General features: G+C 43.8%; 1 protein-coding gene across 1 annotated transcript; it reads left to right on the forward strand.

The window, feature by feature from the left end:
- The first annotated feature begins 4,779 nt into the window (after positions 1 to 4,779).
- On the forward strand, positions 4,780 to 53,346 carry LOC104667809 (endoplasmin). The gene is given in 6 exon segments (XM_030934902.1): positions 4,780 to 4,886; positions 10,075 to 10,129; positions 51,402 to 51,598; positions 51,945 to 53,001; positions 53,003 to 53,120; positions 53,123 to 53,346. Coding segments are annotated over 6 exon segments (1,758 nt in total).
- Positions 53,347 to 72,089: the final 18,743 nt, after the last annotated feature.

The raw sequence follows: 72,089 nt of genomic DNA on the forward strand, positions 1-72,089 counted from the left end.
CTCTGAAGACCCTCTTTGTTACCACATGGGCCTTTATCCAGTAGCGGGACACAAGTAAGGGAAGATAGGAACTCAGACCCTGAGCCAAGTTTCCAGACTGGGCCAGTAGATGTGTGGATTCTTACTTCCTTTGCCTTCTGACTGTTCGGCCTTCCTAAGTTCTCTATATGGCACTAGCTTCCTAAATTAGTCCCTTACATTTTTCCCCTCTCCTGTAATTTCTTCTGAACACCAGTGCTTCTCAAAGTTTAACAGACACACAAATCATCTGGGGATCTTGTTCAATTGCAGAGTCTGATTGGGCTGGACTGGGATGAGGCCACAGTGCTGCATTTTTACCAAGCCCCGGGAGATGCAGATGCCGTCGGTCCTCATTCGATAGCTTGAGGAGCAAGACAGGACACCACTGCCAGGATAATCTCCTAACACGGAACTGTGATCACATCACTTTAGTGGATTTGAACAGACCCTTCACCAAAAGAGATATAAAGATGGCAAATAAACACATGAAAAGATACTCGACATCATTAAGGAAATGCAAGTTAAGGCCACAATGACATTCCACCATACACAGAATAGCTAAAATTAAAAATTACAATACAGGCACCTCAGAGATATGCAGGGTTCAGTTACCACCACGACAAAGTGAATATCACACACACACACAAAAAGTCACATGAATTTTTTTGGTTTCACAGAGCATATAAAAGTTATGTTTGCTCTATACTGTAGTCTACTAAGTTTATGAGAGCATTATGTCTTAAAAAAATACATGTATCTTAATTTTAAAATACTGTATTGCTGCAAAATGCTAACAATCACCCGAGCCTTCAGCGAGTTATCATCTTTTTTGCTGGTGGAGTGTCTTGCCTCAGTGTTGATGGCTGCTGACTCATCAGGGGAGTGGTTGCTGAAAGTTGGAGTGGCCGTGGCAATTTCTTAAAGATAACAACAAGGTTTCCCACATCGACTGACTCTTCCTTTCATGAACATCCTCCCTGCAGCATTAGATGCTATTTGATAGCATTTTACTCACAGTAGAACTTCTTTCAAAATTGGAGTCAATCTTCTCAAACCCTGCCACTGTTTTATCAACTAAGTTGATAGAATATTCTAAATTTTTTGTTGTCATTTTAACAATATTCATGGCATCTTCAACAGGAATAGGTTCTATCTCAAGAAACCACTTTTTTCCTCATCCCTAAGAAGCAACTTCTCATCTGTTCAACTTTGATCATGAGATTGCAGGAATTCGGTCACACCTTCAGGCTCCACTTCTAACTCTAATTCTTTTGCTATTTCTTTTTTTTTTTTTTTTTTTTTTTTGAGATGGAGTCTCACTCTGTCGCCCCGGCTGGAGTGCAGTGGCCGGATCTCAGCTCACTGCAAGCTCCGCCTCCTGGGTTTACGCCATTCTCCTGTCTCAGCCTCCCGAGTAGCTGGGACTACAGGCGCCCGCCACCTCGCCCAGCTAGTTTTTTGTATTTTTTAGTAGAGACGGGGTTTCACCGTATTAGCCAGGATGGTCTTGATCTCCTGACCTCGTGATCCGCCCGTCTCGGCCTCCCAAAGTGCTGGGATTACAGGCTTGAGCCACCGCGCCCGGCCTCTTTTGCTATTTCTACCACATCTGCAGTGACTTCCTCCACTGACTTCTCGAACCCCTCAAAGTCATCCATCAGGGTTGGAATCAACTTCTTTCAGACTCATATTGATGCTAATATTTTGACCTTCTCTGATGAATCACAAATGTTCTTAATGTCATCTAGAATGGCGAATCCTTTCCACAAGATTTTCCATGTACTTCCAGATCCCTCAAAGGAATCACTATGTGTGGCAGCTACAGCCTTATGAAATGTATTTCTTTCTTTTTTTTTTTTTTTATGAAATGTATTTCTTTTTTTTTTTTTTATGAAATGTATTTCTTAAATAATAAGACTTAAAAGTCCAAATTACTCCTGATTCATGGGCTGCAGAATGGATGTTGTGTTGGCAGGCATGAAAACATTAGCCTCCTTGTACATTTCCACTCAGAGCTCTTGGGTGACAGGTGCATTGTCAAACAGCAGTAATATTTTAAAAAGAATCTTCTTTTCTGAGCAATAGGTTTCAACAGTGGGCTTAGAATATTCAATAAATCATGCTGGAAACAGATGTGTTGTCATCCAGGCTTTGTTGTTCCACTTACAGAGCACACGTTAGCAAAAGTCTAAGGGCCCTAGGATTTCTGGAATGGTGAATGAGCATTGGCTTCACCTTAAAGTCATCAACTGTATTAACCCTTATCAAGAGAGTCAGCCTATCCTTTGAAGCTTTGAAGCCAGGCATTGACTTTGCCTCTTTAGCTATGAAAGCCGTAGATGGCATCTTTTTCCAATATAAGCCTGTTTCATCTCCATTAAAAATCTGTTGTGTAGTGCAGCCACCTTCATTTATGATCTTTGCTAGAGCTTCTGGATAACTTGCTGCAGCTTCTACATTAGCACTTGCTACTTCACCTTGCACTTTTATGTGATGGAGATGGCTTCTTTCCTTAAACCTTGTGAACCTACCTCTACTAACCTCAAACTTTTCTTCTGCAGCTTCTTTCCTTCTCTCAGCCTTCACAGAATTGAAGAGAGTTAGGAGATTGTTTTGGATTAGGCTTTGGCCTAAGGGAATGTGGTGGCTGGTTTGATCTTTTATCCAGACCACTCAGATTTCTCCAGATCAGCAATAAGGCTGTTTTGCTTTCTTATCATTTGTGTGTTCACTGGAGTAGCACTTTTAATTTCCTTCAAAAACGTTTTATTTGCAATCACAACTTGGTTAATTGGTTAATTAGTGCAAGAGGCCTAGCTTTCAGCCTAGTTCAGCTTTCAACATGTCTCATTCACTAAGCTTAATCAATTCTAGCTTTTAATTTAAAGTGAGAGATGTGCGACTCTTCCTTTCACTTGAACACTTAGAAGCCATTGTAGGGTTATTAACTGGCCTAATATAAAAACTGTTGTGTCTCAAGGAACAGGGAGGCCTGAGGAGAGGGAGAGAGATGGAGGAACAGCAAGTCAATGGAGCAGTTAGACACACATGACATTTATTGATTAAGTTCACCATCTTATAGGTGGGTGGTTTGTGGTATATCAAAACAATTACGGTAGTAACATCAAAGATCACTGATCACAGATTAAGATAACATATATAATAATAATGAAAATGTTTGAAATATTGTGAGAATTACCAAACTGTGACACAGAGACCAGAAGTGAGCACTTGCTGTTGGAAAAATGGCACCAATAGACTTGCTCAATGCGGGGTTGCTGCAGACCTTCAACGAGTAAAAAGCACAGTATTTGTGAAGCACGATAAAACAATGCACAATAAAACCAGGTGTGCCTGTGCTAAGTGCTGGTGAGGATGTGTATAATTAGAACTTTCAAATACTACATCTACTTTGGAAAATAGTTTGGTGGGTTTCTTTTATTTATTTATTTTTTTAGACAGAATCTTGCTCTGACACCAGGGTGGAATGCAGTGGTGCTGCACCCTCCACCTCCTGGGTTCAAGCAATTCCCCTCCTTCAGCCTCCCCAGTAGCTGGGACTACAACGCATGCCACCACGTCTGGCTAATATTTTTTGTATTTTAGTTGAGACGGGGTTTCTCCATGTTGGTCAGACTGGTCTCGAACGCCTGACCTCAGGTCATCCACCCGCCTTGGCCTCCCAAAGTGCTGGGATTACAGGTGTGAGCCACTACATCTGTCCGGTGGGCTTCTTTTTAAAATAAAGTTGAACATACATTTATAAACATTTATTCAACCCAACAAAAAATCTTACTCTTGTTTATTTGGGAATTTACCCAAGTGAATTGAAAACTTATGATCACACAAAAACCTGTACATGAATGTTGATGATAGATTTCTTTATAATCATCCCAATCTGGAGATAGCCCAAATGCCCTTCAACTGGTGAATGGATAAACAATGGATATATCTACACAATAGAATATTACTTAACAAGGAAAGTGGCAGACTCTTGACACACACAAAAACATAGATGAATCTCAAATGTGTTATTCTAAGTGAAAGAAACCACATTTAAAAAGCTGCTTCCTATGTGATTCCATGTATAGGACATTCTGTAACAGGGAAGACTCTAGAGATGGACAGCAGATTGGTGTGTTGTTGTTGCTGTTGTTGTTGTTGTTTTGAGATGGAGTTTCGCTCTGTCGCCCAGGCTGGAATGCAATGGCACGATCTTGGCTCACTGCAACCTCTGCCTCCAGGGTTCAAGGATTCTCCTGCCTTAGCCTCCTGAGTAGCTGGGATTATAGGCGTCCACCACCACGCCCAGCTAGTTTTTCATATTTTTAGTAGAGCCAGGGTTTCACCATATTGGTCAGGCTGATCTTGAACTCCTGATCTCAGGTGATCCATCCACTTTGGCCTCCCAAAGTGCTGGGATTACAGGCATGAGCCACCGAGCTTGGCCACATCGGTAGTTTTGAGGGGCTAGTGTGGGGAGAAAGGTTGACTACAGAGGCATAAACAAAGTGACATGTTGGAAACATCCTACAGGTTGACTGTGGTGGTGTTTACATGAATACATGCATTGGCCAAAGCTCATAGAATGCTAAAAAGGATGAATTTTACTGCATGTAAATTGTACTTCAAAAACAATAATGACGTCTGTGCCCAGTGGCTCATGCCTGAATCCCAGTGCTTTGGAAGGCTGAGGAAGAGACAGCGCTCTCTTCCTGTCTCCGCCATTGTGCTGTGTGCTTGACTCCATTTCTCGCCATGTCTTCTCACAAGACTTTCAGGATTAAGCAGTTCCTGGTCAGCAAACAAAAGCAAAATCGTCCTATTCCCCAGTGGATTCGGATGAAAACTGGTAATAAAATCAGGTACAACTCCAACAGGAGACATTGGAGACGAACCAAGCTAGGTCTATAAGGAATTGCACATGAGATGGCACACATATTTATGCTGTCTGAAGGTCACAATCACGTTACCATATCAAGCTGGAAATGTCATCATTATCTGGAGAGTTTGACATGTTTTACTCTCTGAATCTGTTGCAAACACATTGATTGGCTGGGTTCAGTAATAAATATGTCAGGCCTTTCATTAAAAAAAAAAAAGAAGTTTGATACCAGCCTGGCAACATAGACTTTGTCTTTACAAAAAACATGCGTGCACATGCACGAGAGAGAGTGAGAGAGAGACCAATGACAACAAAACCACTAACCAAAAAACTTTAGTGGTTCCCATTTGCCAAAGGAATTAAAGTCCAAACTCTTCGGCAGACCTTTTTTCTAACCATTTCTGCTATTCATTTTCTCTACACACCAGCTAAACTTTGCTGTCACCCAAACATGCCCTGGGTTTTCTACTCAGTGTGTACTATCTCATCTCCTGGAATACTCTCCTCTCTAGCTCTGCCAGTCAAAATAGTCCATCAGCAGAGGCCCAGAGAGACTGCCACCTCTTTCCTCACACCCTGCCTGGACCCCGCAATCTAGAAGGGCTGATCACTCCAGAGCCTTCAGCTTCCTCGCCGTTCCCAAATCCCCTGGTATCTGCCCTTACTTGCTCATCTATACTTTCTTACCTTTACATTCCCTTTTCCCCCTTCTAGGATAAACTAGGCTACACACCAACTTCTGCCTCTTTGCTTCCTGCACACACACACACTTTAACCTCCTGGAAAACTCCTACACATTCTTCAGGTCCAGCAGGTGTGTCACTTCACAGGACAACTTCCCTGAATCTGTTCAGAGTTAGGCACTTTCTCCTTTAGGTACCCTCAGCTCTTTGTCGATGGCGGGATTACAGCCCGGCCAGTGGTGCTGTATGTGTTTGATAATTCTATTATTACTCTGCTGTCCTCCCTATTAAGGTGTCTGCTTTTAAGGACATTAAGTGCATCTTATTCATCTTTGAATCCCAGGACTTCTTTTATAAAATAGGTAGATAATAAAAACACTGTATGAGTAGATGAATTTTCCCAGCAATATTCCTTGGTTCCCCCCATTGACCAAAAATGGTACTACGAAAGACAAACCTGTAACCCTGCCCCTGTCTCAGTCATTTGTGTCATTGTAAGGGTTTTGTTTTGCTCTGGTTGGAACAATTCTTTGGACACAGACAATTCAACTCGAGCAAACTGTACTCAAGAGGCGGCAGTAAGCAGTCACTGCAGCCTTGGAAAGGCCCTACCTGGCACACACCAGACTCACTCAGGATGCCTCCAGATCCCCAATCCCAGAAGAGGTGAGGAGAGAAGCCAGCTGCTGACAGGAAGAGCTGGGACGGTGTCACCGCTGGTGGTGATTGATGCCCCGTCCTCACTCGCCCGCGCTCGTTATAGAAGAGTTCTTCACATTCCCGCTGTTGCTGCTTCCTCAGCAGGGGAGGTGCCCTCTCTGGCAGGTCCACCCTCCCAGCACGGCCTCTCCTAGGGCCTCTCACCAGTTCATCAGCCCTCACCACTCTCCCTCCGAACCCTGGAGTGCTGACAGGTGGCCAGGAGAGAAAGGCGTGGGGACAGATTCTGGGAGCGGACTCTCATGACTGTTTACACTGAGATGAGAGTGTGGGGGTCCCAACCAAGCCGTGAACAAGGCCCTGCTATGAAGATAAGCCCAGAGGGAGATACATACACACACATACACATGCCTACAGGAAAAGTCTTCCTGGATGGGGCTTTGGCCACAAGCCCCCTAGTTGTCTCCTGGTGAGATAGAAGGAGCCAAGTTTTTTTACAGGCGATAGGCAGGCCTGGAGCCTCAGTGAAAATCTGGCTGAGGGTGGCCAGCATCTTCATCTGAGCACTCTAGGACTTTGCCATTCTCGAGAAAAAGAAAGATAAATCCAAGAAAAGAAGGAGAAGGCTGTTTGCCCAGTGAGGCTCTCTCTGACAACACAGCCCTCAACTTTGCTCCATCGTAGTCCAGGTGGCCCAGGCGGCGGGGAAGCTCCCCTGGGGCCCAACGAGGGTGACATGGAAACATTTTAAAACTCTGCAACACATATATCAACTGGCTGCCAGGACTGGTTGCATAATTTGTTGGGCCCAGTGCAAAATGACAACATAGAGTTTCTTACAAAAAAGCAGGAAAAAAGACCTTTAAAAATATTAAAATACAAAACATTTTTCTTTCACGTACTTTTTCATGGTCTATATTCACCATATGTTTTTTATTTGCTATTTAATGTTGTTCTAAGTAAAGAAAAATTGATGTTTTAAATTGTTAGCATGAATTTTACCATTCAGCTCTATATTACACAAAACCTGTTTTAAATGCAAATATAAGGGCATATAATTTCTTTGTAGAATCACTGAAATTATATAGTTTTCATTTCATGGTGTGCAGATGCCTATGTATTTTTTTCCCCCAAAACAGAGTCTTGCTCTGTCGCCTAGGCTGGAATGCAGTGGTGCAATCTCAGCTCACTGCAACCCCCACCTCCCAGGTTCAAGCAATGCTCCTGCCTCAGCCTCCTGAGTAGCTGGGATTACAGGCTCATGTCACCACGCCCGGCTAATTTTTGTATTTTTAGTAGAGACGGGGTTTCAGTATGTCGGCCAGGCTGGTCTTGAACTCCTGACCTCATGATCCGCCCACCTCGGCCTCCCAAAGTGCTGGGATTAAAGGCATGAGCCACCGTGCCAGGCCATGCCTATGTATTTCATGCTTTCTGGAACAGTGGAGACACTACACAAAATTAATGGAATTGTTTTCATTGCACAACTTGCTGTGCGCATGTTCTACCAACACTCTCTACCTTCAGTTTACTATTGAATAAGGAAGGACTGAAAGGAAAAAGAGCAATGGTTTGACCTATCTTTTCTTTCCTTCTACACCATTATTTTTCCCTGAAAGTGGCTGGCAAATGCAAGGGAGTAAGAATGGGTGTGATAGGTTTCCTTGGTCGTTTTTGCTTCTTAGAATGCCATTGCCTTCTTTCCGCACTCATAACAAGTTCTGATTTGAATGGACAGCATGGCCTTTTGGTGTTGGCAGGGACCCAGCTTGCTTAGTGGTGGAAACACCTTCATCTTGTACTCACTTTGCCTGAACTCCCACGCATTGTGGGTACACCCACATTATGTGCTCAATGAGGCATCACGAATGCTACATGCAAATGGAGCAGCAAGGAATGGCAGACACATGTATTGCATGCATCTCCTCAACATGCATGTTCCATCGTCCATCAGACTTCCCTTACAAGACACAAGTTCAAAGAGAAAATTATTAAGAATTTCAAGACAGTGACAGCACAACATTAAACCAAGCACAGGGCCCTTTTGCAGACAGGGCCTGGTGAGACTGCACAGGTTGCATACCTTTGAAGCTGGCCCTGTTTCCTGCCTCTCCCTATCTGTCAAGCCTACATCCCCATGGAGAATATTTCACCTCTGTGACCTGCAAAGCATGAGGACCCAACAGTCCCCTCTAATGGATCATTACCTGAGAAAGCTGAATAACATATTAAGTCCACACCCAAGTTTCCCCAGACCAGTTCGTGCCAGAGCATTTCTTGAACCTAGATCTGTAGGAAAACAATGTCTTTAAAAGTTTTAAAATATAAAGCTTTTTTATTTCATACAATTTTCATGGTCCTTCTCCTCTATTTGCCATGTGGGGTTTTTTTTTTACTTGTTATTTAAGAAAATTTAACATTTTACATTATTAGCATTCCCAAACCCATATCTTGGGCCCACTTCTAAGTCTGAGAGTCCCAGGAATATCTCAAGGAGCTTGTGAAGAGTCCTCTGCACTCCTCTGTGGCACCTGCATCTTCCCCTCTCGCACTTCCCACCTTCTGACAAGGCCACTGTCCCAATCCTGGCTGCCCTCCTGGCTTCCTAGAGGGAGCAGGCCCTCTGTTTTTCAGATGCCGAAATTAGGCTGAGTGCCCAGGAATCTCAGCACTGAAGCCATGTTTGTATGGACTGGCCCCTTCCTGTTTCTGTCTCGTATTTCATTACTAAAATCGTGGCAGTAATAGCATGACTGAGCATTTCTGATCCTGGAAACATAGCCACGTAACCATACACAGCCAGACTGCTTTCAGTTCTGTGTCTCTCAGTGTCCTCAGTGATCCTTGGTGACAGGTGTTTCTCCTGCTTTGTCTGCAGCTGCCCTCTCCAGAAAGCTCCAACATGAGCTCATCAAGCTGGGCTCTGAGGCAGAGGGAAGGGGAATAGGCGCAATCAAGCCAAATCCCTGTTGTCTTCTCCATCTACGTGGGATCCCAGTACTCCTTTGAACTCCTTCCATCATCTGAAAGGCCCACATATAAATCAACCCCCTGGGTTCTCTTTACTGTTCAGTGAGACAAGTCCAAACATGTTGCTATGGTCTGAATATTGGTGTCCCCCCAAAATTCACATGTTGGCACCTAACATCCAATGTGACAGTATTAAGAGGTGGGGCTTTGGGGAAGTGATTAAGTCATGAGGGTTCCACCTTCATGGATGGGATTAGGGCCCTTACTGGGGGAAGAAAAAAAAAAGGCTCTACTCTGGAGGCTGAGGCATGAGAATCACTTGAACCTGGGAGGTGGAGGTTGCAGTGAGCTGAGAGTGAGCCACCACACTCCAGCCTGGGCAACAGAGCAAGAGTCCATCTCAAAAAGAAAAAAAAAAAAAAAAGGCTAGAGGGAGCTCTCTTGCCCCTTTCCACCATGTAAGGAAACACAGAAGGCACCAAACATAGACTAGAATGGGCCCTCACTCAACACTGACTCTGCCAGCACAGTGTTCTTGGACTTCTCAGCCTCCAGAACTGTGAGAAATAGATTTCTTTTGTTTTATAAACAACAGAATAATACCTAGTCTAAGGTATTTGCTATAGCAGCATGAACAGACTAAGACACACACCTTAAATTTCAGGAGAGAAACAACATAGGTTGACAGGGAGCACCCCCGTACACACACACACACACACACACACACACACACACACAGAGAGAGAGAGAGAGAGAGAGAGAGAGAGAAACAGAGTAGCCTCATTTGAATTGTGATGCCCTTGGCAGGGGGGCCCCTCCTACTTTACTGATAATCATTTCCTATGCTCCCTGCAGGGGCCCCAGTGGACATTATGGACGTTATGCAGGAGCCAAGTACCATTACCCTCAGGTTCGCTCTACCACATCATGCCATTATAGTTTCCTTAGAATGCTTATCACTATAATTATATCTTACTCACTGCTTCTCATCTCCCTCCCGTCACCCTGGAATATGAGTTCCATGAGACCATGGTCCTGATCTGTAGTGTTCCCTGCTATAACCCCAGTGCACATGGTAAGCACTCAATAAGCATTAGGTGGATAAACGAATGACTGAACGAGTGCCAAGTCTCTTTTGTTACTTTGCCACCCTTACTTAATACCTGCACTGCCCATGTGCCCCTCTAGACCCTCAAAAGCCAAACCCCATACATCACCCTAAGCGTCAAACCTCTCAGAGACCAAGACCACCAAAAGGGATTGGGTCTCATGTTTTGCCTCTTTGGAAGGGCAAAGGAGCAGCGGTTTTTGTTTGTTTCATTTTTTACAATGGCCAGCATCTGGGCAATGGATCAGAGGGGCTTTCAGCTGATGTGAGATGCCTGAAGCCCATGAACACAACCAGCAGGAAGCCCACATGCCCTGACCTCGCCCCTCTCCTCCCCACCACCAAGGCAAAGCAAGCAACTTGCCCTCCAACCCTTCCCACATCTTTCAGGCCATGTGCCATCATCTGCGACTCCTCGTCCAGCCTGCCTTTAGGGTTCGTTTGGTTAGTGTTAGGGTGAAGGTAGCCAGGGCCCTCTACCCCTAAGGGTATTAATGTGGGCCACCAGCAGGTGATGGAGCTCAATGATAGGTGCTAGCAGGTGTCAAGCTGGTGGCGCCTGCTTGTCCCTGAATGTGGACCTGCTACAGCAAGCTGAGCAGCCAAGCAGAGGGAGGGGACCCTCATAGGCCAGACACCCCACCATGTGGGTGAAGAATGTGAGCTATGCTGCCCTTATGAACATGTGTTATTTTACTTTATCAGTTGATTAGGGGACTAATCAGCTCAGGGATATGAAGCGGAAGGTTACAGCCATGCCCCTGGTAATCCTTGGACTGCAATCCCTGGGCCCAGCTCACGTCAGCAGCACTTGATTTCCATGCACAGTTTGCGTATGTTGGTGGAAAGTTCAAGGTCTTACCCTATGAGTTTTCAAAACATGCCATTCATAAGTGTCCTTTTAAAAAAAACACAATAGCATTTCAAAAATTAATACACAACCACTGCAAGAAAACACAGAAAAGCGTAAAAAGACAAATGAATATTCGTATTTATTGGTTTGGTATTTTTCAGTGTTTATATACACATATATACACAGTATATACAACATTGGTTTTTGTTGTTTTTGTTGGGGGATGAGTTCAAAATTGGGTTCACATTTTGCATAAAAAATTTTACAGCTTGTTTTTTTTGCTTAGCAAAATATCGTAAGAACTTCTCTATGACATCAGCCTGATTTAAAAAAAAAAAAAAAATTGTAAAGAGGGGGTTTTGCCATGTTGCCCAGACTGATCTTGAACTCCTGGGCTCAAGTGATCCTACCACCTCAGCCTCCCAAAGTGCTGGGATTACAGGCGTGAGCCACCACTCCAGACCAAGCCTGATATATATGTATGTATCTTTTAATTTCCATAGGTTTTTGGGGAGCGGTAGTATTTGGTTACATGAGTAAGCTCTTTAGTGGTGATTTATGAGATTTTGGTGCACCCATCTCCCGAGCAGTATACACTGAACCGAATTTGTAGTCTTTTGTCCCTCATCCCCTTCCCACCCTTTCCCCCTGAGTCCCCAAAGCCCACTGTGTCATTCTTATGCCTTTGCATTCTCATGGCTCAGCTCCCACTTATGAATGAAAACATACGATGTTTGGTTATCCATTCCTGAGTTACTTCACATAGAATAATAGTCTCCAATCCCATTCAGGTTGGTGTAAATGCTATTAATTCATTGCTTTTCATGGCTGAGTAGTATTCCATCATATACATATATACCACAGTTTCTTTACTCACTTGTTGATTGATGAGCATTTGAATTGGTTCCATGATTTTGCAGTTGTAAATTGTGCTGCTGTGGACATGCATGTGCAAGTATCTTTTTCGTACAATGACTTTTTTTCCTCTGGGTAAAATACCCAGTAGTGGGATTGTGGATCAGATGGTAGTTCTACTTTGTTCTTTAAGGGATCGCCACGCTGTTTTCCAGAGTGGTTGTACTAGTTTACATTCCCACCGGCAGTGCAGAAGTGCTCCCTTTTCACCGCATCCACAGCCACATCCATTATTTTTTGATTTATTGATTATGGCCATTCTTGCAAGAGTAAAGTGATACCATATTGTGGCTTTGATTTGCATCTCCCTGATCATTAATTACGTGGAGCATTTTTTCATATGTTTGTTGCTCATTTGTATATCTTCTTTCAGAATTGTCTATTCATGTCCTTAGCCCACTTTTGATAGGATTGTTTTTTTCTTGCTGATTTGTTTGAGCTTGTTGTAGATTCTGGATATTAGTCCTTTTTCAGATGTATAGATTGTGAAGATTTTCTCCCACTCTGTGGGTTGTCTGTTTACTCTGATGACTGTTCCTTTTGCCGTGCAAAAGTTCTTCGGTTTAATTAAGTCCCAGCTATTTATCTTTGTTTTTGTTGCATTTGCTTTTGGGTTCTTGGTCATGAAATCTTTGCCTAAGCCAATGTCTAGAAGGGTTTGTCCAATGTTCTCTTATAGAATTTTTATAGTTTCAGGCTTTAGATTTAAGTCCTTGATCCATCTTGAGTTGATTTTTGTATAAGGTGAGAAATGAGGATCCAGTTTCATTCTCCTATATGTGGCTAGCCAATTAACCCAGCACCATTCGTTGACTAGGCAATCTTTCCCCACTTTATGTTTCTGTTTGCCAAGCCTGATTTTTAATGACTACAGATTATTCCATTTATGGGTACGCCACAATTTACCTAATCATTCTCTTGTGGGTAGACATTAAGGTTACTTATGATTGATTAATATAATAAAAATATACATGTATTGTGTGTCAACGTCAGACACATGTACATGAAAGAGGAGTAGCTTCTCAAAACCTGTGTGTTTGTTTCCAAAGGCTGGTGCCCTGCAGTGGCCACACGAGGACCTGCAGAATGTACACATAGTGACTAACGGTAACACTGGAAATCATCAAACTGCCAGGGTCCTGCTGGCACACAGCATTTGCTCTTCCACATGAGAAAGTCCCTACAGGGAATGGGAGTTAATGTCAGCATGTCAATACATACAGTCTGTTCTCAGTGAATCTGGAAGCTTGTCTTCCTAGATGCCTATGACTGAGTCACTGAAAAGATTTTTGACTCAGGGCTTCAGAAGATACCTCAGTGCTAAATCACCAGAGCAGTGGTTCAGATTCAGAGGCTGCATCACCTGTGGGCAGAACAGAACTCAGCTACTGTCTTGAAGTTCCAGAGCTCAGTAGTATCAAAGAATAAGGGACTGAGACCCGAAGGATCCATGAATGAGGGCTGAGCCATGTGTGTGTATACACACTCACAACATGTGACTGGGAGCTGACCCACAGTCTCCTGTAGGTCAGCCTCCAGGCCGTGCAGACAGCCCCGTACCCTAAATCCTATGCACGCCATCTACCCTTCTTCTCTCTACTTTGTTTAATAAATCAAAAATTGGCTAAAGGGAGGATGTGGTCAAGAATGCCATGATGCAGTGAACAGTCTTCACAGAACGCGGCAATGTCAATACACTCGGGGTGGAAATGGGGTAGCAGAATGCCAGCTCCCATAGCAAACCCCAGGATGAAAGTGAAAGCTGGGGTGAAAAGGCCTAGAACTTGCTTCCAGAGCACAGGTGACAGAATCCCTGAACGTGAAACATTCTTCCCTTGGGGATGATGACTTAGCACTGAGGTATCTTCTGGAACCCTGAGTCACTCAGCTCCGGGAATGATGGGTGTGGACCAGACTGGAAATTCACTGGATCCTTTTCAGTGTAACTTGGACCCAACCTAAGCATCTGGGGGACCTGGAAGAGACTCATGTCGTCTGGTCTAGGCCCCAGTTCCAGGCAAATGGTAGAAAAGCTTTTCGTTATGGGATGACTCTGATCCTGAGCTGACAGGAGAATCCCATAGACTTGAGACACTCCAACACCACCTTGGATTTTGCCCCACTGTCTGGTTCTGTGAAAGAGCAAAAAAAATCATGATGAATGAACCAGTGCATGAACAAATACATCATAGCCTTCCTTCCTCCACAAAAGTAGAATCTTGGCAGTAGCCATCTGCCAGGGCAAGGAATGGCCTGAGAGGGTTAGGGGAGAGGTAGAGATGTCCAGGAGGTCATGAGACTGCCACACAGTAGGAAGAGGAAGGCCTTCCATCGGCGGTTCCAACCACCATTCAGGAGATCCCTGAGCTCCACCCATGGGAGCTTGGACAAGCCACGTCTCTGTTCCTCACTTTCTGCTTCTCTAATATGGGAAGAATAGTCACAGCTTCCCTGCTTCATCTGTGAGATAACACAATCTTAATTGTTTTCACTGAAAAGATGTCAGTGTATCCACAATTCCGCCCTCCCTGCTGACTCTGGTGCTGGAGAGCAGCCTTTCCCAATGTAATTATGGTTTCAGAACTTGATTTGATCTGTGTAATAAGCAAAACCATGTAATGAAAAGCCATGTTAAATGGAAATCCCATCCGAGTATTTTTGTGCTGGATCTCAGGAAGAATTCAAGCTGGGACACGTGAGGAGAGGAGTGTGCTAATGAGAGCAAAGGAGACAGCTGGAGTCTTGGAATAGGAAAAGGCCCATAGGTACTAGGAAGCTAATGAGTAACTAGCCATGGGCTACTGTGGTAAGAAGGGCAAGTATTTTGGATAAAACATGGAAGGGCTTCTTAACAGAAAAGGTTTGCTGCTACCAGCTGACCATACTGTAAATCTTGCATTAATGCATCACTTACTCATAAGTATTTAATATGCCCACCCCACTACTCTTGCTCAGGGGCTGGGAGAGGAGAAGTACAAAACGGTACTTTGAAAGTACTCTAGAGCCAGGCGCGGTGGCTCACGCCTGTAATCCCAGCACTTTGGGAGGCCGAGATAGGCGGATCACAAGGTCAGGAGATCCAGACCATCCTGGCTAACACAGTGAAACCCTGTCTCTACTAAAAACACAAAAAATTAGCCGGGCGTGGTGGCGGGCGCCTGTAGTTCCAGCTACTCCGGAGGCTGAGGCAGGAGAATGGCGTGAACCTGGGAGGCGGAGCTTGCGGTGAGCCGAGATTGCGCCCCTGAACTCCAGCCTGGGCGACAGAGCAAGACTCCGTCTCAAAAAAAAAAGAAAAGAAAAGAAAGAAAGAAAGTACCCTAGAAAGAGACTTTGAAGGACTTGGCCGTGGTCTTACAGGCCTTACATTGGAGAGATAATGCAGCCTGCTAGGTGAGGCGGCACACACAGCCAGGTTGCCTGGGCCCGGATCTGCCGTTTATGAGCTCTGCAGTCTTGGGCAAGTTGCTTAATCAAGCTGGGCTTCAGTTTCCTCGCTTAGAAAGTAGAGATAACAAGAGTCATTTTTTCCTTAGGCTATTGTGGGGAATAAACGATTTAATACATGAAAAGTATTTATAGAACACAGCCTGCCACATCGTACATGCCCAATAATGTTAGCAATTATTGTTCCCTAGAAAGAGAGTTTGAAGGAGGTGGCATCATCCAACATTAGCAGATTATTCCATGCATCGCAAGGTCAAATTTAACATTTTGCTTTTTTCTAATATATATAATAAACTTATTTGCTCACTTCTAACATTTGTCATTTTCAGCCTCCACTTCACCAGCACAGACTCCAGTTCTGGCATTTGGGCCTTAAGATCTTCACAAACAAACAAATCTTTCTGAAATAGAAAAAAAAAAAAAAAACAAGACCCAAAAATCTGACACTATAGTGACCTCCTACTAGGCTTTAAGTTTAAACGGATTAGGGCAGGAAGTTTTACATTCCTGTCGTATTTGCTGAAGGTGTATGGCAGGGTGCGGCGCCTGTTGCAGGATTCCAGCAGGGCCTGCCCTGGCTCCCCAGGGCTTTGCAAGGAAGCTGGAGAGGTCCCCCACCTCGCTGTCACTGCACATCACAAGACCCCCATCCCCACCCCCACACTCAGGGCACCCACAGTCTTTCCAAGGACTTCAGTTTTGTCGCCAGATTGTGGGAACATCTGTCTTGAATCTAAAGAGACAAAACGGATGGGCTTGGTTTCAGAGTTCCGCCCACTCCCCAGTGCGCTGTTGTTAGTGACCACAGGAGTGAGGGCAGTCCGGAGAGGCTCAGCCCAGGAACTCATTAAACTAAGCTCCTCCGAAAGTCGCCTTCCAGTGTGGATGGGGGCGAGGAGGGAGGAGGGCAATTGGGGCCGAACAGAACTCCTTCCTCCCAGAGCCCTTACAAAGGCAAAGGAGGTCGGTCTGGGCCAAGCTCCCCGCCCGCCCTTCCAGCTTTGCATCCCCTTCTCAGCCTGACCCACTGCCCTCTCACAATGCAGAAATGAAGATGGAAGGAAACAGGGAACATGGAACCACCAGACTCCCTCTGGAGCCCAAGTAACTGTTCCACAGTGTGCATAAAGGGGCCAAGCTGGTGCTCCTCTGGCTTGATGGAGTTGGTCAGTAGAAACTAAGATGTCCCAACCTTGTGATCCGTGGATCACTTGAGGTCAGGAGTTTGAGACCAGCCTGGCCAATGTGGTGAAACCCCATCTCTACTAAAAATACAAAAAGTTAGCCCAGTATGGTGGCATGCACCTATAGTCCCAGCTGCTCAGGAGACTGAGGCGGGAAAATCACCTGAATCCGAGAGGCAGAGGTTGCAGTGAGCCGAGATCATGCCTCTGCACTCCAGCCTGGGCAACAAGAGTGAAACTCCATCTCAAAAGAAAAAAAAAAAAGAGTCAAAGGAAGGAGGCCTAAAACCATAGTCTCAAATCTATCCTTCTAAGTACTAGGTCTTCTGAGTGATGCGGATGAAATCACAGGCTCAGACACAGACAGAATTCCAACTCTTCAGTGCCTCATACCAGCTTGGAGCCACATGCTGCTCCATCACTCCCATCCCCCAGGGACCAGCCTTCCCAAGGGGCGTGGCCATTGTTTAGAATGTGCCACTCCTCTGGGTGTAGCTTTTCCCCTCAAATCACTGCAAATACTGCTGAAAGAAAATGTGGCCATTACCTCCCATCAGTGAGGTGATTTAAACTCTCACTCCCAGACCTTAGCTTCCTCTGCTTTGGAGGATTTCACCAAGTTGAGTGAAAAGAATAGCAAGTATTTTTACAGTACTTTACGTGGCTTTGCATGCAAATTGCTGGTTTGTTTTTTTTTTTAATAGATCAAAAGCAGTCAAACATCAGCAACTTCACATGATTCTTTACCTTATGTGAAGATTGTTGACTGACTCAATCAATTACCAATTAATCCAGCCAGCCAGCTAACTGGGGGAACAAAACTATTATAACTCATGAAACAATTCTAGGACTAAATGATGTGGTGATGGCATTTTGCAAAGCAATATTTACAAGTGTTGTCTTAATCTTCATGTCTGCCCCACTGAGAGGCTCTGTGTCATCTCCACATTACTGAGGTCACTGAGCTTCTATGTGGCAGAACCAGGTGAGTGGCAATGTCCTTCAAAACACTTCAAATTCTCCAAGGCAGCTCAGGCTGCCCCTTGCCAGTCCCCATGGGGCTTAGATGGGCAGAGAGAAAGGGAGCAGCATAAGCACAGGGTCAGATGACACTCAGCCTCATTGAGAATGCAGAGAGAAAATAACTCGATGGAGAGAAGCAAGCATTATGGGGGTTAAATGACCAGGTTGGTGGTGGGGATTAAATTATAGAAGGACTTAAAAATAGGCAGGGGAGGTTTTTCTGTTGTTGTTGTTGTTTTTTTTTTTTAAAGACAGGATCTCACTCTATTACCCAGGCTGGAGTGCAGCGGCACCAACATAGCTCACTGTAACTTCAAACTCTTGGGCTCAAGCAATCCTACCGCTTCAGCTTCCTGAGAAGCTGGGACTACAGACTCATGCTACCACGTCTGACTAATTTTTTTTTTTTTTTTAAATTTTTTGTGGAGATGATGTCTGAAACTCCTGTCCTCAAGCGATCCTCCCACCTCAGAGTTTGCATTTTAAAGTCATCATCTTTAGAACTGGAAGGAACCAAAAGAGATGTCCTGTTCTAGCCCAGAGATTTCACACAGGAAAGATGCTACCTTCTTCATTTTACAAAATAAACAACTGAGGCTCACAGATTTGGTTCGATGTAGAGGGTAGGCTAGAATGATGATTCCTCACTCCCTTGTCTGTTACTTTTTTTTTTTTTTTTTGAGACAGAGTCTTGCTCTATCGCCAGGCTGGAGTGCTGTGGCTCAATCTTGGTTCACTGCAACCTCCAACTCCCTGGTTCAAGTGATTCTCCTGCCTCAGTCTCCCGAGTAGCTGGGATTACAGGCACACGCCACCACACCTAGCTAATTTTTGTATTTTTAGTAGAGGCGGGGTTTCACCATGTTGGCCAAAATGGTCTCAATCTCCTGATCTCGTGATCCGCCCACCTCAGCTTCCCAAAGTGCTAGGATTACAGGCGTGAGCCACCATACCCGGCCTGTCTGTTGCTTATTATAGCTCATCACACTGACCTAGACTTACGCTTAAGATTAAAAAATTACTGTTTTGCCTAACAAGCTGTCTTATGTATAGGCTGTTACTATTTAAAACTATTTCACATTTCCAAAGTGGCAACAAAGATTGTAGGTTCTTAAGGAGAATTTCCTGGCAGTGACATAATACAAGTGTTCCAGGAAAATTAGTCTATCAAAAGCATTCTATATATATCAGAAAAGAGGGAGAGTGGAGTCAGGAAAATAAATAAATTAGTGAGGCTTCAGAAATGCACTGGATATGTGGCCCAGAAGCCATTTCTTCTTCTTTTTTTTTTTTGAGACAGGGCCTTGCTCTGTCACCCAGGCTGGAGTGCAGTGGTGTGATAATAGCTTACTGCAGTCTCAACCTTCTGGGCTCAGGTGATCCTCCCACCTCAGCCACCTGAGTAGCTGAGACCACAGGCACGCCCCACACAGCTGGCTAATTTCTGAATTATTTGTAGGAATGAGATCTCGCTGTTGCCCAGGGCTGCTGTCTGATTCCTGGGCTCAAGCAATTCTCCTGCCTCAGCCTCCCAAAGTGCTGGGATTATAGGCGTGAGCCAACACACCTGGCCAATTATTTTTATTTTTATTTTATTTTATTTATTTATTTATTTTGAGACAGAGTCTCCCTCTGTCACCCAGGCTGGAGTGCAGTGGTGTGATCACTGCTCGCTGCAACCTCTGCCTCCTGGGCTCAGGTGATCCTCCCACCTCAGCCTCCTGAGTAGCTGGGACCATAAGTGTACACCACCACATCCAGTTAATTTTCTTTTTTTTTTTTAATATTTTTTTTTCTTTTTCTTTTTTTTTTTTTTTTGAGACGGAGTCTGGCTCTGTCGCCCAGGCTGGAGTGCGGTGGCCGGATCTCAGCTCACTGCAAGCTCCGCCTCCCGGGTTCCCGCCATTCTCCTGCCTCCGCCTCCCAAGTAGCTGGGACTACAGGCACCCGCCACCTCGCCCGGCTAGTTTTTTGTATTCTTTAGTAGAGACGGGGTTTCACCGTATTAGCCAGGATGGTCTCGATCTCCTGACCTCGTGATCCGCCCGTCTCGGCCTCCCAAAGTGCTGGGATTACAGGCTTGAGCCACCGCGCCCGGCCTTTTTTTCTTTTTTCTTTCTTTTTTTTTTTTTTTTTTTGAGATGGAGTCTTGCTCTGCCACCCAGGCTGGAGTGCAGTGGCCGGATCTCAGCTCACTGCAAGCTCCGCCTCCTGGGTTTATGCCATTCTCCTGCCTCAGCCTCCCGAGTAGCTGGGACTACAGGCGCCCGCCTCGTCGCCCGGCTAGTTTTTTGTATTTTTAAGTAGAGACAGGGTTTCACCGTATTAGCCAGGATGGTCTCGATCTCCTGACCTCGTGATCCGCCCGTCTCGGCCTCCCAAAGTGCTGGGATTACAGGCTTGAGCCACCGCGCCCGGCCCAATTTTCAAATTATTTGTAGAGACCAGATCTCACTCTATTGCCCAGGCTGATCTCAAATCCCTGGGCTCAAGTGATCCTCTGGCCTCAGCCTCCGAAAGTACTAGGATTACAGGCATCAGCCACCGCAGCTAGCATGGGGAGAATTCTAGATGATGTCAGATGAATAGTGATTCACTGCCAGAAATGGGGAAGAGAGGTATAACAGCCCGTTCTGGATGAGGAAAGATGTTGAGTTTGAAGAGAAAGAAGTTGATGTTTAGGAGGCAGCTGGAGATACAAGAGTAGACATCAGTATGATGTTGATACCAGAGACAGAAATTTAGTAGTCATTAATGCTGAAGTAAAAATAAAAACTACAAGAATGGATGAGTTCACCACGAGGCGTATTCTTCTGAGAAAACTCAAGGGCCATGGCAGAGCTGGCTAACTGCACTTCCAAATCCATTTCCCTTACAATCAAATGGAGTTGTTACTGGGGAAGGGGGTCCCCAGCCATAAACTATATTTTCCAGCTCCTCTGGCATCTAGAAGTGACCATGTGACCAGTTCTTTCCTATAGAGAATGAGCAGAAGTGATGTGTGTCACTTCCAGGCCAGGGTCTTAAAGCAGATGTGCTTTTCCTATTCTTTTTTTCTCCTGGATGCAGGTAACAAGGAGGCCTTAGAGTCTAGGGGGATGGTGGAGCCATAGAACGGATTCTACGTTATGAATTCTGAGTAAGGACCCTTACCTGAGTCAGAAAGCCACCTGCAAATGGGAAAACCACTGTGGACTAATACATGATTGAGAAACAGACTTCTTTTGTGACTGGGCCATTATCATTTTTGAATCTACTTGTTACTGAAGGTCAGCCTACTACAAGAACTCGAAGAATGCCAGGTTGAAAGTGAATAATATGGCAAAGAGGATACAGAAGCAAGATATTCCACTAAGGAAATAAGAGAGGGCAATTAGAGAAAGAGAAGAACGCCAAAGGTGCACTATTCTAGAAGCCAAGGGAGGAGCAGCCTTAAGTAGAAATTAACTATCAAAGATGGGGGAAGGAGGATTGATATAGAGGATAAAAACATTAGACCTAGCATTAGTAAGATCATTCACAACCTTCCGAAACAAAACACAGATATGTGCAGGCATTTCAAACACCCAAGGCCGTGTGACCAATATTGTCTTTCTTTCCACTTGTTTTGCTGTTGGGCTTTCCCCTCCTGGCTCTGAAGGAGCCTGAACTTCAGAACATCCCCGAAAGGACTATGCAACACAGTCCAAAACCAATGGAAAAGTGACGTGAACCCTGCCATTATGCAATGCAGTGGAAGAGCCCTTTGGTTGGGCTGCTTTGCAAGAACCAATTTCTGACACATCTGGGACTGTAAAGTCCAATAGGACAAATAGAAGAGGTATTTGTATTTGTAAGAAGAAAGAAAAAAAGAGTTCCAGCCTTGAACCAGACTGACTGCAGCGTCCCCACTGGGAAGCAGCAGGTGTCCCGCCTGCCTGTGTTGCAATAAGCAGCAGCACCTGCAGGTCAGGGGAAGGGGCCAGCAGAGGGCTAGAGCCAGCTCAGAGAAGGAGTGAAGACGGGCCAGCCTCCAAGCGGATTTTCTGTATCTGGGGAAGTCTTCAGGAAAATAGGCTAAACCATGCAGTCTGCTTTCTCCTGCCTTATTTAGTTACATTAGTTTAAATGAAGCACAAAAACAAAACAAAACAAATCCCCAGTAACATTTTCAGAGGTCTTTCTGCTCATTATAAGGTCAGACTGAGATTTGAAATCAGAACAGGGTCCAAATTTTGACTCAATCATATGATGACAAGAAGTGGCTGGAGGTGGTACGGAGGGGCTCTATCCCCATCTCTGTCTGCCCTGCAAGCCACCCCAAATACAAAATAAAAATTGTATTTGTCAACAATATAAAATGTGAATAAGTGCATCTTTAGAAAATACTCTGCAAATACAGCTTCATCATCCGTCTCCAGGTACTCAGACAACCCATGCGTTGCCCGTAAGCTCTTCTTACACCGCAACTCTGGAACCTTCACTGGCTCCACAAATCAATGTCTTCTTGTTCTTGGCAAGTTGTCTGGCCACATTTAGTCTCAGATTCTTTGACTGGAAAGCAACCTCCCAGGGCTATAGTGGGGACTATAGTAAGATGACATACAAACCATCTGTTTGTGCCCACGCCCCACTTTTCCTGACAGAAGCTTGGTCAGGGTCTGGCAGAAAGTAGCCTTTGCTACTGTGAGCTGGGAGCTACAGAGCACAGAGGAAAGTGGAACTTGCTTTGCCTAGGTCCTCATTTGTCTGAATCTAGCCCAATATTTGGAGCAGCTGAGTTCTCACAGTTCCGTGCTTTCCTTGCAAGGGAAGTCACTCATCTGACCTAAGAGGCAGAAACCCCAAGGGAAAAACTCCAAAACCAAGCTCATTAAAATATGGATCACAGGATTACCCACTTTCCACCCTGTATCAGAATTTCTTCCATAGCCTCCTTGATGGGTTATCAGCCAGGATCTTCACGGTCTCTTCTGGAGCCAGAGAGGTCACTGCCTTCTATGAGGTGTCCACTCCACTGCCAATCACCCAATGTTAAGCCAAACCTACCTTTTTGTAACCTACTGCAAGTGATCCTTGCTCTGTTGTCTGGAACAAATCAGAATAAATATAATCCCTTTTCTATCAACCGCCTTTTTCAAAATTAACTACCTTTGCTGCCTCAATATGATATACACACTGTTGGTATCCTGTTTCCCCATCTTTGAACTTGCTCCTATTCATCAAATAAGACCCTTTTGAAATCTGTGTTAATAATACGGGCCATAAATGGATCCAAAGCTCCTTGTAACTGAAACCACTCAGAAGGCAATGAGAATATTGCCCACCTTGTATATCCAGATATTTTCTTTTTAAGCAGCTAGATACATTATTGATGTGTATCCAGTTTCGACCATCTAAAACTACTGATTTTCATTTCTGATTTTTTTTTGTTTTTTTTTTGAGACAGGGTGTCATTCTGTCATCCAGGCTGGAGTGCAGTGGCACGATCATGGCTCACTGCAGCCTCGAACTCCCGGGCTCAAGTGATACTCCCATCTCAGCCTCCTGAGTAGCTGGAACTACAGACATCCACCACTATGCCCAGCAAATTTTATTTTAATTTTTTTTGGAGACCTAGGGTTTTGTCATGTTGCCCAGGCTGGTCTCAAACTCCTGGGCTCAAGCGATCCACTCACCTTCTGGGATTACAGGCATGAGCCACCGTGCCTAGCCCATTTCTGATTTTAAATGGGACTTGGCTAACTGCCCAGGTAGAAACATGCTTAAATTTCTTCTGAAGTACCTATGAAGCACAGAGAGATTAAAACCTCATCTACCATCAAAAGCTAAGACCAACAGAAAGCCACTTGGCAAAATCTAGAAGGGTGGAAAAAAACAACTGGCTATCAACCTGGCCTTTTTCTCAAGAAACAGAGGCTCTCTAACCATGGAAAAGAAGGTGGGAAGAGCTTTTGCTCCTCCTAGCTGCTCTGCTCCCCTACATAAAGAGCTGGAGTCTACACCACAAGAAACCTGGTAGCCGTCCCTTTGCCATAATGGTGTTACATTTTGAGTTCATATAAATATTTTTCATCAGCTCCATTTTTTGCCATCCACTTGGAGACCAATTCTAGGAAGTGTATCAGACTGGGAGTGCTGGGTGCATTGCGTGCTGTTAGGAATAATCACCAGAAATAAAATGCTACTGCTGGGGATAGAAGGGTATCACAGAATCAGACAATGGGGTAGGAATTCAGCACAGCAGAGCCATATTATAGGAATGCTAGCTAAATTCTTGAAATTGGGCCGAGATCCATTATCATCAACCTGCTCTCCAGCTGTAGAGCTAAGAAAATTCAATCATTACCCAAGTGTCCAATCAACAGAACCAAATAAAATCTACACACCCTGTCTGTGGGTGAATCCGTGACTGGCTCATTCTCTTCTCGTTCAAACATGAGTAATCAGAAAAAAAAGAGAAAAAGCTGGCATTGGGAGCACAAACACAATTATGCAGAAGACAAGATGAAAAATATTCCTCTGAAAATGATCTCCTGCAGGGGAACCAGAATACATTTTTAGAAAACTGTGTAATATCCTCAGAAGCACTGAAGAAACTTCTGTGAAGAGGTACAAATAGTCACAAAGAAAGAAAAGAATGGGTTGCAAAGACAACAGAGTAAGATGAACAGCAACAAGAGATAGGTGAGGTTAATAAGAATATTAATGTTAACTAAAATACAACACACATTAAATAATACAAATTACACATTCAGATGAAGAAAGAGTGGCATTAGCCTTTTAGAAAAGTAAATTAGTATTCTGGAGATCACACTTGAGATGTTCTACAGTATAGAGGAAAGGAACAAGGAAATTTAAACGTTGCATGAGAAGATGGTAGACACAGAGGACAGAGAACATGATTCAAAATGACCTTTTTTTTTTGAGACAGAGTCTGGCTCTGTCACCCAGGCTGGAGTGCAGTGGTGAGATCTTGGCTCACTGCAACCTCCGCCTCTTGGGTTGAAGCAATTCTCCCTGCCTCAGCCTCCCCAGTAGCTGGGATTACAAGTGCCAGTCATCACACCCGGTTAATTTTTGTATTTTTAGTAGAGATGGGGTTTTGCCATGTTGGCCTGGCTGGTCTCGAACTCCTGACCTCAGGTAGTCTGCCCGCCTCAGCCTCTCAACCTGAGCAGATTTTTAAATTGAAAGAAGAAAAGAATCCTTCAGGTACTCAGGTTGAAAACTTGATAATAAGCTATTTACAAAGGAGCAGAAAGTAATCTAATCTCTGATAACTGCCAGAAAACAATGGAGCCGTATCTGCAAACTTTTGATGGAAAACGATTGTGAATCTCAATTTTCTATCTAACCATATTGTCACTGATTAACCAAGGCAACAGAAAGACACGCTCAGATAGGCAAGGACTCAGAAAACAGATTGGTCTGTGGTCTCTTCTCGAAAACATTATTTGAAGACATACAATAACCAACTGATAAAAGAATAAAAATCAACAACACACATACAGGTGCACACACAACATACACCTTCATGTAGAAGAGCAGGAATTCCCTCAGTTTGGAACCATGTTCTGGAATTCAGTAGATTGTGATATCTGGGACATTGTATACTCTGAGATTAAGCTTACCCCTTGTGAGAAACCTTGTTGCTTGCTAACATGTTTCCCTCCTTCCTCCTTTCCACCACAACCCCCAATTTTGTTCAGATCCACCGCCTTACATAACCATGGGTTTCAAAGGAAGGTAGCCTCATACCCAGACACCGAGTGGACTGTGACTGGTCTACCTTCCGGTCTGTGATTGGTTTAGGTATGCACATGTGACATAACCCCAGCCAATAAGACATGAGGAAAGCCTGTAGGGGAGACTTATGGGAAAATTTTCCTCACTCTTCAGACACCTAGCAGGAAGAGAGGCTCATCTTCTCTTGTCACTGCCATGTCCAGGAACTGCTGCAATTATCTCACAGCCATGAAGGGAGCTGGCTTGAGGACCACCCCAATATATCTAAGATGACAAAGCCAGAAGATGAAAAGAACCTCGGTCCTTGCTGAAATTGTTTAGCTAAACTAACCAAACCTGGATCTGCAGTGTGACACTAGGTATATTTATTATTTAATACAAATGAGTCCAAATTTTCTGTCATTTACAACCAAAAGCATCCTAAGTGACACAGCGCTGCAGTGTTAACTTAGCTATTCCTCTACTCAGTAGAGTCTAAGCATTAGAGTTTACTGTTTCCACCTCTCTTTCAGTGCCAAGAAACATTTCTTGGGCCGGGCACGGTGGCTCAAGCCTGTAATCCCAGCACTTTGGGAGGCCGAGAGGGGCGGATCACGAGGTTAGGAGATCGAGACTATCCTGGCTAACACGGTGAAACCCCGTCTCTACTAAAAACTACAAAAAACTAGCCGGGCGACGTGGCGGCGCCTGTAGTCCCAGCTACCCGGGAGGCTGAGACAGGAGAATGGCGTGAACCCGGAAGGCGGAGCTTGCAGTGAGCTGAGATCCGGCCACAGCAGTCCAGCCTGGGTGACAGAGCGAGACTCCGTCTCAAAAAAAAAAAAAAAAAAAAAAAAAAAGAAACATTTCTTGAGCCATATCCTTTAACCCACAGTTCATATGGAATCTCTTGCCTTATTTGATGGTCACTTATAACAATAACTGGTGCTGTTCTTGTCCAGATTTTTCTAACAATGGCTAAGCTTATTACATAGTGAAGATCCTGTGCCAAGAAAATTACTAAACAACAGTTCTTTTCTCTCCCTCTCCACAAAAGGAGTATTGCGTAGAATGACATAAATGAACTTTTTCATTGCTAAAGAACTTGAGAAATGACTTTTATGCATCTTTAAGTCTCATGCTAAATGACCTAACTCACTGAAATATTTTTTTATTGATGAAAGACAATAAATCACTTAGGGACTGACATTACATATCATTAAGTGCCTCTTCCTAAATTATTTGACCTATGAATATAAATGGCACTTAAAAATCAGCATATATTATCTCAACTGTGTAAATGCATAGGAAAAAAACTAAAAAAACATTCACTAAATTGTTTCTGGTGATTTTGCATGTTGAAGCATGATGATGATTATTTTCTTCTTTAAACTTACAGACACTATTCACTTTTGTCTGTCTTTTCCTTGTTTTATGAGTGCATGACCTTCCTTGACCCAGGAAGTACGTGGCACTAACTCACTTTCCTAAAAGAGCGAAGTGGACCATTCCCCCTCCTCTCAGCTCTTCAGGGCAAGTATATTTTCTTTCCCAATTCAGATTTCCCTGAATTAGATTTACAACTTCTATTTCTAGCAAGATCTCCCATGCCAAGGCTGCAGAGTTGGCACCCCTCCCTTTGGCACCCTTGATGCATTCACGTGATCCAGACTTATTCTACAGAGACTATCCTACCATGGGCACCAAGTTCTGCCTATTTCACCTCTGAGCTAATTCCCTCCAATAACTAGTTTCTTGATACTCCCCTTTGGAATCATTTTCCTGGCTTCTTTCCTGGATTAGTTCTTTCATCCTGCCTAGAAACCCTTTTTTCTTTGTGGTCAATTGAAGGGCAGAGGGGACATCCTCTAAGCCTTTCATCCTTATCCAAATGGGAGATTACCTTGCATTCATAGCATTCAAAATGTAAGACCCCTCAGGCGAGAAGATTGGCCTAGCACACAGGGCCTGTGGTTCAACTTGACAGTTCAGTGACCATGTGTACTTCTTAGATCAATGTGGTCCCAGGAAACTACTATGGCAAACTGCCTATTAGTTCTGCCTGTTCACTATCAAGATCTCTCAGGAAAAGTACTCTTAACTCTCTCCTGGTACATTTGTATCCGGAGGGCAGATTGAATTGACTTTGATCACTTGACATTCTGGCTCCCTATAAGAGTCTGTCTCTCCTTATCCTCCACAAGACACTGATCATCATATGATTCCAAGATTGGTAGGACCACTTTACTTGGGCAGATCCTGACTGTAACAGATACAAATAATCCTTTGTTTTGAAGATGGCTATTTTGATGTAGAAGAACAGAGGCTTGACTCAAGCTAGCTAAAAAAAAGGGGGGGACTCAATTTTTAAAGATAAACATGAGGCAAAGGGGAATCAGAAATGGCATAGGAATTCAAGGACAGGTACCATAGTATGGCTGGGCTCCATGGGAAATCTGCAACTAGCAGAGGCCACTCTCTCTGGGCATCTACCTATCTCTGGCAATGACAGCTCCGTTCTCCTCCCTAACTGACCAGCTTTCTCTGCTTACCTATTCTTTCAAATCCCTCTAACTTTGGAATGCCTACGGCTTATAAGGGCCACTCAGGCCCCAGCCTAATGGCAACTCTTGATATAGAGATTTGGCTTTTGCCTTCAGTGTTCACTGGTCTAGTTTTAGAAAAGCTGCAGTTTAAAGGCCGGGTGCGGTGGCTCAAGCCTGTAATCCCAGCACTTTGGGAGGCCGAGACGGGTGGATCACGAGGTCAGGAGATCGAGACCATCCTGGCTAACACAGTGAAACCCCGTCTCTACTAAAAAATACAAAAAACTAGCCGGGCGAGGTGGCGGGCGCCTGTAATCCCAGCTACTCCGGAGGCTGAGGCAGGAGAATGGCATAAACCCGGGAGGCGGAGCTTGCAGTGAGCTGAGGTCCAGCCACTGCACTCCAGCCTGGGCGAGAGAGCGAGACGCCGTCTCAAAAAAAAAAAAAAAAAAGAAAAAGAAAAGCTGCAGTTTAAAATAAATGTTTTTTTTTTTTTTTGAGACGGCGTCTCGCTCTGTCACCCAGGCTGGAGTGCAGTGGCCGGATCTCAGCTCACTGCAAGCTCCGCCTCCCGGGTTCACACCATTCTCCTGCCTCAGCCTCCCGAGTAGCTGGGACTACAGGCGCTGCCACCTCGCCCGGCTAGTTTTTTTTGTATTTTTAGTAGAGACGGGGTTTCACCGTGTTAGCCAGGATGGTCTCGATCTCCTGACCTCGTGATCCACCCGTCTCGGCCTCCCAAAGTGCTGGGATTACAGGCTTGAGCCACCGCGCCCGGCCCAAAATAAATGTTTTAATTATAGAATTTAACACACAAGGCCGGGCGCGGTGGCTCACGCCTGTAATCCTAGCACTTTGGGAGGCCAAGGCGGGAGGATCATGAGGTCAGGAGATCGAGACCATCCTGGCGAACACGGTGAAACCCCGTCTCTACTGAAAATACAAAAAAATTAGCCGGGCGTGGTGGCAGGCGCCTGTAGTCCCAGCTTCTAGGGAGGCTGAGGCAGGAGAATGGCGTGAACCCGGGAGGTGGTGGAGCTTGCAGTGAGCGGAGATCACGCCACTGCACTCCAGCCTGGGCGACAGAGCAAGACTCCATCTCAAAAAAAAAAAAAAAAAGAATTTAACACACAACACATACACATTACGGTAGAATACTAAAGCCCCACATACCCATCACCCAACTTTCAATCACTAATACTTTTCTTCTAAACTTCTGTCAAACTATGCATCTGACAAAGGTCTAATATCCAGCACCTATTAAAAAAAAAAAAAACTGTTCAAATTTACAATTAAAAAAACATTAAAAAGTTGGCAAAGGACATGAACAGAAGAAGATATACATAAAGCCAAAAAGCACATGAAGAAAAGCTCAATATCGCTGACCATTAGAGAAATGCAAATCAAAACCACAATGAGATACCATCTCACATCAATCAGAATGGCTATTGCTAAAAAGTCAAAAAATAATAGATGCTGGCGAGGTTGCGGAGAAACGGGAAGACTTATCTACACTGTTAGGAGTGTAAATTAGTCCAACCATTGTGGAAAGCAATGTGGTGATTCCTCATACAGCTAAAAACAGAACTACCATTCAACCCAGCAATCCCATTACTGGGTGTATACCCAAAGGAATATAAGTCATTCTATCATAAAGACACATGCATGTGTATGTTCATTGCAGCACTATTCACAATAGCCAAGATGTGGAATCAACCTAAATGCCCACCAATGGTAGACTGGATAAAGAAAATGTGGTATGTATACATCATGGAATATCATGCAGCCATAAAAAAAGAAAAAGATCATATCCTTTGCAGGAACATGGATGGAGCTAGAGGCCATTATCCTTAGCAAACTAATGCAGGAACAGAAAACTAAATACTGTGTGTTTTCACTTATAAGTGGGAGCTAAATGATGAGAACACATGGACATGTGGAACAACACACACTGGGGCCTACCTGAGGATGTAGGGTGGGAAGAGGGAGAGAAGCAGGAAAAAATAACTGTTGAGTACTAGGTTTAGTACCTGGGTGACTAAATAATCTGTGCAACAAACAAACGCCCATGACACAAGTTTACTCATATAACAAACCTGTGCATGTACCCTGAATCTAAAATAAAAGGTTATTTTTAAATAAAAATAAACTTCTGTTTGCCTCTCTTTTTTTTTTTTTTTTTTAGTATTTTAAAGCAAATCCCAGAAATCATTTCATTTCACTTGTACATACTTTTATTGAATTTCCATATTTAAAGTCATTAGACCCATTCCATCAAAAAGGAGTATGATTAGCCTGCCTCACCATTGCAACCCCAGGTATACAAATGATCACTGGGATGTCTTTGGGGCAGGTGATCAACCCAGTTCAATCAAGAGTGGCTAGGGAGAACTGTGTTCATTACCGCAAAGTAACTGTGATGACACTACTTCTCCACAAGGCCAACAGTTTTCAGTATAAGGGGGATTAGACGTGGTACACACTGCACAACCTTGTTAAATCATCCCCAGATCACTGAGTTATCCACCAGGGCTGGGGCTAAGGTGAGGCAAAGGGGGACTTGCTTCAGGCACAAAATTTAGGGGGAGCCAAAAAGTTCAATAATCAAGATAAATAATATTTTAATGCAATCCTTTAATGAATCAAAATTACTTGTAGAAAATCCACAGTGAAGAAAATATCAAAATGTTAAATAAGGACAGAAGCTGTCCACAAAAGTAATAAACTTGCTGCAGTGAATGACTGTCTTGTGTATTCAGACACTTTGTATACATTAGAGCATTAACTCCTCATAACCCCGTAAGAAAGGTTACGATTAGTTAGTCTTAGGAAAATTCTTGACATAAAATTGTATTTCAATCTATTCTTGGATAAAAAAGCATTCACTGGTGAAGTTAAATGTAAGGTATCAGAAACTCAGTAGAGACTCCTACAAAAAAGTAACCATACTCTCCTTTTAAAAATGTCTTCTTTAATTCTCTTTTCCCAGTATGCCCAGTTCAGCCACCTAACTTGCTTAGAAAAACAAGACTTTTCTAAGAGAAACAACATTTAATTCAAAGAAAATCCTTACAGCAACAGTGTTTTTAAACGTGATTGTTTTAAGATTCTAATATGCCTGACAGGATGAGTTTTGAAATTTCCAGTTGGGGCGCTTTACCCCTCGGGGGCCGCTTCTTTAGGGGAATTTTATAGCTGCACTTTGAAAGTTGCAGGGAGAGGGTTTTTTGCCTTTGAACTGTGATATCTCTTCAACAAAAAGGAGGTTTTCATTATTATTATTATTTACAGTGAAACCTAGTGACAGGCAGCTACTATTAATCATTTACTTATTCACCATTGGGGGTCCTCATGGTTTACAGCACTATGCTTGGGACACAACTATGAAATAAGATAACCGAAGTCCCTGCTTTCGTGGGACTCACATTTGGTTTTGTATTGTTTTGTTTTGTTTTTTACTTTTTTTTTTTTTCCTTAAACTCAGTGGGAAGAATGACCTTTGATTTTTAGTATTATGATAGGGCTTAAATGCACGTTGGGCACGTTGCATTTAGGACTTAATTTTCTCATATTTTAAAAAATGTTAATTTCTGTAATTATAAGGAAAATGGGAAATACATTCAACCTCAACTAAAGTCTGAACACACTAGAATATCCCCTAGTCAGTAACAATCCTTAGACCTATGTTAGCATTCTCCTAAACATTCTAGCCCATTAATGGCTTATTAATCCCCTAAACGTTTAATAACTAACAAGTTTGCTTGTGCCACATGGTTTGTGTGAATTTAAAAATCCTATGATTTTTCCCTTTCTTCTTAACTGCCTGTCTGAAAACCATTCAAGAAACCAATAAGGAGTTAGGTGAACTCTGCCCTTTATGATCTTATCATAGAAACGAATAAGGGTGGTTAATTTAATGACAACTTTAACCTCCTTTTCAAATTATTTCTGCCCATAAAAATGTTTTCATATGGTACCAGATAACTCCCAGCTGCTTTATGTGCTGAGACATGCCTTTTCTGGTAATACCATAGGACTCCAATGGTACAATCACAATACACAGAGATACTCTCCCTGACTTTTCAGATCTTCAAGACAGTTCTTAGGAGCTGGGCCCAGCACTGCTGAAACTACCTTTCATTAAAATACTACTGGTTCCACAGTTTATATTACTCCTTTTAAAATCTTGCTAATGTCCAGACACTTGTTTTCCTGAATAAAAATGTCTCAAGGCTCCATAGTCACATACTACCTTTGCATTAAAATGCAATTGCAGCTAAAATCAGGAATGAAAGCAGGACATCACTACTGATCTTAGAGAAACAAAAGGGATTATAAGGTAATATTATAAACAACTGTATGCCAACAAAATAGACAACTTATTTGAAATGGACAAATATCCAGAAAGACACATACTACAGAAACGGACTCAGGAAGAAGTAGAAAATCTGAATAGACCTGTCAGGCCTCTGAGCCCAAGCTAAGCCATCATATCCCTGTGACCTGCACGTATACATCCAGATGGCCTGAAGCCACTGAAGATCCACAGAAGAGTGAAAATAGCCTCAACTGATGACATTCCACCATTGTGATTTGTTTCTGCCCCACCCTAAATGATCAATGTACTTTGTAATCTCCCCAACCCTTAAAAAAATTCTTTGTAATCTCCCCCACCCTTAAGAAGGTTCTTTGTAATTCTCCCTACCCTTGAGAATGTACTTTGTGAGATCCACCCCCTGCCGGTAAAATATTGCTCCTAATTCCACCGCCTATCCCAAAACCTGTAAGAATTAATGATAATCCCACCACCCTTTGCTGACTCTTTTCCGACTCAGGCCGCCTGTACCCAGGTGCAATAAGCAGCCTTGTTGCTCACACAAAACCTGTTTGGTGGTCTCCTTACAGGGACGCGTGAGACAAGACCTATAACAAGTCAAGAGACTAAATTCGTAATTTTAAAACTTCTAAAAAACTGTCCGGGTTCTCGGGCTGGGTATGGTGGCTCACGCCTGTGATCCCAGCACTGTGGGAGGCCAGGGCTGGCAGATCACGAGATCCCGGAGATTGAGACCATCCTGGTTAACACGGTGAAATCCCGTCTCTACTAAAGATACAAAAAATTAGCCGGGTGAGGTGGCGGCCGCCTGTAGTCCCAGCTACTCCGGAGGCTGAGGTAGGAGAATGGCGTGAACCCCGGAGGCGGAGCTTGCAGTGAGCCGAGATCGCGCCACTGCACTCCAGCCTGGGCGACAGAACGAGACTCCATCTCAAAAAAAAAAAAAAGGTCCGGGTTCTGATGCCTTTAAACTGATGAATTCTATCAATCATTTAAAGAATAATGAAAACTAATCTTTCACAAACTTTTTTAGAGAATAGGAGAGAAGCGGCCGGGCGCGGTGGCTCACGCCTGTACTCCCCGCACTTTGGGAAGCCGAGGCGGGCAGATCACAAGGTCAGGAGATTGAGACCATCCTGGCTAACACGATGAAACCCCTTCTCTACTAAAAAATAAAAAAATTAGTCGGGTGTGGAAGCGGGCACCTGTAGTCCCAGCTACTCGGGAGGCTGAGACAGGAGAATGACGTGAACCTGAGAGGCGTGGCTTGCAGTGAGCCGAGATTGCGCCACTGCACTCCAGCTTGGGTGACAGAGCGAGACTCCATCTCAAAAAAAAAAAAAAGAAAATAGGAGAGAATACTCCCAAATATATTCTGTAAAGCCAGCATTACCTTGATACCACACCAGACAAAGACATCACAAGAAAACTACAGACCCACATCTCTTATGAATACAGTCACAAAAATCTTCAGTAAAATACTAACAAATCAAATCCAGCAATTTATAAAGAAGATTATATATCATGACCAAGTGGGATTTATCGTAGAAATGCAAGGTTGGTCTAACATCAGAGAATCAATTTATGTAAGATACCATATCAACAAAATAAAAACAAAAATTAGTTGTGGCGTGGTGGTTCATGCCTATAATCTCAGCACTTTGGGAGGCCAAAGCAGGAGAATTGCTTGAGCCCAGAACGTAGAGGCTGCAGTGAGTTATGATATCCCGTCTCTAAAACAATAACAACAAGAACAACAAACTTTATTTATTTATTTTTTTTTTTGAGACGGAGTTTCGCTCTGTCGCCCAGGCTGGAGTGCAGTGACCGGATCTCAGCTCACTGCAAGCTCCGCCTCCCAGGTTTACGCTATTCTCCTGCCTCAGCCTCCCGAGTAGCTGGGACTACAGGCTCCCGCCACCTCGCCCGGCTAGTTTTTTGTATTTTTTAGTAGAGACAGGGTTTCACCGTGTTAGCCAGGATGGTCTCGATCTCCTGACCTCGTGATCCGCCCGTCTCGGCCTCCCAAAGTGCTGGGATTACAGGCTTGAGCCACCGCGCCTGGCCAAGAACAACAAACTTTAAAACAAATTAGATGATCATCCCAACAGATGCAGAAAAAGCATTTGACAAGATCCAACACCCATTCATGATAAAAATATTTAACAGTTTAGGAATAGAAGGTAACTTCCTCAACCTGATAAAGACTATCCACAAAAGACTCACAGCTAACATTATACTTTGAATAAAAGACTGAATGTTTTCCCCTAAAGATTAGGAAACAAACAAAGATATCTGCTCTTGCCACTTTTATTCAATATTGTACTGGAAGTTCTAGTCAGTGCAGTAAGGCAAGAAAAGGGTATAAAAGTCATCCCAGTTGGAAAAGAAGTAAAACTATCACTATTTCAGCAAGGCTGTAAAAGATAAGATCAATATACAGATATCAGTTGTATTTCTATATACTATCCATGAATAACCTAAAAAAGAAATGAAAAAAGCAATTTTATTTACAATAGCATCAAAAAGAACAAAATACTTAGGAATTAATTTAATAAAAGAAGTGTAAGATATATACATTGAAAACCACAAAACATCACTGAACTAAATTAAATATTTAAGTAAACGAAAGGCGTTTCATGTTCAAGGATTGCCAGGCTTAATGTTATTAAAATACCAATACTCCTTAAATTGATCTACAGATTCAGCACAATACCTATTAAAATCCTAGCTGTCTTTTTTGCAGAAATTAATAAGTTGATCCTAAAATTTACATAGAGATGCAAGGGACCCAGAATAGCTAAAAAAAAATCTTGAAAAAAGAAGAACAAGGGGCCGGGCGCGGTGGCTCAAGCCTGTAATCCCAGCACTTTGGGAGGCCGAGACGGGCGGATCACAAGGTCAGGAGATCGAGACCATCCTGGCTAATACGGTGAAACCCCGTCTCTACTAAAGAATACAAAAAACTAGCCGGGCGACGAGGCGGGCGCCTGTAGTCCCAGCTACTTGGGAGGCGGAGGCAGGAGAATGGCGTGAACCTGGGAGGCGGAGCTTGCAGTGAGCTGAGATCCGGCCACCGCACTCCAGCCTGGGCGACAGAGCCAGACTCCGTCTCAAAAATAAAAGAAGAAGAACAAGGTTGGAGGACTCATATTTTCTGATGTCAAAGTGCTTCAAAGCTACAGCAATCAAGACAGCATTTTACTGGCATAAAGATAGACATATAGATTAATGGAATAGAATTGAGGGTAGAGAAATAAATCCTTATATTTATGATCAATTGATTTTTGACAAGTGTGCCAAAACTTTTTTCTCCAATGGGGAAGAAATAGTCTTCCACAAATGGTTCTGTGAAAACTGGACATGCACATGCAAAAGAATGAAGATGAATCTCTTCCTTCCACCATACACAAGAATTAGCTCAAAATGGATTATAGAACTAAGTGAAAGAGATAAACCTATACTATGTAACACTTAGAATAAAAAGGGCCAGGTGCAATCCCAGCACTTTGGGAGGCAAGGGCAAGGGGATTGCTTGAGACCAGATGTTTCAGACCAGCCTAGGCTACAGAGTGAGACCCTGTTGCTACAAGAAATTAAAACAAAACAAAACAAAACAAAACAAAACTAGCCAGGTATGGTGGCATGTGCCTGTAGTTCCAGCTACTCTGGAGGCTGAGGTGGAAGGATAAATTGTTTGATCCCTGGGAGTCTGAAGCTGTGGTGAGCCATGATTGCCACTACAACCAAGCTTAGGTAACAGAGCAAGACCCTGCTTCAAAAACGAAAAGAAAAGGAAAAAACATAAAAATAAATCTTTGTGACCTTAGGTTAAGAGTCTTGTTAGATTCAACAGCAACAGCACAAGTGAAAAAACTAAGATAAATTGCACACCATGAAAATTAAAACTTTCTTCCCACTGATACTATCAAAAAAGTAGAAAAACAAGCCATCAAATGGGATAATATATTTGCAAAATATATGTATGATAAGGAACTCTAGTCCAGAATATGTGAATAACTCTTACAATCCAATAACAATTATAAAACAGGGTAAAAGGTCAGAATATTTTCTCCAAAGATCTATAAACAACCAATTAGCATATGAAAAGATGTTTCATATTATTAGTTACTAGGTAAATGTAAGTAAAAACTACAATGAGATATTACTTTACGCCCATTAAGATGGCTAAAAAAAATTTTTTAAAGTAATAACAAATGTTGGTGAGAACACAGACAAATTGGAACTCTCCTACACTGCTGGTGGAAATGTAAACTGGTATAGCTAATTTGAAAAACAATCTAGAAGTTCCTCATGAAGACCAAATACAGAATTGCCATATGACCAAGCAATTTCAGTTCTAGGTATATACCCAAAAGAAGTGAAAACATACATCCACGCAAAAACTTGTACATGAATGCTTATAAAAGCATTATTAATAATAGGCAAAACCAAATGTCTACAAACTGATGAATGGATAAAATGTCATATAGCCACACAATGGAATATCATACAGCCATGAAAAGAAATGAAGTTTTAATACATACTACAGCATGAATGAACCTTGAACATTATGCTAAGTGAAAGAAGGAAGTCACAAAAGACACACATTGTACGATTCTGTTTCTATGAAATGTCTAGAATAGGCAAATCTATAGAGACAGAAAGTAGTTCAGTGTCTAAACCAGGGCTGGGGGATTGGGAAGAAGGAGGGGAGCAACTGCTGATGAGAACAGGGTTTCTTTTGGGGGTGATAATGAAGTTTTAAAATTAGATTGTGCACCGGGCGCAGTGGCTCAAGCCTGTAATCCCAGCACTTTGGGAGGCCGAGACGGGCGGATCACGAGGTCAGGAGTTCGAAACCATCCTGGCTAACACGGTGAAACCCCGTCTCTACTAAAAAATACAAAAAGCTAGCCGGGCGAGGTGGCTGGCGCCTGTAGTCCCAGCTACTCGGGAGGCTGAGGCAGGAGAACGGCGTGAACCCGGGAGGCGGAGCTTGCAGTGAGCTGAGATCCGGCCACTGCACTCCAGCCCAGGCGACAGAGTGAGACTCCGTCTCAAAAAAAAAAAAATAAAATAAAAAATAAAAATAAAATAAAATTAGATTGTGGTGACGGTTACACAACTGTGAATATACTAAAAACCATTGAATTGTATGGTATGTGAATTATATCTCAATAAAACTGTTAAAAATGCAATTGCAGGGATTTATGTTGGATACAAAATTAATTAAAATAATATGGTTAATTTTTAACCTCTTGACTCTTAGTTTATTAAACTGTAAAATTCAGATAATGCCTTATTTCCAAAGGTTATTATGAAGAAATTATTGATTCCTTCATTCATTTATTCAACAAAAATATTTGAGTGCTCTCTAGGTGCAACCACTATTCTAGGTATAGGGGATAGAGCAAAGAACATAATCCAGCCCTTGTGACACTAACATTCCAGTAAGAGGAGACAATCAAATGACACATGTGTTAGGTGAGAATTTGTGTTACAGAAAAAAAATATATACAAATATATGTAAATTTCAAATACATATATATATATATATATATATGAGGAATGGGGAGAAGGTGAACAGGGTGATGGATGGAATATTCCATTTTAAGTTGATCGGGAAAGGCTTCACTGAGAAGGTAACATTTTAGGGAAGTAGTAAGGGAGCAAGTCCTGTGGTTAATCTGGGGGTAAAGCGCTCCTGGTAGAAAAAGGCCTTGAGGCAGCAGTCTGCCTCTGGGTGTTCTAGAAACAGTAAACAAGCCAGGTCAGTGACAGCTGAGTGACAGACAGGGGAGAGAAAAGATGATGGGGTGTAAGGTGTGTTGAGTGGGGGTCGGAGGAGGTACAAGGGAAGACTGGACCAGATCATGTAGAGCCTTACTATAGATTGTTGTAAGAAACCTGACTTTTTTCTCTGAGCAGGAAGAGCCAAAGGATTTTGAGCAGATTAGCACATTGATCTGATTTACATGTAAATACCTACGACTGCTCTGCTGAAAACAAACTGCAGGGCTGCGTCATCAGGAAGACCAATGGGAGACTGCCTCAGTGGGACAGGAAGGTGGCTTAGGGTGCTAGTGGAGGAGGTGATTAGGAAGGAGTAGCATCTGTATATATTTTGAATGAGAAACCAACAGGATTTATGAACAGATCAATTGGGAAGTGTGGGAGAGAGACTTAAATGAAAGAGAAATAAAGATAAATTAATAGGGCAGGGCTCACACCTGTAATCCTAGCACTTGGGAGGCCAAGACGGGTGGATAGCTTGAGGCCAGGAGTTCAAAACCAGCCTGGCCAACATGGTGAAACCCCGTCTCTACTGAAAATACAAAAAATTAGCTGGAAATGCTGGCGAGAGCCTGTAATTCCAGCTACTCAGGAGGCTGAGGCAGGAGAATCACTTGAACTCAGGAGGCAGAGGTTGCAGTGAGTCAAGATCACGTCACTGCACTCCAGCCTGGGCAAGAAGTGCGAAACTTTGTCTCAAAAAAAAAAAAAAAAAAAAATGAGTTAATAGATTTTAAATGCTTAGCATAGCACCTGGTAAACAGAAACCAGTGACTACTTTTCAGCTGTTATTATTATGATTACTACTTCCTGTTATGAGAGTCATAGAAGGTAATGTATGGAACCTGTAAGTAGTACGTAACATAAGCTATTCTTATTAAATCCCAGAGAGAAGCCTTAACAGGAGTTTGTGTCCTCTCTGCGAGGCTGGGTGATGGGCAGCTGAAGAAGCATCGAGGCTCGAGATGAATGAAGTAAGAACTTCAAGTTCAGTTCTTATATCCTATTTCAACCTGAGGTCCCTGCTAAGGCTGTTGGGTAAGATCGCTAAGTGCCCATGCTCCTACCACTCTCTCCCTGTACTCATAACCTTCGTTGCCTTCTTTTGAGAATTGTAGAGAATGTTTTCTCTCAGTTACCCTCTTCAGTATTGTTTTAAAAAAAATTAGTGTGTTTTTACTAAAAAGGCATGCATATTCAATGCAGATAATTTATAAAACATTAAGAAAAAAGTAAAACTATTCAGAAATAATATCACTCTAGTATTTTTCTGAGATGGATACTTTTAAAATTAAAAATAGGATTATACGGCCGGGCGCGGTGGCTCAAGCCTATAATCCCAGCACTTTGGGAGGCCGAGACGGGCGGATCACGAGGTCAGGAGATCGAGACCATCCTGGCTAACACGGTGAAACCCCGTCTCTACTAAAAAAATACAAAAAGCTAGCCGGGCGAGGTGACGGGCGCCTGTAGTCCTAGCTACTCCGGAGGCTGAGGCAGGAGAATGGCGTGAACCCGGTGATTTGTTTTTCTAAGACCACCAGAGCGGGCACAAAAGAACCAGCGACCAGGCAAGTGTAGGAGCAAAACTGCAAGTTTATTTTGGTCACCTAGCTTCAGGGGAAGAAGGTGGGTAGGGAGAGGTCTGTTGGCCTCCAGCAAATGAGGCCCACAGAGTCACCCGTGCAGCTCTCCGACGGAGTTCCAACAGTCCCCACCGCAGTGGGGAAGCTGGGAAGTCCGTGCGTGGCGTTCCTCCGGAGCGGCTTTTCTAGGAGTGGGAGGGCAATAGGCAGGGCAGGGGCGAGTGGCGGGGGGGAGTTCCGCAGGTGCGACCAGGTAAATCTTGGTCTCTTCAGATTGACATCACCTGGCGCATGCCTAGTTGGTCTGCACCTTCCCGGGTCGCCGGCTGCATTTTCGCGGGCGCGGGAAAAGTTGGGGGGGGGCGGGAATGAAGAACCCGGAAGTGCACCATCTTGCCTCCATTCATCCAAACACCCGGGAGGCGGAGCTTGCAGTGAGCTGAGATCCGGCCACTGCACTCCAGTCTGGGCGACAGATCGAGACTCCGTCTCAAAAAAAAAAAAAAAAAAAAAGGCCGGGCGCGGTGGCTCAAGCCTGTAATCCCAGCACTTTGGGAGGCCGAGACGGGCGGATCATGAGGTCAGGAGATCGAGACCATCCTGGCTAACATGGTGAAACCCCGTCTCTACTAAAAAATACAAAAAAAAGACTAGCTGGGCGAGGTGGCGGGCGCCTGTAGTCCCAGCTACTCGGGAGGCTGAGGCAGGAGAATGGCGTAAACCTGAGAGGCGGAGCTTGCAGTGAGCTGAGATCCGGCCACTGCACTCCAGCCCGGGCGACAGAGCGAGACTCTGTCTCAAAAAAAAAAAAAAAAAAAAAAAAAAAAAAAAAAGGATTATACTACACATACTGTTTTGAAGCCCTCTTTTTTCATTTAAAAATACATTGTTTCTTAACAATAAATACTCTTCTAAAACATCATTTTCAATGGTACATAATGGAGAACCCAATTATGTATTCCCTATTGTTCAATGCTTAGGCTATTTATAAGTTTTTGTCATTAGAAGCTGTCCTATTGTAGCAGGACAAACCACAAACAAAACTCCTCAGACACCGAAATAAAGAAGGAAGGGGTTTATTCGGCCGGGGGCATCGGCAAGACTTCTGTCTCAAGAGCTGAGCTCCCGGAGTGGGCAATTCCTGTCCCTCTTAAGGGCTCACAACTCTAAGGGGGTGCGTGTGAGAGGGTCATGATTGATTGAGCAAGCAGGGGGTACGTGACTGGGGGCTGCATGCACCGGTAATGAGATCAGAACAAAACAAGATAGGGATTTTCACAGTGCATTTCTATACAATGTCTGTAATCTATAGATAACATAACCGATTAGGTCAAGGGTCGATCTTTACCTACCAGGCCCAGGGTGCGCCACCGGGCTGTCTGCCTGTGGATTTCATTTCTGCCTTTTAGTTTTTACTTCTTCTTTCTTTGGAGGCAGAAATTGGGCATAAGACAATATGAGGGGTGGTCTCCTCCCTTACTATCAATGAGTGTCATTACCTATATATTGTCAAGGAAAAAATTACGACAAACTGAGTTTAAAGATCTAATTGGCTTTATTAGTGATTCGTGAATCAGGCAGCATTTCATGTGCAGAATAGCAAGGTGTTCTCCTGGGCATGACGGAACAGTTGGTTTTTATAAGGTAGCTTGAGCAGGAACAAGGAAACAGCAGAGTGCAAAAAGTGGATTAGTTAACATCGGGTTACTTTGGTTTACTTTCCTTATATGGCTAAAGTAGAGGGGGCTTCTTTATGCTGATTCAGTTTGTCTAGGCTTTTTTGGGTTTTGTTGTTGTTATTGTTATTGTTGATTGAGACAGAGCCTTGCTCTGTGGCCCAGGCTGGAATGCGGAGGCAGGATCATGGCTCACTGCAACTTTTACCTCCTGGATTCAAACGATTCTCATGCCTCAGCCCCCCAAGTAGCTGGGACGACAGGCGTGTGCCACCACACCAGGCTAATTTTTTGTCTTTTTAGTGAAGATGGGGTTTCGCTATGTTTGCTAACTCCTGGCCTCAAGTGATCCACCCACCTCAGCCTCCCAAAGTGCTGGGATTACAGGCGTGAGCCACTGTGCCCAGCCGACCAGGCCTTTTTGGATAGGTTGCTGTGATCTCTAGTTTTCTGGAAAACTGATCTGTTTCTAAGTACAGCTTGATTATGAAGCACCTATCACAAGTGAGTCCATTCTGGTTTGGTCTGGTCTATTCAAGCTGACTGCAGGAACTGAGTCCAAACCAGTGGTCTCCCATAAACTTTATTTAACAATATCTTTGCAGCCCTCTGATTAATTTCCCAGGAGAGATCTAGAAGTGCAGATGTTGAATCCAGCAGCGTTCATAATGCTTTTTTTATTTTTAATTTTTTTTAGAGACAGGGTTTCACTCTGTCACTGAGGCTGGAGTGCCGTGGCATAATCATAGCTCACTGCAGCAGACTTGAACTCATGAGCTCAAGTGATCCATCTGCCTCAACCTCCCAAGTAGCTGGGACTACAGGTTTGCCCCACCACACCTGGCTAATCACAATGCTTTTGATACATGTTACCACCAACCTGATACTGATCCATCTAAGCCACCCGTTTTTATGACTGAAGACTCCTTAGATTCCCTAGGCTTCCTCCCAGAGGAACGTGGTAGGACAGAACTTTAAACTATGAAGAATTTCAAGTTCAGTCCTTATATCCTATTTGAATGTGAAATAACTTCACCTCTCTGTTTTTCAGTGCCTTCATTTGTCAAATGAAGCTATAGTACTTTCCTCAATGCAATGAAAAAGCCCCTTGAAAAGATTATGAATTCCCAAAGCACATATTACTTAAATCAAAGAATCTTTAAAGAACAGGCCCTGTCCTTAAAATCATCCTTTATCCTAGAGAAGAGAGAATGGACCTCCTTTGTCTTCCAAGCCATTTTTTCCTGTTGTATTGTAAGTCACATCTGGAAACTTACTGAATTGAGATCTGGGAATAAGGAACCAAAGAACTCAATAACTGATTGTCAGAAACAGCAACCCATACTTGCTGCCTAGAGCAAGTGGGCATTCCAGCAGGGAGGCCATAGGATGCAGCAAAGGTGACTTCCTTCTCAGCAGGAAGAACTTGGCCTAGTATTGAATGATGGATGGGTTGAACTTTGAGATGGTGGCTGGACTGAGCCTGCTGACCCAGGGAGGATACGCCCTACTCTCACCCCAGGTAGGGGAAGTTGGTGTTGGGCTGCCTCCCAAAGGGGTGCTAGGAGACAGGACTGGTTGCAATAAAGGAGGAAAGCATGAGTTTTGGTGGTGTCAGTAGCTGTGAAAAAGCCCCTTCCACAGATCTCACTTCCCAGTCACCCTTGGGCCTTAAGCCTGAGTGAGTGAATACTGTTAAGCATCCCACCCCGCCTTTCTGCTTCTGGCTCTTGGAGCAGTCCCAGCAGAGAAAGCCAAATCTCCTCATCATGGTTCTTTCCCTTGTCCAGGTTATAAGACCTTTGAGGGCTCGCTGAATAGCAGTACCTTCCCAATACACAGAGAATCACCCCAGGGCTTCTAGGCCACAAACTTCACAAACCCCTGAACAGATTATCCAAGGCATGGGAAGAAGACTCCCCAACCAACGTCAGAACCCTCCAGGAAATTTCAGCGCTCTTAGTAGATACATTTGGATTCTTCTGGAAAACCTCCAAGCTCCCCCAAGGTAAATGGCTCTCCCAGCACCCCAAAGGAACCTACAGTTGTGTCTTTCATATGAAGGCCACAGAGGCATCCACTGCATGAGGTCACCTCACCCAAGGGGCGTGGCAAGGTGGCTCCTCTGACTGCACAGCTTCCATCCTTCCCTGAAAAGTGCCCGCCATCCTCCCTCACATGTTCTCACAGGGACCACGTTCTGGATGGCGTTCCTCAAAGCACAGCCAGTGGCCCTACATGGGACTGAAGACCCATGGAAACCACAGAAACTGCAGAGATCCCAGGAGCCATAGCCACATGTGTCATCATGATCTCAGAGGTTCACCCCTCAGGCAGCCTGACTGGATGTCATAAAAATTAACTAAATAACTTAAATTGACTCTTGGGGTGTTTGCCCAGAGCAGGCACTGACATCCCTCAGGCTTCGCAGGGCAGCAGAGCTCATATGAGTCATTCTGCAATGGGTCCCAGTGGAATCAGTGGAAACAGGGAGGTGCAGGTCTGGCTGTCCTCCCAGGCTGAGTCAGAGCAGGCCTATCACTAGGAGGCAGGGCTGTGCCCCCAGACCCTGGATGCCCTTTACCCTCAATCAGGGGCTCTCTTTCTTCAGGATATCACCCTCCTGCAGGAAAGGTCAGCGTGAAGCCTGCAGGAGTTCACAAATGTTAATCCCTACCACCACCACTTCTACTTCTGAGTAGATGTCCTTTTCTTCCTTCTTTCTCCCTCTTTTTTTTTTTTTTTTTAAATAGAGATTGGGTCTTGCTCTGTTGCCCAGGCTGGAGTACGGTGGTGTGATCATAGCTCACTGCAGCCTTGAACTCCTGGCTTCAAGGGATCCTCCCATCTCAGCCTCCCGAGTAGCTAGGACTACAGGCATAGGCCACCACTCCTGGTCCCTTCTTTTCCTTTTCCTTGCTTTCTCTTTTCCCACATCCAATTCGGGAAGTGGGAGTTGGCAATACTCAATTACCCAATAGGCAGATAAGCATGCGCTTAAGGTCCAGGAAGGCAGGGATACCCTCAAAATTGTTTGAAAACTATCTCGTATTATATCCTATATATCATCACATACAGAGATACATGCATTAGAAAAATCATACCTTTGTTTACCTTGTTAACACTTTCTTTGTGGCTTAGTGTAGTTTTTCTTTGGAATTAATGGGGGTCGTGAAAACCAACACCATTATCTTTTCATCTTTTCTGAGCTTACAGCTGCTCAAGTCCTTGGGTAACGGTGGTGAGTTTTGAGAAGTTGTGCTTGGAATTAGTGAGGGAGGGAGACAAGCTTTCAAATGTAAACCCATGTCTAATACCTACACTAATACTGGGGAATGTTGGTAGATGTAAGTGGTTTCAGCTACTTTGAGAGGCAGTAGTATAATGTAAGGTCTAAAGACTTTGAGGTTACACAGGCTGGGTTCAAAACTCAGCCCTGACATTTACATACCCGGTGATCTCAACGAGTTATTCAACCTCTCAGGGGGCCAGTTTTGTCATTCATAAAATAAGTGATCCTTCGGGCTGAATGAGCTAATATGAGTAAGCTACTTGATACATACAAGCATTCAGTAAGTGGTAGTTCTTATTTTCCAAGATAGGTTTTAAAAGCAACTCTGCCGTTTTTATTATTAAAGCTTACAATGTGATAAGTTACGCTTTTTAAAAAACTTTTTCTTATAAAGCAATTATTAATATCTCTACTTTTTAATATGGAAAGACCCTCTATTAAGGGCTGCTAAATAAGCCAACTATTAGATTAAGAACTTAAATCTCAGTTCAGGTATCATTTATTAATTTGTTCAGTTGATGAAATTATTCATCTCATCATAGAAGCCAATTAAATTAATGCATCTATTTTACCTATAATTTAAAAAGAAAAAAAAAAGGTCTAGAAAGAGCAGAAACACTTTCCTTACCCAGGCTCTTATCACTATCAATTTAAGTTGAATTAGACCCAAAGGAGAAAAGGCTGGGAAGTGAAAGGGTACTGACCCAGGGTGAAAGAGGGGTGGGAAGCGGGGGGAAGGGCTTCCGTCTTGGAAAAGACCAAAACAAGAGCTTCCACGGAAGTAAAGATTCGTGCAGGAAAGGCCTGGAAACCTGACCATTAAGTGGAGGGCTCCCGTGGTCCTAATCCCCCGATGGTGACTGATAACCCCCATTGTGTTCGGGCCTAGTGCTTCCGGGCAGGAAACCCCAGCTTCTGTACCAGGGATAAGGCAGGCTGGGAGCAGGCCTGGTGAGGGCATCTCACTGCCACTTCCTTCTCTCAAGGAGGGTCGCAGTCAGGCTCCCTTTCCCAGGACCTCAGAGTTCTGAGAGGTCAGGGCTGGTGTGGGCTGCTGTGGAATCAGGCCTCTTCTGTGTGGAGGTCAGCCCTTAAAGCCAGGCCTGGGGATGGCGGTGAAGTGGCCCTTGAGGGGAGGTGTATGAGGAGGTTGAGGGAGGAGGAGTGAGGGAGAAGAAGGTAAGAATTGAAGATTCATAAGATGGCTTATGTTAGGGTGACATAGTGATGATAAGGGTCAGCACAGAAAGGGATTTGAGCATTGGGCTAGGAAAACTCTCTCTTCCCTGTATTGTAATTTTTTTTAACTTTATATTTCGGCTAGACATGTTTTTACCAGTTATATTCTGTCTTTCATTAAGTTGCGACTTCGTATCTTAATTAAATTAAAAAAATTTTTTTTTTTTTTTTTTTTTTTGAGCCCAAGTCTCTATCACCCAGGCTGGAGTGCAGTGGCCTGATCTCAGCTCACAACAGCCTCCACCTACAGGGTTTAAGCAATTCACCTGCCTCAGCCTTCCAAGTAGCTGGGATTATAGGCGTGCACCACCATGCCCAGCTAATTTTTGTATTTTTAGTACAGACGGGGTTTTACCATGTTGGCCAGGCTGATCTCAAACTCCTGATCTCAAGTGATCCTCCTGCCTCGGCCTCCCCAACTGCTGGGATTATAGGCATGAGCCACTGTGTCTAGACACATATCTTAATTTTAAAGTGAAGATCAAAATTTGGTTATCACTCCTTTTAAAAATCACAATATAAGGCTGGGCGCAGTGGCTCATACCTGTAATCCCAGCACTTTGGGAGGTCAAGATGGGCAGATCACCTAAGGTCGGGAGTTCGAGACCAGCCTGACCAACATGGAGAAACCCTGTCTCCACTAAAAACACAAAATTACCCAGGCATGGTGGTGCATGCCTGTAATCCCAGCTACTCGGGAGGCTGAGGCAGGAGAATCACTTGACCCGGGAGGCAGAGGTTGAGGTGAGCCGAAATTGCACCATTGCACTCCAGCCTGGGCAACAAGAGTGAAACTGTCTCAAAAAAAAGAGAAAAATCACATTAGTGCTTTTTCTGATTAGAAAATGTATATATAGTTATTGTAGAAAATTTGAAAAAAATTTAATCACAAACAAGAAAATTAAAACTACCTACACTCTTACCACATGGAAATAACTATGGTTAATGTATTAATGTATCTTCTTCCAGATATTTTTGTATGCATAAATGTATGTACATTATTGGGATAATACTCTATTTTTATTTATTTATTTATTTATTTATTTATTTATTTATTTGTTTGTTTGTTTATTTATTTATTTTGAGATGGAGTTTCGCTCTTGTTGCCCAGGCTGGAGTGCAATGGCGCAATCTCAGTTCACTGCAACATCCGCCTCCCGGGTTCAAGCAGTTCTCCTGCCTCAGCCTCCAAGTAGCTAGGATTACAGGTATGAGCCACCACGCCCGGCTAATTTTGTATTTTTTCAGTAGAGACGTGGTTTCTCCATGTTGGTCAGGCTGGTCTCGAACTCCCAACCTCAGGTGATCCACATCTCGGCCTCCCAAAGTGCTGGGATTACAGGCATGAGCCACTGCGCCTGGCAATACTCTGTTTGTAACCTGCCTTTTCCCCTGGACAATATATCAAAAATGTGTTTTATGTCCTGTGGTATTCTTATACAACTGGATTTTTAATGGCTAAGTATTCTGTCATATGTGTTTTCATAATTTATTTAACCAACCCCTTTCACTGCATATTCAGGAATTACCATTTTTCCCCTCTTAAAACGTAACAGTGGTAAACATAATAATTACCACTTTTTTTTTTTGAGACGGAGTCTCCCTTTGTCACCCAGGCTGGAGTGCAGTGGCATGATCTCAGCCCACTGCAACCTCTGCCTCCCAAGTTCAAGCAATTCTCCTGCCTCTGCCTCCTGAGTAGCTGGAATTACAGGTGTGCACCACCATGCCCAGCTAATTTTTTTCGTATTTTTAGTAGAGATGGGGTTTCACCATATTGGCCAGGCTGTTCTCGAACTCCTGACCTTGTGATCCGCCCGCCTCGGCCTCTTAAATACTGCTAAAACAAAGATGAGGCATTACTGTGACAATTAGTCAAAAGGTTCTAACTTCAAACAAAGTTCTGAGAAGTTTGAAAGGCCATCTTAGGCCGGGCGCGGTGGCTCAAGCCTGTAATCCCAGCACTTTGGGAGGCCGAGACGGGCGGATCATGAGGTCAGGAGATCGAGACCATCCTGGCTAATACGGTGAAACCCCGTCTCTACTAAAAAATACAAAAAACTAGCCGGGCGACGAGGCGGGCGCCTGTAGTCCCAGCTACTCGGGAGGCTGAGACAGGAGAATGGCTTGAACCCGGGAGGCGGAGCTTGCAGTGAGCTGAGAGCCGGCCACTGTACTCGAGCCTGGGCAGCAGAGCAAGACTCTGTCTCAAAAAAAAAAAAAAAAAAAAAAGAAAGGCCATCTTAATGTAGCTCTCAGGTCTCCCTTCAGGCTTGCAGAGCACGCAGCCACCTGACTCTGACCCAGGCCTCAGCACCATGGAGCATGATAGCATTTGTATGTTTATCTCCACCCAAATCATGTTGAATTGTAATCCCCAGTATTGGAGGTGGGGCCTGGTGGGAGGTGATTGGATCCTGGGAGTCGATTTCTCATGAATAGTTTAGCACCAGCCCCTTGGTGCTGTCCTTGAAATAGTGAGTGACTTCTCTTGAGATCTGGCTTTTTAAAAGTGTGTGGCACCTCACTCTTGCTCCTGCTCTGGCCATGTGATGTGCCTGCCTCCTCTTCGCCTTCCTCCATGATTGCATCCTTCTAGAGGCCTCCCCAGAAGTTGAGCAGATGCCAGCACCATGTTTCCTGTAAGGCATACAGAGCCTTGAGCCAGTTAAACCTCTTTTCTCCAGTAAGTTATCCAGTCTCAGGTGTTTTGTCGTTGTTGTTGTTGTTGCCTTGAGCCAGTTAAACCTCTTTTCTCCAGTAAGTTATCCAGTCTCAGGTGTTTTGTCGTTGTTGTTGTTGTTGTTGTTTGTTTGTTTGTTTGAGACGGAGTCTCACTCTGTCACCAGGCTGGAGTGCAGTGGCACCATCTCGGCTCACTGCAACTTCTGACTCCCTGGTTCAAGCGATTCTCCTGCCTCAGCAGCCTCCTGAGTAGCTGGGACTACAGGCATGTGCCACCGTGCCTAGCTAATTTTTGTATTTTTAATAGAGACGGGGTTTCATCATGTTGGCCAGGATGATCTTGATCTCTTGACCTCATGATCTGCCCACCTCAGCCTCCCAAAGTGCTAGGATTACAGGCCTGAGCCACCGTGCCCAGCCAGGTGTTTCTTTATAGCACTGCAAGAACAGCCTAATACAGAGCATCTATTCGTTCATTTGGCTCATATTTTTTGAGCAGCTACTATTTCAGGTGCAGAGGCTACAACCTCCAGAGTAGTCATGGCGTTTGTATAGAGAGAGCTTAGGATCCCAGGATCCTGGAGTCAGATTGCTTGCTCTGGTCCCAAGAAGTTTACCATATGACTTTGGGCAAGCAACTTTACCACTCCGAGCCTCATTCTCTTCATCTGTGAAGTGAGCATAATGGTGCCTACCTCATGGATTGTTGTGGAAATTAAGTGAGATAATGCTTGCAAAGCTTTCGTAAACTGTCTGGTGCATACTAAGTGCTCTACCTATTTTTATTAGCTTTAACACTGCCCTCCTGCTGTTATTATTGAAGTTTTGTTCATTGAAGCTCTAGAGCCATCTCTCAATAATGCTAAACCTCTTTACTGACGACGCTTCAAATAATTCTACTCTTGTCTTGCCAGCAGCTTAATTGAGACAACTGTCTGACCTGTAATCACTTGAGTGGTACACACTGTCAAGGAAAAAGGAAACACTCAGTTAACAGATAAAAATACAGAGTTCAGCAGTCAGCCTTCCACACTACAGGAGATACTTGATTAGTCTTGAAACTTAGAGTCAACGAAACACAATTGCTTAAGTTTACTCTGGACAAAGAGATTTCCTCAGTGAGGGAAGATCACGTTCCCTCAAGATCTGTTGACATTTTGAAACTCTAAACCCTCCAGTTACTCTTCTACAAATCACATCTGCTGGGACCCTGATATGGTTTGGCTCTGTGTCCCCACCCAAATCTCATCTTGAATTGTACTCCCATATTTTTTTACAGGCTCATAGGCGGAAGGGACTTGCCTTGTCTCAGATGAGACTTTGGACTGTGGACTTTTGGGTTAATGCTGAATTAGTTAAGACTTTGGGGGACTGTTGGGAAAGCATGATTGGTTTTGAAATGTGAGGTCATGAGATTTGGAGGTGCCAGGGGTGCAATGAGATGGTTTGGCTCTGTGTCCCCACCCAAATCTCATCTTGAATTGTACTCCCATAATTCCCACGTGTTGTTGGAGGGACATGGTGGGAGATAATTTTAATTGTGGGGGCAGTTTCCTCCCTACTGTTCTCCTGGTAGTAAATCAGTCTCATGAGAACCTATGGTTTTATCAGGGGTTTCCGCTTTTGCATCTTCCTCATTTTCTCTTGCCACTGCCCTGTAAGAAGTGCCTTTCACCTCCCGCCGTGATTCTGAGGCCTCCTCAGCTATGTGGAACTGTAAGTCTAATAAAACCCCTTTTTCAGCCAGGCGCGGTGGCTCACACCTGTAATCCCAGCACTTTGGGAGGCCGAGGTGGGCGGATCACAAGGTCAAGAGATCGGAGACCATTCTGGCCAACATGGTGAAACCCCGTCTCTACTAAAAATACAAAAATTAGCTGGGCGTGGTGGTGGGTGCCTGTAATCCTAACTACTCAGGAGGCTGAGGCAGGAGAATTGCTTGAACCCAGGAGGCAGAAGATGCAGTGAGCCGAGATCACACCACTGCACTCCAGCCTGGTGACAGAACAAACAAACAGACAAAACTCTCTTTTTCTTCCCAGTCTTGGCTATGTCTTTACCAGCAGCGTGAAAACGGACTAGTACTGACCCACACCCTCACTGCATCACTGATGCTGAGTAGCAGTGGTGGGAGGAGCACAGAATGCCTCCTCCCAATCAGGGTATTTTCAGTCTCTTCTGTGGTCAGAAACTTTATGAGGATCCAGGATTTCAAAGCAAAGAGGCGCTGAGGCCAACATTGAAATGGTTGCTCCACCCTTTCTACCCCTCCTACAAAATTCCGCAGCTTGGTCTCCACATTTAGTTCTTATTTCTTAACAGGGATACAACACTACGCTAACCTTTTTTGGCTATAACTTGTGTCATGTAAATGGCAAAATGCAGCCGAATACTGTGCTATCTGGAATGGAGATTTGCAAGGTGCTAATGGGGAAATTAAAATTACAGCCTGGCCGGGCGTGGTGGCTCAAGCCTGTAATCCCAGCACTTTGGGAGGCCGAGGCGGGTGGATCACGAGGTCAGGAGATCGAGACCCTCCTGGCTAACACGGTGAAACCCCGTCTCTACTAAAAATACAAAAAACTAGCCGGGCGCGGTGGCGGGTGCCTGTAGTCCCAGCTACTCGGAGGCTGAGGCGGGATAATGGCGGGAACCCGGGAGGCGGAGCTTGCAGTGAGCCGAGATCGCGCCACTGCACTCCAGCCTGGGCGGCAGAGCGAGACTCCGTCTCAAAAAAAAAAAAAAAAAAAATTACAGCCTGAGTTGGGCAGACGTGCGGCTGGAGCAAGGCTGAAACTGTTGATGAGCCCATGGAGGAAGAAGAATTAGCAAAAGAAGACAAAGAAGAATCTGATGATGAAGCTGCAGTAGAGGAAGAAAAAGAAGAAAAGAGACCAAAGATTTAAAAAGTTGAAAAAACTGTCTGGGACTGGGAACTTATTACTGATATCACACCAATATGGCAGAGACCATCAAAAGAAGTAAAAAAAAAAAAAAGGCCGGGCGCGGTGGCTCAAGCCTGTAATCCCAGCACTTTGGGAGGCCGAGACGGGCGGATCACGAGGTCAGGAGATCGAGACCATCCTGGCTAACACGTTGAAACCCCGTCTCTACTAAAAAAACTACAAAAAACTAGCCGGGCGAGGTAGCGGCGCCTGTAGTCCCAGCTACCCGGGAGGCTGAGGCAGGAGAATGGCGTGAACCCGGGAGGCGGAGCTTGCAGTGAGCTGAGATCCGGCCACAGCACTCCAGCCCGGGTGACAGAGCAAGACTCCGTCTCAAAAAAAAAAAAAAAAAAAAAAAAAAAAAAAAAAAAAAAAAAAAAAAGAAATAGAAGATGAATACAAAGCTTTTTACAAATCGTTTTCAAAGGAAAGTGATGACCCCATGGCTTATATTCACTTTACTGCTGAAGGGGAAGTTACCTTCAAATCAGTTTTATTTGTACACACATCTGCTCCACGTGGTCTATTTGACGAATATGGATCTAAAAAGAGTGATTACATTAAGCTCTATGTGCGCCGTGTATTCATCACAGATGACTTCCATGATATGATGTCTAAGTACCTTAATTTTGTCAAGGGTGTGGTGGACTCAGATGATCTCCCCTTGAATGTTTCTCTTGAGACTCTTTAGCAACATAAACTGCTTAAGGTGACTAGAAAGAAGCTTGTTTGTAAAACTCTGGACATGATCAAGAAGATTGCTGATGATAAATACAATGATACTTTTTGGAAAGAATTTGGTACCAACATCAAGCTTGGTGTGACTGAAGACCACTCAAATCAAACATGTCTTGCTAAACTTCTTATGTTCCAGTCTTCTCATCATCCAACTGACATTACTACCCTAGACCAGTATGTGGAAAGAATGAAGAGAAAACAAGACAAAATCTACTTCATGGCTGGGTCCAGCAGAAAAGAGGCTGAATCTTCTCTATTTGTTTAGCGACTTCTGAAAAGGGGCTATGAAGTTCTTTACCTCACAGAACCTGTGGATGAATACTGCAGTCAGACCCTTCCCAAATTTGATGGGAAGAGGTTCCAGAATATTGTCAAGGAAGGAGTGAAGATTCATGAAAGTGAGAAAACTAAGAAGAGTTGTGAAGCAGTTGAGAAAGAATTTGAGCCTCTGCTCAATTGGATGAAAGATAAAGCCCTTAAGGACAAAACTGAGAAGGCTGTGGTGTCTCAGCACCTGACAGAATCTCCGTGTGCTTTGGTGGCCAGTCAGTACCGACTGTCTGGCAACATGAACAGAATCATGAAAGCACAAGCATATCAAATGAGCAAGGACAGCTCTACAAATTACTATGGGAGTCAGAAGAAAACATTTGAAATTAATCCTAGACACCCGCTGATCAGAGACATGCTTTGATGAATTAAGGAAAGGTGAAGATGATAAAACAGTCTTGGATCTTGCTGTGGTTTTGTGTGAAACAGCAATGCTTCAGGCAGGATATCTTTTACCAGACACTAAAACATATGGAGATAGAATAGAAAGAATGCTTCCCTAAGTTTGAACATTGACCCTGATGCAAAGTTGGAAGAAGAACCCAACGAAGAACCTGAAGACACAACAGAAGACACAGAGCAAGATGAAGACAAAGAAATAGATGTAGGAACAGATGAAGAAGAACAAAAAACAGCAAAGGAATCTACAGCTGAAAAAGATGAATTGTATATTATACTCTCACTGTTTGTATCCTTTGTGGAGAGGGAATGTGAAATTTAAGTTATTTCTTTTGGGAGAGACTTGTTTTGGATGCTCCTAAAATGTAGGATTAGGGGTCACAGGAAGACATAGAATTTTTAGTTGAACTTTTTTTTTAACATTTCTCATGTATGTAAATTTGTACTATTTAACTGACTATTCTTGATGTAAAATCTTGTCATGTGTATAAAAACAAAAAAGATCCCCCCGCCCACCAAAAAAAATTACAGCGTGAAATCACAAGGGGCTTCAAGATAGTTTAAAATCCTCTCCACTATTTACCCTGAGTCTTTAAAAAAATGCTTCAGCCGGGCGCGGTGGCTCAAGCCTGTAATCCCAGCACTTTGGGAGGCCGAGACGGGCGGATCACGAGGTCAGGAGATCAAGACCATCCTGGCTAACACGGTGAAACCCCGTCTCTACTAAAAAATACAAAAAACTAGCCGGGTGAGGTGGCGGGCGCCTGTGGTCCCAGCTACTGGGAGGCTGAGGCAGGAGAATGGCGTGAACCCGGGAGGCGGAGCTTGCAGTGAGCTGAGAACCGGCCACTGCACTCCAGCCCGGGCCACAGAGCGAGACTCCGTCTCAAAAAAAAAAAAAAAAAAAAAAAAAAAAAAAAAAAAAATGCTTCAGACTGTGGGAAAATGAAGGTGGCTCTCTGTAATTCCTGGATTGAGTAGGAAATGTGGCTTTGAGGGGACCACATTTAGAAGTAATTGGAGAAGCAGCACCATCTAACTGGTGGAGGATCCAGCTGGATTTTCTATTTCTTCATCTGTTGAGCTGGCTTGACACTTCCCTTCTCGGTTCTTTTGTTTGATTTTTTGTAAAATGAGAGTCACGCTGCTAGATAATCTCCAAAGACTTGTACAAGAGTCTATTAAATATTTGTTTAGATGTTGAAATATTTTTAGACTTTGCACAATTATTAAATGTATTGAGATACCTGATAAATATATTTATTAATAATATGGTATAGGCAAAGAGCATAGACAGATGATTCATAAGAAAAAATACACATAATTAATGAATATTTCCAAAGGTCACTTTTACTAATAATCACAATTTTCTACCTATCCCAACAATACATATTTTTAAAAAACAGTTCACATGAAAGAGTCACATGGAGAGTGTTGAGATAATCTTGTTTGCTTGGAAGGTCATGGAGATGCAGATAAACCTCTAAATCCAGCAGGGTCTAAGCAGGATGGGGACCTGATGTTTTGCAGCCTGCTCCACCCATTGACTTTTGTGATGGACTCAGTTAGTTTTGTCTGCCTGCTTTCTGGGTCCTTTTCTTCTACTGTCAGCACTCCCCAGGTAGCCATTCATCCCTGACTCTCAGGCCCTTTGTTTTGTGGATGCTGGGCCACACCGCCCCCACCACCCCGGTCAACTACTGTAGAATTCAATCCTTGGACTTTGATCGGAATGATCAGGAAAGTGACATTCCTTTCTGCTAGTACTAATAGCTTTAAGAACGCATAGGCCAGGAGCTGCTGTGCTGCTATGAGAGGGCCTGATTGAGAAGAAAACCAATACAAGGAAAGCTGTAGGGATATAGGACAAACTAAAGTGTTTTTCCTACCCTCTACTCTCACACAGTCACTCAGTATTATACTTCAGACAACAGATGTGGGGGTGGTCTTCCCCCACACACCAAGCAATTCTGCAGATGATTCTCTGGTGGAGACAAGCTGAGTGTCTTCAAATCAAATTCTATACTATTCTCACAGTGTCTTCCTGAAGATAGCAAGAGATCCCACAAGTTGAGGGCTCAGTCCCATGACACTGCCACCACTTCAGATGCCAGTTGCAAGCGTAGGATGTGACCAGGGTTTCTGACCAACCAGCTATAAACTGGGGTTTTCCCAACCCCTTCCTTGGGTTCCCGTTAATTTGCTAAGTGGCTCACAGAACTCAGGGAAACATTTTACTTACATTGAGCCATTTATTATTATAAAGGATACAGATGAACAGCCAGGTGAAGAGATGCACAGGGCAAGGAAAGTGGGAGGGAGCCTGGAGCTTTCATGTCTTCTCTGGGTGCCTTACCCTCCAAGTACCTCCATGTGTTCAGCTATCTGCAAGTTCCCAGAACTCAGTCCTTTGGGGTTTATATGTAAGCTTCATTACATATAATGATTCAATCGTGATTAAAGTATCGGTCACTGGTTTATCAACTCAACCTTCAGTCCCTCCCCACTCCCCAGAGGTCGGGAGGTGTGGGGTAGAAAGTTCCACCCTCAATCACATGGCTGGTTTCTCTGGCAACCAGCCTCCATTCTGAGGCTACCTGGGAGCCCCAGTCATCTCATTAACTTACAAAAGACACTCATCACTCAGGAGATTCCAAGGATTTGCAGAGCTTTGTGTCAGCAAACAGGACAATGAGCAAAAATATATTTCACAATATTACAAAAGCAAAGCCTAGAGGGTCAAGTTCTGATGACTTCATGTGAGTTCTTGGATCCAGTCATGTCTGAAGATGGTCCTATCCATAGACGTTTTATGTCATTATTTTTGAAGTAATACAATATTCAGAGTATTAAAAGCCAGATAATATTACAACATCTACAAACTGCAACAACAGAAGCCTCCTGCCTATTCCTTCCCACCTCTTTTATCTTCCTCTTTAGCGTTTTCTGCTACTTTATATTGTGTTTATCTCCATATTTCTAACCAATAGGGCTATCCTGCTATTTCTCAGATCAATACTTCTCATATGTTCCCTCATGACTTTCTTTATGGAAGAAGAGGATTTAGCGCTATTTTCTCACTACCTATCCCTCATCCAACTTCATCCTTCCAAAGTAGATATTTTACAATTTTTTGTTAAATTACTATTTAGTTTTCATCTTGTTATTTAGTCTCATCAGTGTTAGGTGATTACATTTTCTTCTATTACTGTTGTTCTTTCTGTAAGTAATAATTTCCTCCCTTTGTTCATTTTTTATTGACTGTCATGATTTCTTTTTGCGCTCACAAAAGCCTTTTAAAACTCTGAATCAGCTTCCTTTTTTAGTTAAACATCTGATATTCTTGTTTTTTTCCTTAGAAAGGGTCTCACTCTGTCAGCCAGGCTGGAGTGCAGTGGTGCGATCATGGCTCACCGCAGCCTCTACCTCCCGGGCTCAAGAGATCAGCCTGCCAAGTAGCTGGTACTACTTGGCTAATTTTTGTATTTTTTGTAGATACAGGGTCTTGCCATGTTACCCAGGCTGCTCTCAAACTCCTGGGCTCAAGCAATCCTCCCACCTGGGCCACCCAAAGTGCTGGGATTACAGGCGTGAGCCACCATGCTTGGTCTGATATTCTTTCAGTTCCTTTATTTTTTTCCTAGAGATATTCTCTCCTGAAGCTTTTCATCTTTCTGCTTCAATCTGACTAGCTGACTTCTAGGCCTGCTGCAAGATTTCCTTGATTTTATCCTCCAACCCTTCTTGTGGTTGACGCTACTGTGTTCACCAAAACAGATCCTTCTTCCTGAGTACAAAGCTAGACTATGTCAGTTGTAGCTAATGAAATGTGAGCAGAAATGATTCTTGAAAGCTACATATTAAAAATGGCAGGGTCTTTGTCAGTGGAGCTCCTAACAACTTTGTGGTGTCCTACCCCACTCTACTGTCTTTTTCTACTGATTGGACTTAAATGAATGAGAAATAATTTGCTAGCTTTCTATTCTGTTCCTTTTTATAGCATCCAGTTCTTATTTCAATAATGTAACAACATTTGTTACCTCTTTGAGGACACTGAAGATTGTTGTGGGGTGTTTGTTGTTGTTGTTGTTTGTTTGTTTTGCTTCCTGCCTTGTGTCTGTTTCCTCTGAGATCTTTTTGACACCTACGTGTTTTGATCACTCTTTCACGTTGAGTTTTTCCTCAAGTATATGAGTATCATCATTGACCTCTGACCATATTTGAGAGTGAGGTATTGAGAAGCTGATTAAAAGCTATGTGACCATGGGTGGGGTTTGTTGCCTGGTTAATCTTCATTACAGAGATAAAGTGGCTGGCTGGGTTTTTCTATTTGAGAATACCCAAATCTCAGTATCATTAGGGCTTTTCTACGCCACTGGCCAGTCTTCTTAGAGAAGGATTCTTCAGACTTCTGCCCAGGCTCTGTAGGCCTGACTGCTGGGTTCTTTGAGCTGATCAGGAAAACGGCTGAAGTCTCCCCATTCAGAAAGTGGAATTGCCTGTTTTTGGAAGACTTTTTCCACTGTTTTTCTGTTTTCAGTTGCCTCCCCTGGACCTCTTTGCTATGTCCGGTGTTTTGGGTCTGAAACCTCTCTGGTTAAAGTTTACTCCACAGTAAACCTTCAGTCCTTTGGCAGGGTTGGGGAGAGACGGGTACCTCTCAATATTCCTGTTTCAGACCCATGTCTCCTTTTGTCCTTAGAGGCTTCTGCTTCCACAGTTCCTGAGCCTTTCCAGTGTTCTGTGGTGTGAATGGGCTTGCTTCTCCTTTGAATTCTCTTTTAAGAATGTTGGGGTGTACCACTCAGATGGCCCCCTTTTGATGGTGGTCTCATTTCCCAGCTGCTAGGAGTGTTGGCTGATGACATTCCTAGGAATTGACTATGGATGATGGGAACTACCACACCCAAAGTTATCCCAGGGTCTGAACCCCTTGCCTCAATTTGGGACCACTCTGAAGGGCTTCCTATGAGGTCTTCTGTGACTGTGCTGTGACTCCATCTCAGCTCCACCTATCTCTGCTCGGTCCTGCTTCTTTCACTCCCCCGCAGGTGTCGTACCCAAGAGCTCTGCCCAGTAAACTTCCAGCATCAGATTTCCATCTCCGGGTCTGTTTCACTGGGAACCGAATCAAAGACACCTTTCAGTCTCTAGCTGTTTCATCTCATTTTAATATTCCAAAAATATATTGGTATTTCTCATCTGCTATTGTCTCCTCTCCTATAATGATTGACTTTACGAGTATATACCTGTTTTCTCTCTTCTGTTCTCATTTTATTGATATTTCTACAAGGTATCTGCCTTAAACATATGTGTTCAATCTGTTATTTGACCAGAAGTCGGGAAACATATTAATAACACCACGGAACACATAACAAATCCTTCCAGCTTCATATAGGTCATGTGAAAATTACTAAAACTAACTCCCTTTTATGGACACTACTTGAGATGGAATATTAGAGAGTAAGAGACTGTAGAATAAATATGCCAGATCCAGACCATCAATAGAAAAGCTAGAGAGTAGCCCCCATACTTCCCTGGATCACCCCTTCCCCTTCCCCAAGCTATGTTCCCTCTCCTTCCTGGGGGTGGGGAGGCGGCACTGAATCCCCACCAAGCTCTGAGCCTGCTCTCTTCCTCTCCAGGCCTTCGCAGATGCTGCTTTCACAGCTTGGAATGTCCTTTCTTCATTTCACCTGACCTTTTAATCTTCCAGAACCCAGCACAGAGCATCATTAACCCCTCACACTCAGCACTGGGTCAGGTACCTCCCTTGTGCATTTAAAGTACCCCATACCTGCATTCATAACAACACTTAATATACCAGAATTGTCACTGCCTGTGACTTTGACCTCCTTGAGCACAAGAACTGAACATTTTTCTTTTTAGAGCTAGTACTTCTCACAGTACTTGACAGATGTTTAAAAGTGGCTGTAGAGGCCGGGCGCGGTGGCTCATGCCTGTAATTCCAGCACTTTGGGAGGCCGAGGTGGGCGGATCATGAAGTCAGGAGATTGAGACCATCCTGGCTAACACGGTGAAACCCCGTCTCTATTAAAATACAAAAAAATTAGCTGGGTGTCATTGTGGGCGCCTGTAGTCCTAGCTACTTGGGAGGCTGAGGCAGGAGAATGGCGTGAACCTGGGAGGTAGAGCTTGCAGTGAGCCAAGATTGCACCACTGCACTCCAGCCTGGAGGACAGAGCAAGACTCCATTTCAAAAAAAAAAAAAAAAAAAAAAAAGAGTGGCCGTAGAACAAATGGAATAAATGGATCAATGAATAGATGGATGGATGCTTCATACAGGCTCTCCTTGGAGAGGTTGCCATAGAAGAGCAAGGCCTCAGGTTTGGGGAAACAAGAGGAGTTCAAGTTAGGAATGAGTTTCTCCAGTCCAGCCCTCACCTAAACCTTGGTGAACTAGTTCCCAGAAATGGTAGAGCAAAGGAGGTGGTCCAGCCAGTTGTTACTGATCTGGATTGGCAGAAATGGAAGAAAAGATGCCAGAGTAACAATGGAGTATTGATCCAGAAAAGGCAGAGAAGGGAAGTCTTACGTAAAAATACCAGCCTGAAGCTGCAAAAAGCTACAAATGAGAACCTCCCTAAGAGCTTATCATACCAACAACAAGAAGCACTACTACTAACACTCATATCTTAGGGACTTTATAAAATTCTGCACATATAGGTGCAGAATTACAATAGTAACTCATTTTATCTTTACAACAGTCTTATGAGTTGGGTGCTTATTCATATTTTATAGATGAGGAAACTGAGGCACAGGAAACTTACCCAAGGCGATTTAGCTAGGAAGTGATGGTGCCGGAGTCTGAATCCAGACAGTCTGATTTTGGCATCCATGCTCTTAACCATGACAAGAGAAAAGCTGCCTCCCCTCCCATTTCCTGATCTCACCGATTCACCACTACCCCAAGTTGCTAGAAAAAAAATTCATCTTTTTTGATAGAACAATATTCCTGTCAAGGCAGGATTCCCAGCTGTATTTGGTCTCATAGCTCAGGTAGAACAAAAGTGAGGTGAGGAAGAGAGCTGGGAGGGAGAAAGGCCCAGTGTCTGGGATGGTCCTTATATTCCCTTCCCTTGACAAACACATTCCCGGAAAGAATCAGTATAGAGGAAAAAGGGGGAGAACCGAAAAACTGCAGGACATGTCCAATGGACTGCCCCTCCCTGGAGAGTGGCCCCCTCCAGGACTGGTCGCAGGGACTCTGTGGTCTGCATTCCAAAGATGGGTTTTGGTTTTTGGACCCAGGAAGAAGGGGCCAACATGCATCAGGAATCAAGTCAGAGCCAGTGACTCAGCCCACACAAGGCCCAGAGGTTCCGTAACACATCACAAGATGCTGAGACACGTCTCAAACACTTGCCAGCTGAGTCCATCTGGAACATGAGTTCTGAGCAGAAAAGAGCAGGGAGTCGAGGGGAGGAGCCCTGGATGTGCTGGTTAGTGAGAACTGACTCAGGGGTGACTTCCAAGGCCAACCTGGGGTGATCTGGCTGAGTCTCGGACCAGTCCCAAGTACTGTGGAAGGTCATGAGAGTGGCAAGGCTGAACCTCAAGACCAGTTTCCCAAGCGGGGAGGAGACGGTGACTCCAGCACCGCCTAGCCTCTCCCATGCCGTTCCTTTCTGGTCTCACTCAGGCCAGGGAGGACTGTTTTCCCAGGATGGCCCACCCTGAAATGTAGGAGGCAAAAGAAGGGAGCACCAACAAAAATCCTTGGGGCAGTCTTGTTGCCATTCCTCTGAATCCTTTCAAAGGAAAAGAGCTCATAAGTAAGGCCATGAAATTGTTCCCACTTGTATAAGCAGAATTCTCACACTTGTGACTATTGAGCTTGTGATGTGAAATTACTTGTTCCATATCTGTCTTTCCCACCAGGCAGTAACTGTTACCAGTGAAGGGACCAGGCTGGTCTTGTTCACTTGTGCCTAGGAGAGTTCCTGGTACACAACTGGTGCTCAACACATATGTGTTGGGTGATAAACTGTGCAGGGACTCTGGTCTTCTTCTAGCCCTTAGTTAGGAATTAGTATGAACAAGACCTCTTCCTGCCCTTCTTTACGGGACCAGCCTGCAGATGCTCTTGCTCCCATCTCCCCCATCCACCACGGCCTCAGTTTGCATTTGCAGAGCCGGCAATTAAAACTCCCCCAGGAACTTTCTCAGAGCCAGAGCCCAGGTCACGTGGTTTGGGTCACTGCATGGAGCCTGGGCCTCCTCTGGCCCCTGTTGCAGCTCAGGTGTCAGAGGCTGGGCTGGGGGTGGGGGCTGGACTGGGAGGGCAAGATTTCTAGGAATCACTGGGGGACTGAATTACTCAGATGAAGAATTTGAGAAGTTGATTCAGCTTTTGGGAGGAAATGTCAGTAACTAGGGGAAAAACAACTGGGATGAAGGGCGAGCTCCTTGGCTATGGGAAAGTGTGCTGGCTCTGAGTCAAACTGGCTCTCATCCAGATTTTTATTTCTGGTGTTTGGTGGTTACATAAAAAAAGCTTATAAACTTAACTCCAGTTAGAAAAAAATAACAACTATTTCAAATATTGATCCTGGATAATCCCTTCAAACCTGTCAGGGAGACCACCCGGTGTGAAGGGAGGTGGGGTGCCCAGTAGATGAAAACTTGGGGAGGCCTGGGGCCAAGGACGCTCTGGGGCTGCATGATTCGGAATAGCACCTTCTCCATGCAGGATGCCTGTTTCACTGGTCATCTGGCTGCTTCCTATAGGATTTTAAGGACCAAGGGACAAAAAGTCAATGTACAGGCTGCACTGCGTCCAGCAGTGATTCCTAGTCTTTCTAGACTGCTCCCATGCTCACATTTGCATCTGATATTCGGTGACTCTTCCTCTCTGAGCAGAAATAATAGGTAAGTAGATATTTTTCAAGTGGAAATGAATTAAAGTAATTTTATCAGATTGATAAAAGCATGAAAATATGAAATAGAGGAATTAACGAAGTATATGAATGGACAGTTCACTATACGAAAACAAATGCCAATTGAATGTCTGCAAAGATGTTCATCCCCAGCAGTCGTCAAAGAAATGCAATCAAAACAACGAGATACTATTTTGTGTCTTTCAGATTAAAAGGACTAGAAAGAAATATTGTTTTTCAGTTTTAACTCTTGGAAAACCAGCGAGTCAACTGGAAGACCACTAGGGCTGAGGCCTCAGTCCGGTGACTGGTCACCGTATTCTCATATAAAAAGCATAGAGAGACAGAGTTCTTCCCAAATGCCTACAATAACCAGTTAGAAAATACAATGGGAAAAAAATTCCTTTCACAGTAGCAACAACAACAAAATTTTAAATGCCCAGGAATTAATATAACAAGAAATGAGGAACCTAGATGAAGAAAGTATTCTGCCTTACTGAGAGACAAGGACATCAAAAGAGTTGCACGTCTAAAAATATCCAGATGAGTTAAAGATTTCTTTCTTTTTTTTTTTTTTTTTTTTTTTTTTTTTTTGAGACGGAGTCTCGCTCTGTCGCCCAGGCTGGAGTGCAGTGGCCGGATCTCAGCTCACTGCAAGCTCCGCCTCCCGGGTTCACGCCATTCTCCTGCCTCAGCCTCCCGAGTAGCTGGGACTACAGGCGCCCGCCAGGTCGCCCGGCTAGTTTTTTTGTATTTTTAGTAGAGACGGGGTTTCACCGTGTTAGCCAGGAGGGTCTCGATCTCCTGACCTCGTGATCCGCCCATCTCGGCCTCCCAAAGTGCTGGGATTACAGGCTTGAGCCACCGCGCCCGGCCTGAGTTAAAGATTTCAATGTAAAATATGAAATTGTAAAAGTCCTAGAGGAAAAGCTAGGTAATTATGTAATTCTGAGACAGGGGAGATTTCAATAGATGACCCCAAAAGCAGAAACCATTAGTGAAAAGTTAGATAAATATGACCTATATAAAATTTTTTCAATATGTTGATGAACAGCATAAACCAAACTACAAGGCAAATAACAAACTTATAAGTACTAATACACTTTCTCGATGTTAACAGAAAACATATTGCTGGTGTTGCATTTTGTTATGGAACATTCATTAACATCTATTTTAAAGGAGCATTTTTGGGGAAAGTGTCAGTAAGATGCAGTTTCAGTTCTTAATTTACAACAACACATAATTCTGTGGGCCTTCTTCCAGTTCCTCAAAAACTACCAATATCTTTTGGTTCTGACGTCCTCTACACTTGCTGTTATCTTTGCTTAAAAAGTAAATATGTTCTTTCTCACCCCATGGGCAGCCATGTCTCATACTTCAGACTTGGGCATAAATGATGCCTTCTCAGACAGGCCTACTTTAACCGGTCTAACTCAAGACATTCCTTACTCTTTATCCCACCAATATGTGCATTTTCTTTAGAGCGTTTATCAAAGCCACACCTTGTAAATATAAACATATTTGTTCATTTGTGACTAGGCCTCCTCTGAAAGAGAGTAAGGCCATAATAGCGGCTCAGGAAGATTCCTGCCTGTTCACAGGCATAGAGCAGTACCTGGTAGAGTATAGTACAGCTGGCACAGGTCAACCAGGCAACACTCATTTGTGGGACAATGAATAGGCACTCATCTGGTGTTGGAAGAGTAAGAAAATGAAACAGAGCCCCTCTCCTCCTACAGGATTGGTTGCTTGAATGAATGGATGAATTAATGAACAGAGTTGGATAAGCCTCTCATGACAGTATTCTGTAAGGATTATCTACCCATGTTTTGTCCCTCCCCAAGACCAGAACTTTGACTTGAATCAAGAGTCTTTGTCAAACTTAAACTTTATCTAACTACAATCAAGTACAGATGCTCCTGAGCTTATGATGGGGTTATGTCCCAATAAACCCATTGTACATTTTAAAATATCATAAATTGAAGACACGTTTAATACGCCCAATCTACTGAACATCATAGCTTAGCCTCGCCTACCTCAAACACAATCAGAACACATGCATCAGCCTACAGTTGGGCAAAATCATCTAACACAGAGCCTATTTTATAGTAACATTATAATAAATAATTTTGAATCAAAACTTGAAATTCGAAGTATGGTTTTTACTGAATGTGTATTGCTTTTGTACCATTGTAAAGTAGAAAATTCATAAGTTGGGGACTGTCAGTGTCTCGAATCCAGCTGTCATTATCTAACTGAAACCCTACCCTAGTCAATACCGAAAGCCCAGCTCCAGAGCACAGGGGACCACCGAAACAAGGAAGCACAATTCAACAAAGAAATTATTGAAAGGGACTTTCACTTGTTCCTTGTGCCTTTTGACATTCAAGGGAGTCTAATTTATAACCCCTGTGGGACTTTTCATATCCTCTCTTCTCTACCCCAATCCCCTGCCCACCCCACAAGAATCTAGACCAATCTAGATTTTTCTTTACCAATTTTCCCATCCCCTTCTCACCCAATGCCCCTATTCCCAACTCCACCTCCAACACTGTCCTTTGTCCTTTCTTGCTCCCTGGCTATTCACTAGGACTTGACCCCTTTCTAAATGCTTTTCATCCCCCCACCATCTGATCTGAGTCTCTTGTGTCTTCAGAACTTCAGAGCCCAGTAGTCTTTACTAAAGTCCCAAAATCCAGGAGTAACTCTGACTGAGACATTCTCTTGGGAATATGGAGGTGGGAGTAGGAGAAAAGTGATCTGGAAATTATTGAAATATCTTTGGTGGTCTGGGGTACAGGAAAGGGGGAGAGAAGAGGTATCTCACTATTTCTCATCAGTAAAATGCCTGCATCCCCAACCTCTTCTCTGACCTCTCTCCATTTCTGTTCTGCCTGCTCCTGGGCTGTGTCCTGACACTCAGCTGCTCCTGGGGTTGTTGGTCCTGCCACACGTTCTACCACAGAGCACTGTTTCTCATGAGGCTGTAACACCTCCATCTCTGAAGCCCATCATATCAGATGATACACCAACTAGCCCACCTTATTACAGCCTGGTCCCACCCCTTCATCCCTCATTCCTTGTGGGTCCCTGTCACTCATTATTTCTGTGATAGACTCTGGCTTTCTCATCTCCTCCATCATCAAAGGTTGGAATGCTCTGGGGCTCAGTTTCTTTGACCGCTTCCATGCTTACTCCCTAGGTGATGTCTTTCAACCATCTGGATGGTCTACACATCTATAGGCTAATAACCCCCACGTTTATATCTCTTGCTTGGACTCCCCTGAACTTCAGACTCATATATCCAATAGCCTATTCCTGTCTCTATTCAAATGTCTAACAGAGAGCTCACTGTCAACAACAGAACTCTTGATTTTCCCCACAAACCTGCCTTCCTTATAGTTCTCCTCCTCTCAGTAAATGTACCTCCACTCTTCTAGTTGGTCAGCCCCAAAACCTTAGCATCATCCCTGACTCCTCTTTCTCTTACATCCCACATTCAACCTGTCAGCAAATCTTGTCATTCTGGAATCAATCCACTTCTCATCACTTGCACAGCAACCTCCCTCCTCCAAGCCACAGTCTCATGGTGCCTGGATTCGTGTCACAGTCTCCATAGCAGATACTCAGCATCCCTCTCCCCGGTGTATTAAGTATTGCTTAGGCAAATAGTATGTCCCCTGGGCCCTCCTGCAGAATAGAACTGTTGGGTTTCCCAGCCTGACATGAGGTAGCCACTCTTGCATGCCCACTACTCTGAGGCTTTTCATCCCTTCTTCCACCATTGCCATAGAAGTTTTCATAGTTCTACTTCACTTTATTAGGGCCATCCCTTTCCCTGAGCAGCAAGTTAGCACTATTTCCCCGGGTGCATATAAGGGTGTTAAATCCTGCATCATAGGATAATACTCCCATATCGGTATACTCTCCATGGCAGGAGACTCTAGGTTGGTTCCATGATTCTACCTTCTAGTGTTCACATTCTTGTGTAATCCCGCCATAGAGCAAAATCCAGACACATGGTGAGTTCTATGTGGTCACTTGTATGTGAGTAACATTTGTCTTGCTAGGAGGACTCTCTCTTGCTGGCTTCCAAGGAGCAAGACGCCATGTTATGAGTTGCCTTAAAGAGAGGGCCATGTGGCAAGGCACTGAAGGTGGCCTCTGGCAGACAGCCAGCAAGAAACAGGCCTTCAGTCTGACAGTCTGCAAGGCCCTGAATCCTGCCAACAACTGTGTAAACTCAGAAGTATGTCCTTCTTCACTTGAGCTTTCAGGTAAGATCTCAGCTCAGGCTGACACCTTGATTGCAGCCTTGCAGATGACCCAGGAAATCTGTGCTGGAACTCCTGACCCAGAGAAACTATGAGAAAATAAATGTGTGTTCTTGTAAGTCACAAAGTTGGTGGGGAACCGCAATACAGAAATAGATAACTAATACACTTACATTCTGTCCATCCTCTGCTTTGATCAGTCTTAGAATCTAGTCCCATATGCACTGTCCCAGGTTTGACCAATTTATACTGGCCAGGTCTGGAGCTCCTTTCTTCTCTTAGCAGGTCCAGCACTTCCCCAGCTGTGATATATTGTGACTTGACCCTAGTTATTGGTTTTAGCAATTGACAGCTACATTTTGCCAGAGGTGATGGGGTCCTCATAGCCAGCCTGCCAGTGAGCAATTCCGTCCCAAAATCCCATTTTAGAGTCTGCATCCTAAGACCACTTCTTGTATCAACTGTCATAGCTCAGGTACACAGAGAAACAGATCGCAAGATTCTGAGACTTGTGTGCAGGAGGTTTTTTGGGGTGCACTCTTGGAACAAACATCTTCAAGGAGTGATGGGAAGCAGGATTGAGCAGGGGAAGAAATTGACCTGCACTGCAGTTACAACAAAGGTTTCAGCTACTCCTATAAGTTGCCATAGCACCCAAATGGCCTTCAGGGCTGTTCTGCTTTGAGGAAAGGGGGCTGGGACTTAAAACCTTCTCATCATCCAAAATTGTTGAAGGCAGGCTTCTTGCAGGGAAGGGGGCATGATCTTGGCAGGCAAATCTGCATTGGGGGAAATTCCCCAAGAGCAAGTCAGCTGAGAACAGTCAGTCGACAACACTCCCAGCAGTGAGGGGTGATAAGTACCCAGATCCTGAGCACATCCAGCACCCACTACATTCTCCCTAGAGGTCCTCCTCCACCTATTTCCACCCCATCTCACACTTCTCCAGCCACCCCACCCAGATACCAGCCTCTCTCACGTTCAAGAAAGACGGGTTATTGGACCTGTAAAATCAGGCTGGGAGCGTCCTGTCCCCAGGAGCTGGCAAAACAACAGGCTCCAAGGGCCTCAGTCTCATCCTCACCATCCCAGAGCAGCTTGAGAAATGATCCTATGTGGCCTTACAATGTTCAGTGCAGAGAACACAGGAGAAGAAGCCACTGGGAAAGAAACAGGTCCTTTCCCTTCTGCTCAATGGGCTGCACACTGCCTGGTCAGTATATGATCTCACTTAACCATCACAGCACCCGTGAGCTGAAAATTGTTCTCTCTGCTTTCCCAGTGAAGAGTCTGAGCATCAGAGGGATTCAGTAACGTGGGTGCCAGTCTCTCTGAAGCAGCTTCTCTGTCTGTCTTTTTTGCTGCCCCTTCCTCATCCTGAGCCTAAGTACTGGAATCACTCACTTATGAGGGAGTCTCACCCCACTCTATGACTTTAAGTACCACGTTTGCACTGATGATTCTACATTTGTATCTTCAGCTTGCTCTGCTCCCCAGAACTCCCAACCTGGATATTCATTTGCCTTCTCAGCATCTTTTCTTGGATTCAAAGAATGAACTTGATAGTTCAAAACAGAATTCCTGGTTTTCTCTGCCAAATCTCACCACCCCCATTCCTACCGTCTTAGTTTCCATTCCTACTCAGAATGGTGCTGTCATTCTTCCAGTTGCTCAGTCCACCACCTGGTGTTGTCCTTGACATTGCTTTTTCTCTCACACCTCATATCCAATCTATTTGCATACATTGGCAGATTTTCCTTTGAATCTGACCCTTTCTTACCGACTCTGCTGCAACCATACTGGCCTAAACCACTGTCATCTCCCATCGGTACTATTGCAAGAGCTACTTCCTTGGTCTTCGCTCCTCAATTTCTTCTCTACATAGCAGCCAGAGTGATCCTTTTAAACTGTAAGATCATTTGGGAAGCCAAGGTGGGAGGACTGTTTGAGGCCAGGAGTTTGAGACCAGCCTAGGTAACCCAGAAAGACTTTGTCTCTACAGAAAGTTTAAAAATCAGCTGGGCACAGTGGCACACACTGGTAATCCTAGCCACTCGAGAGACAGAGGCAGGAGGATCGCTTGAGCCCAGAGTTTGAGGTTGCAGTGAGCTATGATTATACCACTGCACTCTAGCCTGGGCAGCAGAGCAAGATCCTGTCTCAAAAATCAATAAATAAATGAAATGTAAGATCATGTCCTTCTTCAATTCAACACTTTCCAGTAGCTTCCTATTTCATCCAGAATAAAATCCAAAGTCCTTGCCATGGCCTACAAGACTACCAGATCTGGCACCCCCTAACCCCTCTGTCCTCATTTCTTACTCTCATCTCTTGATCCTACATCTCACCCTTTCTTTATTTCACTCTAACCAGTATGGCCTCATTGCCAGTCCTCAATACTCCCTAAATGTTGCTCCTATCGCAGCCTGTTGCAGTCCTTGTTTCTTCATAGAGATTTATATCACTCCCTGCAACACTCTTTCTTTTGGTCTCTGCACCAAGGTGCTCTGTTTGGGTGTCTCTCTCTACATCAAAGAGGCATTTCTTACCAGCCTAGCTTAAAACAGATGCTGTCCTCACCCCGTCATTCTCTAACACTCTTATTCTGCTCTATTGTTCTGCATATTGTGTGTTTGTTTGATAGCCTCTCCACCTAGAATGTAAGCTCCATGAAGGCAAGTCTGCTGTTCACTGATGTGTCTCCAGCATCTAGAACAGTACCTGGCACACATTGAGTGCTCAATCAGTGTTTGTTGCAAGAATAAGTGAATGAGTGAGTAAACTGCCGTGGCAGAGACATGGCCTGGCAGGTTTCTTGTGAGGTTTTTGAAAAATGTTCTGTGAAAGCTCGGAGAGCAGCAGGTAACAGCAGAAACTGGCATATTGGCTGCCTCTTTTTTTCAGTCTAGGGATTTCTCATCCTGTATCTGTTGTTGTCTTATCACCTCATTCAAAATACAGTTCTAAGGCCGGGCGCGGTGGCTCAAGCCTGTAATCCCAGCACTTTGGGAGGCCGAGACGGGCGGATCACGAGGTCAGGAGATCGAGACCATCTTGGCTAACCCGGTGAAACCCCGTCTCTACTAAAAAATACAAAAAAAAACTAGCCAGGCGAGGTGGCGGGCGCCTGTGGTCCCAGCTACTCGGGAGGCTGAGGCCGGAGAATGGCGTAAACCTGGGAGGCGGAGCTTGCAGTGAGCTGAGATCCGGCCACTGCACTCCAGCCTGGGAGACAGAGCGAGACTCCGTCTCAAAAACAAAAAAACAAAACAAAACAAACAAAAAAAAAATACAGTTCTAAAACCTCATGGCTTCTACCCAGACCAACAGGGTTTATGACATGACACAACCAAACCCTTCTTCCTTATCCATTTCCCAAACACAAATCCACATCCACATCTACATCTACACCCGCACTTAGCTTTAGCAAACAAATCTTCACAGAACACAATAAGCTAATCAAATATATAAAAATATATATTTACAAAAAGATTTTAGGAGATGTTTATCCATTTCACAGAAGGATCCTTTGCTTTGGAAAAGGATTCACCACAGGAATCCTTTCACCAAATCATTTCAAAATAGTTCACCAAATCATTTCAAAATAGGACTTGCCTTCAAGTGTCTCTCCTAGAAGAAAAGAAAGAAGCCTGTATTTACCAAATACCCATATGTTCCCATCACTGGGTCTACACTATTGACTATTACTTTATTTAATTCTGATACTCTGTGACTTAGTGAGTTATACCAGGGGTCTATCTGATTATTACATCCATTTAGTTGTATCTTTTGAGTTTCTTTGAATTTCACAAATGATTATATTTATCCAAGGAAAAATATAAAAATACATAGCATGCTGGGGTCATTTAGTTTTGGAACAAATATATTTTATACACCTCAAAAACACTTAAGAAGGCAACTTCCATTTCTAGCCATTATGGAATAACTATCAACAGACTAGTCTTCCTTTTTAAACAACTCTTAAACTGGAAAAAATGTATGAAATAATTGTTTTCAGACTTTAGACAGGATTGAGATTCCTGAGAGGAGGAAAACAAAAGAGATGAACTTGTCAATTGCCCTTTTTATCTGGAGCACTTTGCCCACTGTGGTACAAGGAGGGGGTACTCCGATAGTGGATGGTCCTCTTGCTTAGCCAAGATGGCAGACATCAGAGCTTAGCACTACTGAGATGGTTGGAACTTGTGGGCAAGGCACTGTAGAAAAGGGAACTTTGCAGAGAAAGAACTCTACACATCTGCATAGAGGTCCCCATGAGTCTTTAGCTGATATTAAGCTGTACTTGTGTGGAGCAAGACTCCATGAGTTGAGGCAAAGACTAACTGCCAGGGGGAAAAAACAACCACTGGGATGATATGAACTAAACAACCACTAAAACTCACACAGCCCTAGGAGACATTAAAGTTTTGACCAGCCAGATGGAGAGATCTCATTGAACGCTCCAAGCAGTCAATAGAGATCCCAGGAAGGCCATATCTTAGGACAGGGTGAATTTAACCTTACAGTAAAGGCTACTCCAGTAAAGACTACTCTAATAAGGCTTAAAAACAGCTCTTATTTTATTTACTTACTTATTTATTTATTTATTTAGATAGGGTAAGGGAAGGGAAAAGGAGAGGAGAAAAGAGTTTTACAACTCTTGTAAAAACCAAGTTGATCCACAAGTAAATTAACTACCAACTAGAACAAAACTCAATGTAATTAAAGAAGACAACAAAATCCAGAATTCAACAATGTAGCACTGACAATGTCCAGCATCCAATCAAAGATATTACTAAACATCTGAAGAAGTAGAAAAAAGTGACGTATAATGAGAAGAAATATCAGCCAACAGAAATAAATGCTCCTAATGTTTTCCTTGCAACATAGTACAGTATTTTCTTTTCAGAATTAGAACTCTGATTCAGTAAGAAGGTAAATGATATTCTGGTTATTTTGTTTAAAAGGCAGAAGAGTATATAATATTTTTAAGGATTTATGTCCCAAATAAAATAAATAGAAACTTGGGGTAAATTTCACCTCTTTGACAATAACTCTTGAAGCTTATGAATAATTTACAACTTCATAGAATTATCACACTGTAAGTGGCCATGGAGATCATCTATTCCCTCATTTGAGAGATGTGAAAACCAAAGCCCAGTGACTTGTGGCAAGAACCAGCTGGGTAATCATTGAGCCAGGTTAATTCCCAAGTCTAGGCTTTTTCCATGCTGCTTCTAGAACCATCTTGTTAATTTTTAAATTTCACAGTATTTATTGCAGACCAGCTAAGGAGGTCACCATCCTAGGCATTAGACATAGAGCCATGAACAAGGTGGATATGACCCCTCTTCATGGAGCTCACATTCTAGGGCAAAAGGCATGCAGTAAGCAAGAAAACAAATGTATATAAGTTCTGGATTGGGAGAAGGACTCAGAAGAAAATAAAGACAAAAAAAATGGGATAAAGAATGACTGGGGGTGAGAGAGGTGCCAAATTTGGTTTGTGTGGTGAGAGAAGGCTTCTCTAAGAAGGTGACATCTGCCTTGAGGCCTCAGTGATGATAAAGAGCCAACCATATGAAAATCTGCAGGAAAATAATTCCAGGATGAGGGATAGCAAGTATAAAGTCTCTAAGGTGGAAATGAGTTTGGCATGACCATGGTAACAAGGAATGGAGAGGGGAATAGTGATAAAGAGGGATTGCAGACTTGCATCCTGGACCTATTGCTAATTTTCTATATTGCTTAATTAAGTCTAGGTGATCACCAAGGCTCTGACATATTATGGTTCTCTAATTTATGGTACATATTCAGTGTGAAAATAACAAGGGGTACCATGCACAGAATAAAGAAACAAGATAATATCCTAGGTATGGTGCAAAAAGAAT

Source organism: Rhinopithecus roxellana, chromosome 8, assembly GCF_007565055.1.
Source record: "Rhinopithecus roxellana isolate Shanxi Qingling chromosome 8, ASM756505v1, whole genome shotgun sequence".
In the NCBI taxonomy this organism is placed as follows: Eukaryota; Metazoa; Chordata; class Mammalia; order Primates; family Cercopithecidae; genus Rhinopithecus; species Rhinopithecus roxellana.